General features: G+C 39.1%; 2 protein-coding genes across 2 annotated transcripts; one reads left to right on the top strand and one right to left on the bottom strand.

The window, feature by feature from the left end:
* Window positions 1-35,052: 35,052 nt before the first annotated feature.
* On the bottom strand, window positions 35,053-35,550 carry LOC138894761 (uncharacterized). The gene has a single exon (XM_070179487.1). The coding sequence runs from the start codon at window positions 35,548-35,550 to the stop codon at window positions 35,053-35,055; it is 498 nt and encodes a 165-aa protein (XP_070035588.1).
* A 23,903-nt stretch (window positions 35,551-59,453) lies between these two features.
* LOC104116135 (transcription factor bHLH87-like) lies at window positions 59,454-61,904 on the top strand. Its single transcript, XM_009626933.4, has 4 exons — window positions 59,454-59,607; window positions 59,775-59,931; window positions 60,031-60,815; window positions 61,184-61,904. Exons 3-4 carry the CDS (start codon window positions 60,065-60,067, stop codon window positions 61,732-61,734), a joined length of 1,302 nt encoding a protein of 433 aa, XP_009625228.1. The 5' UTR covers window positions 59,454-59,607; window positions 59,775-59,931; window positions 60,031-60,064; the 3' UTR covers window positions 61,735-61,904.
* The last annotated feature ends 10,185 nt before the right edge of the window (window positions 61,905-72,089 follow it).

Here is a 72,089-nt window from a genome sequence, read left to right as displayed (position 1 = left end):
TAAATGATGAATATAACCATATATTCATGAAATATAATCACTTTAGGATCTAGTACACTTACCCAAGTCAAAGTCTTGAAGAACTCCTTCAAAATCGACCAAAACCCGAGCTTCAAAATCTCAATCGAAAATGGCGAAATGACCATGTTTGGTCCTTAAATGTTTCTGCCCAGTTCAGCATATGCGGACGCGTCGCCGCATCTGCGGAGCCGCTTTTGCGAGCCAAAACTTGCTTCTGTGGAAGTCCACCAGATGCCCTCGCACTTGCGGAGTTCTCTTCGCTTCTGCGTAATCGCAGAAGCGATGACCAATTGCGCATTTGCGAAGCTTCTCGCTTTTGCACTCCATGTACTGCATCTGCGATCACGCAGGTGCGGGGAATGTTTTGCACCTGCGACCACTGTCCAGACCTGTTCATTTTGCTTCTGTGACCTCAGCCTCACTTCTGCGATGGCGCATCTGCAGTCTATTACATCTCATATGCGATGACACTAGTGGCTGCCAAAAACCAGCATTCACAAAAATTTCCAAACAATCCGCTTACCTTCCGGAATCCACCCGAGGCCCTGGGGACCTTAACCAATTATACCAACACATCCCAAAATATAATATGAACTTAGTCGAGGCTTCAAACCACATCAAACAATGCCGAAATTACGAATCGTGCATCGAATCAAATTATGAGTTTTCAAATCTTCCAACTTCTATATTTTGCGTCGAAATATATCAAATCAATCCGGAATGACTTCAAATTTTGCACACGAGTCATAAATGACGTAATGGAGCTATTCCAATTTTCGGAATCAAAATTCGACCTCGTTATCAAAAATTCAACCTTCGGTAGATCTTTTCAAAAATCTTCTATTTTCCAATTTTTGCCAAAATGCATCGAATTATTATCTTACGGACTTTCAAATCCAAATCTGAACATACTCCTAAGTCCAAAATCATCATACGAAGCTATTGACACCATCAAGATTCCATTCCGGGGTCGCTTGCTCAAAAGTCAACTCTTCGGTCAACTCTTTCCATTTAAGCTTCTAAATAAGAATTGTTCTTTTAATTAAATTCCGAATCTTCCGTAAATCAAATTCAACCACACCCGCGGGCCATAACACACATTACGAAACTACTCTAGATCTTAAATCACTGAACGCGGCATAAATTTTTAAAATGACAAGTCGGGTCGTTACATTCTCCACCTCTTAAACATACGTTCGTTCTCGAACGTGCCAAGAATCTTTCTGATGGCATTAAATTATTGAGTGCATTATTTCACACGTACTCACGGGTGATTCTACGTGACCGTAAATTTAACGGGGGTCCGACAACATCATTTTAGTGGAAATTATTTTTTTTATTTACACTTATAAGCCTTAAAATCAATTTCTTACACTCCAAACATTTTCAAAAGGCTTGATTTTCACATCAACGCACGATATTAGTCTCAACTGGCTATAGCCACTCGTTCCTACACAAACATCAACTTTCTTGATAGTGTTGAAGTACTTTAAAATATTTTCGGGGTGTTACATTCTCCCCCGCTTAGGATCATTCGCCCTCAAATACATAACATAACTTATCTCTTCTTTTGCACGTCTCAATCCCCCAAATTTTTACTAACTCCCAAATTTTTCAGAAATTTCGGCAGAGTCTCCCCTGTAATTGGGCCTATCCACCTGCCAGAGTATCACCAAAACAACTCCTAACAACACATCCACAACCCAATAAAGCACCATAATGTATATATTAATAACACTAATCTCAGTGTTACAAGCACTGCGTTATCATAATGGTATCAGGACATGAATCACATCATATGTATGCCCATCATCAGATCTCTAGTCTTAAAAGCTGTTCATAATTAATTCCAGCATCATCAATTACCCTCATATTTACCAAAACCTCGTTTCGAATTTTTACAACACTGACAACAGAATGTGAGGCGTGAATACCTCATAATTATTTACTCGAATTAACGAGTCACATATAACGTCACCTGGGAACTCACCTTATAGGCTAAAACTGAATGTTTACAGCATAATTATGGCTATATATGCACAGAAAGATATACAAGAATTATCAAATAAGCCTAACAGGCATGACTCCCTATTTTTACTATAGTACAAATTTAATTTCACAAAGGAAGAATTTAAACTCATAAATATTTCACATAAGGACCTCGTCCTTATATAACTTCCACTGCAGCTTGTAGCCCGGTTTAAATATTTTACATCATATAAAAATGCGAGGACATCGTCCTCAACTCCGAATCACAAGTATTTTGCACATTGTGCCAACTGAAATATCAATTTCCTTTCTTTCTTCTTTTCAATAAATTTCGTAAATATTTTTCATAGCATATAATGAACCCTCATACCGGTAGGGCATATAATTCATAAAATTGGAATCAATTATTCTGAAACACATCAAACCCACTGTAATGAATAAGAAAAATTACTTTTGGACTTATAGCCCTCAATGGGCCCAAAAATAAAAATGCTCGACACGGGCTCACATCTTCAAATCTCCCGACATGGATAAACATATAAGTGGGCCATAAAATTACGAAGCTCACCCATAAACGGGGCATAATAGGAGGACTCAGCTCAATATTTAGATCCGAATCGAATTAAGGAAAATTATTCATTTATAACAAATCGGGATCGTACCTGTAATGACACCATCTGGTGTATCAGCCTCAGCCAAATCATAGCGATTATATCAACTGATCGAGCCTCCACCTCTTAGGTTCCCTCTACCCATCTGTCCCCGACCCCTAACTGGCTGTGCGCGTGGGGTACTAGCTATACTTAGACCCATAGTCTGAGTGTTCTGATAAAATCCACCCCTCCCAAGTCTGGGAAAATCTCTCATAATGTGCCTAGTGTCACCACACTCATAACAGCCCCTCTGAGGTCGCGGTTGCTCATACTGAGTCTGTGCCGGATAACTGGAATAAAAATTATAGGAATCCCATGCTAGTGGTGCATTGTAAGAACTTACTGGAGCACTCCGAGTAATCTAATGTGCGGACTGAGCTGGCCGACTACTCGAGCCTCCGCTATAATGGGTCCTAGCTGAAGAGTAAAATCCACTGAACTCTCCAGAGCTTCGAAATCTTTTGGCCTCCTTAGACTCCCTTTCCTCACCTAGAACACCCTCAATCTTCCTCGTAATCTCCACTACTTTTCGAAATTGAGTGTCAGTTTGCAACTCTCAAGCCATGCATATTTTAATATCATAATCGAGCCCCTCAATGAATCTGCGGACCCGCTCTCTAACTGTAGGAACCAAGATAGGTGCATGACGGGCTAACTTACTAAACCTGATAGCATATTATGACACTGTAATAGTGCCCTGATGTAACCGTTCAAACTCTATGCGCCACGCATCTCAGAGAGTCTGGGGAACAAACTCTTTCAAGAACATTTCCGAAAATTGAGCCCAAGTTGGTGGTGTTGCATCGGCTGGTCTACCTTCTTCATAGATTAGCCACCACTGATATGATGCGCCTGACAATTGAAATGTAGTAAAGGCAAATCCGCTCACTTCCACAATACCCATGGTGCGAAGAATACGGTGATAATTTTCTAGAAATCCTTGGGCATCCTCTGTAGTCGTACCACTGAAAGTAGGTGGACTATACCTCTTAAACCTTTCATGTCTCTTTTGTTCTTCTTCTGATGCCTCTGGCCTGACCTCGGGCCAAACTGGAATAACAGGTTGTACCGATACTACACCCGGAACCTGACCGATATGAACCTGCTGCTCAAGAGTTGTGGTAGGAGTCTGAGCTACTCCCCCAATCTGCGAAATATTTGGTGCAACGATGATCAATCTCGCCTGAGTTAATGTACCAAACATACTCAGGAACTGTGCTAAAGTCTCCTGAAATCTGAGGGTTTTAACATGTGCTTCTGGTACCTGTCCCCCAACTGGAGCTACTGGCATCTCCTCAGCTACTGCTCTGACAGGTGCTCCGATCGTGGCACGTGCCCTTCCTCGACCTCTACTGTAACGACCCGACCGGTAATTTTCAGCTATAACGCATCGTTCGGCAGTTTGAGGCCATGAGTAGCTTCACTTCAGGTATTATGACTTGTACACATTGTCGGAATTGAAATTCGGAAAGTTCGGAGTTGATTTGGAAAAACTATTCTCACTTCAGAAGCTTTAAGTTGGAAGAATTGACTAAGGTTACATTTTGTGCAAACGAACTCGAAATCGGGATTTGAAGGTTCCAACAGGTTCGTATGATGATTTTAGACTTGGGCATATATTCGTATCGGGTTTTGGATGACCCGGGAGCGTTTTGGCGCCTATTATGGAAGTTCGCATTTTGGAAGAATTTCATTAATTTGAGTTGAAGTGCATTTAAATGTTATCAATGTTTGTTTGGGATTCCAATTCTGGGAATAGCTCCGTATGGTAATTCTGGTATTGGGAGCGCATCCGAAAGTGGATTTGGATGTCCGTAGGTCATTTCGGGGTCATTTGGTGAAAGTTAGAAATTTGAAGGTTATTGGAGAGTTTGACCGGGAGTGGACTTTTTGATATCGGAGCTGAGTTCCCATTTTGGAAGTTGGAATAGGTCCGTAATGCCAATTATCACTTGTGTGCAAGATTTGAGGTCAATCGGACGTGTTTTGGTAGGTTTCGGCATCAATTGTAGGAGCTTGAAGTTCTAAAGTTCATTGAGTTTGAATTGGAGGGTGATTCGTAGTTTCGATATTCTTGGATGTGATTTAAAGGCTCGACTAAGTTGGTAATGTATTTTGGGACATGTTGGTATAATTGGTTGAGGTCCCGAGGGCCTCGGGTAGATTTCGGATGGTCAACGGATCGAGTTTGGACTTGGAAGAAAAGGTGAGGCAGCTGATATCTGGTGTGATCGCACCTGCGAAAAGAGGGACGCGGGTGCGAGCCAATGGTCGTAGGTGCAGTTTGGACGAAGCTGGGCAGTGACCGCAGGTGCGAATGGTTTTCCGCACCGGCGAGGTCACAGATGCGGAGGTACGTCGCAGGTGCGAGAGTGAGAGAAGAGTCTGGGAGTGCAGGTGCGAGGGTATGTCCGCACCTGCGAAGGTGCATATGCGGAAGGAAAGGCACAGGTGCGGAGTCTTTTTAGGCAGAGGGAATGTTCAGGTGCGAGGTTTCGGCCACACCTGCGAGACCGCAGATGCGACGAAGAGGCCGCAGGTGCGAAAGTCGGGCTGGGCAGAATGCTTTTAAGCGGGGTTTGGGTTCATTTCATCCATTTTTTCATTTTGGTTGGGTGATTTTTGGAGCTTTTGAAGAGGGTATTTCATCATCTATTATGATGTAAGTAACTCCCACCTATTCTGAGTCAAATACATGGTTTTTATGCGGATTCAAGCATGGAAATTTGGTAGAAATTTGGAATTTTGAAGAAAAACCTAGAAATTGGTATTTTGGATTTTGACCACGAATTTGGGCATGAAATTGGAAATAAATTATATATTTGAGTTCGTAAAGTCATGTGTAATAGTTATGTTCGAAAAAATTTGGAATTTGGGCACGTGGGCCCGAGGGTGATTTTTATCGACTTTTCGAGCGGAGTTGGAAATTGTTGTAAATTGATTAATTATGAGTATTAGAGCATATTTTGATTGGGTTGCATCTTATTTGACTAGTTTTGGAGAGACGGGCATCAGTTTGAGTTGTTGGAGCGGCTTTGGAGTCGATTATGGAACTTCGGAGCGAGGTAAGTCTCCTTTCTAACCTTATAAGAGGGAATTCACCCATAGGTGGAATAATTCTATATGTGCTTCTATTTGTGGGGTTCTACATACGTACGAGGTGACGAGAATCCGTGCATAGCTACTATTATGCTTATCCGGGTAGTCTAGGACCCAAATCACGTTATTTTTTCGATGCTTGCATCCTACTTGTTAATTTAACCGTTTAAAACATATTGGAACTTGATAAAAGAATTTCAAAAGGGTAAGCTTCACCTACTTGGGTTTTGGACGGGTCACTTGACCGTCAATGAGAATTGATATTTCTTTGAACATTAACCCTAAATAAATCCTTGATTTGACTGTCTGAATGTGTTTTAGCTTTTGTGGAACGGGTCGAATGCCTCGGCAGATTAAATAGATGCATCTATGGTTGACGCCATTCGACCCTCTGGTAGTGCACAGTTTAAATATTATGTTGGACCGGGCCGTATAACCTCGGCATGATTTGCGCATGCTTGTATTGCTTGCCTTAAAATTTTTAAATAATGATATTGCCTCCCTGGTCTGAGATAAATTGATAAATGATGAAATAGGAATTTGGAAATCTCTTATCAACAAAATAATTGTTTACTCATTTCATGATATTGAGCTTACAGCCGTTCTTCGTGATCCATGCTTAAATTATATCATTGGTATATTAATTATAGCCTATAGTAAGTGTCCGAGTCGACCCCCCGTCACTACTTCTTTGAGGTTAGGCGGGATACTTACTGGGTACATGTTGATTTATGTACCCATGCTACACTTGCTGCACATTTTTGTGCATGTACACAATGTTTAACGGCCTTGTGGGCGCAAAGGCGAGATTTTGGCGGGGACTTAGGCGAGCTGCATTCTATACTACGATCCGCAACCAGCAGAGTTTCTTTCAGAGTAATTATATCTCTCATATCCAAATTGTATTTCGGACAGATGTTGTATTTTATTTTACTTCCTAGTTGATGCTCATGCACTTGTGACACCGGGTTTTGGGATGATTATGGGTTGTGTTGTATTGGAATTTTTAAAGATATTATTATTTATTTTCTAAACTTCATCCTTTACGATTTAAATTGAAGGAAAATATGATTTCAAAAGTAACAAAATGAGAACCCAATTAAGTATTTATTATTGTCTTGCCTGACAGTGGAGTCCGGCGCTATCACGACCTTCATGGATTTGGGGTCGTGACATCTACCTCGGCCTCTACCTCGGTCCTGGCCTCTTTCAGCCCTATCAGTATGTGTGTATGCCTACTCAGCTAACCCGGTAGTGCGTGTCCTCACCATCTATGAGAGAATAGAGATACAAAGGCTAAAATTTCACAATCAACAAATCCGCACGACAGGAATGAAAGAAGTGGAAATTTCTTAACAGTTCTGTAGCCTCTCGAAGATAAATACAGACATCTCTGTACCGATCTGCAAGACTCTACTAGACTCGTTTGTGACTCGTAGAACCTATGAACCTAGAGCTTTGATACCAACTTGTCATGACCCAAAAATTCCACCACAGGCGTTGTGATGGCACTTAGTCTCTAAGACTAGGTAAGCCGATTACAATTACATTTCAAGCCATTTTATTTAAAAAATTAAATAGGTAATCAAAAACAACGGCGGAAACAAATATGAATACAACCTCCCAAGACTGGTAATACTGAGTCACGAGCTCTAACTGAATACATGATTCTTTTCTTCTTAAAAGGTCTGTGGTGAAGGATGCATGTTTATTACTACACGGTCAACACTTCAACTTTGTCAATGTTAACTCGAGAACTTCCATTTGGTTGACGTATTTCATTAAGTTTTTATATGACGATTACATTTGAAATATCCATTCTATAAATGAAGATTAATTTTAGACAGAATTACTGGAAAGTGATTTACAACTTTTTCACATCTCAATTTGCTTTGTTGCGCCCTACATCCAAAAATATAAATCAATTGGGTAAGTCAATAATCTAAATGTACGAGTGCATCTCCAATTCAAACTTCAAATATTTTGACAACTCTTCATTAATTATGTGTTCCAAAAATTATCTTTCACTATGCTACTTTGGCTTGTACTTATATATATACCTTTCTCTTGTTTGAGTTGAAAAGACAAAAGAAGATGTTAGATCCCACCCGGGTTGGAGACATTAAAAAATGGGTCTAGTTATATAGTGTTGAACAATCCTAAACTTATGCACGCTTTTGGGTTAAGCTAGACTTAAAGTTCATTTTTATTCAACTTCTTTTTAAAATTGAATGTCGAAAACTAAGAAAAACAATACGCCGTTTCTTTATATCTTATAACCTCTTCATAGACATCACAACCCAAAAAAAAAAAATTGCTTCCCAAAGTTTTCCTTCAAAGAGAAAAGTTATAAACTTTCAACTATTTATTTCTCTTAATTTCCTTATTTAGTTTCCAAACATTGGCAAATTCAAAGGAAACAATTATAATGGCCTACCCTCTGTCGGCATTAATAAAAAAGGAGACCAATGAATATAACACTTATAGCATGGAGTTTTTTATACGCTTAGATCCTTTTCTTAAAATTATTTAGAAAAATAGAATCACTTCTAGTTTATTTCATAAATAGCACTTTTTTTACATTCTTAGCTTAATATAAAAATTATGTTTCAAAGTATAAATTAACTGCACAAATCACGCATTTTTATTCTTTTCACCATATTTATCAACCCTCAACCTAATTTCTTATTTCTCTTCTTGCAACCCTAAGCCACATCTCCATTAATCTTTCCACCCCTTGACTGCTATGTCGTTACCAATCAAAATTCAGTATGATTTTTATGGTAGCATATGAAAACACTATTTTGACCAAATGGAAAGCTATTTTAGATATTAGTGGCTACTGAAGTTGATTTTTTATTTCTCTCGTTTTTCCTTTTATTCTTCATTTGCTTCCGTCTTGTTTCTTCTCTTAAAAAAAAAGATGTGCTGAATGGTGTTTTTGAAGATTGACTGGTACGGTGGTGAAGGCTGTGTATGATTGAGTTGTGGTGGCATTGGTTTATCCTTGAGGTAGTATATATTATTTTATATATACACTGTATATATAAAATAATTCAATAAATATACAGTAAATTGACTTGTTAAATTTAATATATTCTGAATATACATCGTATATATTCCTGCATTAAACAATTATATGTTAAAACAATTATATACTACGTATATCAATAATATTATATTATATTCTTCATAATGTATTTTCTCAAAGAATTGTATATTATGGGTACACCACTAAAATACGTTGTATATGATAGTAATCCACAAGTATAATAGAATCTATATATACCATTAAGGTATACTATGAATATATACTAGTAATATATTCATATATGCCATCATTATTCATCATGTTTTTAATAATTATACAACACAATCAATTATTAAATTTAATATACTACGTATAAGTATAAAAATAGAGGTAAAATCAGTTACTTTAAGGAGGAATGAAATAAGGAATAAGTTGAAGACAAAAGCTGGATTGAATAGATGCAAAAGGAAAGGATTTAGGGTGAGGAAATTTATAGAGATTTTTTACAAACTTGATCGTTTTTTAACTATTATTTAAAAAAATAACATCATTTATTGTTTATTCCATAAAGAGCACTTTTTTTTATTATTAGCATATTATAAAAATTAAGCCCAACATTTATCTTCTTCACTCCATTTTTTAAAATCTGATGCATATGTAAATGCCACCTAAATTCAAGATGTATTGATTTATACGTCTTTTATACTTTGTATATCAAGTATCACTTTAATTCAAAATATATTTTTATGTATATAATTTTTGTATATTTATTTGTGAAGTGCCATCTTATTTTAAATATATTTTATATGTCAAGTGTCATTTTAATTCAGGATGTATTTTTTATATATATGTTTTTTGTATATTTATATGCCATCTTAATTAAATTTAAGCTATATTTTTTATTATGTATATTTCACATGTCTAAGTGTCATCTTAATTGAAGATGTATTTTTTATGTATATTTTATATATGTTATTTCAATATATATTTTTTATATATATTTTGTATATATTAAAGTATATTATTATCGAAGTAAGATCTTTATGTTAAGAAAGGAAGAAAGAAAGAAGAGAAAAATTTAAGAAAGATAATTAAAAAGAAAGCGAATGGAACAAATTTAGAAAATATATTGGCTTCGGCAAAAAATAAAATTAAGAAGACGAAGAAAAAGAAGGAAATCAAATAGATAAAGAGAAAAAATGCATGATTTTTGTACAAAGAATTATTGACTTTCCATTCAAATTGCTTATGTTTAGAGATTAATAATTAATATTCCTATTTTAATGGAACTGTGTGCTACAAATATAAATATTTTCCTGCCACAACTGTAATATTGGATTTCATGCTACGAGTTTGTTATATTCTTTTTAAAGTGTGACAGTTATGTAAAGTTCCCATCCAAGCATGTGCATGATAGCCACTTTAATAGGCTTTAAACTTATTAGTTTTGGACTCATAATACCACACTTGAAAAGTGAAAATGAACGAGCCCATTAAGCGAACAATCTCGAGGAATTTTCAGAAACCATTACTGTTTAGTGGCTATTAACTTCTTATAACTATAATATACATAATTACTTCCTATAGCTACTATTTAGTTGTTACGCGACTGTATTCGCACTACTGTATTCGTGAATACAATAGCAGAATTCGCCTAAAAAATATGGGAGTCCAGCTGTACGACTGTATTTGTTGTATTCGCGCTACTGCATTCATGAATACATTAGCAAAATTCACCTAAAAATAGGGGAGTCCAACTGTTTAATAACGGAAAGAGGATCAATTAGCGCGTATCACTTCTAATTTAACTCAACAAAATTAATTCTACATAAATTTCGTTGTTATTGTGTTGTATTCCATGTATTCGCGCAACTGTATTTATAAATACAGTGAGGTAATCACTGTATTTATGGGTGTTTAATAACGGAACAACATTGAATTGTATTCAATTTCATTATATTAAATTCAGTTGTATTCAAACAACAAAAAAACAAGAAATATGGTGTATATCGTTCTATTCAATTCGACTTTATACATTATATTCAATCCACGTATATTCATTATTCACTATTATACATTATATTCAATTCACCGTATTCAATTCGACTGTATTCAAACAATAAAAAATCACAAAACACAGTGATATTCAGCTGTATTAAAAAAATACAGACCTTCGGAATACATAAATACATGCGAAAAAATATTGTATTTATACAAAACAAATATAATATATTTGAGTGTATTTGTATAAAATATAATGTATTTATATCATTGTATGTGACTAAATAACAAAGAAGAGAAGAAAGTTCGCAGGAGATGGCATTTTCCGGCCAAGCAAAATACTGTATACGTTGTATTAAAAGTAAAAATGGAGACAAACAAAAATCCGGCCCTCAAATCTTCTCCGGCGTAGACATGGCCAGATCTGGAATTTTTGGCGGCGATACACAACAACAATATTTGGTTCCAGAGGTTGATTTAGAGGGACAATCAAATTGGTGTTCTTCAGCAGCTATGAGTTCTGTCCACAAATCAGTTGCGTTTCAAATTCCACCATATTAGTACTACCCTAAGCATATGAATCGAGTTGGAGAATTAATCGGAGGATGGAAGAGTTTTTACCCACTCGAGAAGTCATGGTTTTGCTCGAAGAGAGAGAGAGAAAAATTAATTGGCATATTTCATGCCTCAATGGTAGGTATAAATAAATACATATTTTGCTATAAAATATAAAAGGTAGCTATAAGTAATAATATTTTTAAAATTATTTTGATTTATAATAAATAGGGTGTAATAGTTTGCTATAGGAGGTAAAATTTGCAACAATCTTCGAATGATTTCGGAAGCCTAACGATAAACTGGATCAAGTCCTTTTAAGGTGTTAGCCCAAATTTTAATAAGGATAGAGCCCTTAAAAAGCCCAAACTGCTTTGCAAACAAGAGCCCATTTAAATGGGTAAAATTAGTAGAAATGGCGTGGGGTAGCCACTTTTAATGTGGTATTTAGTTTTTATTCACCTTTTTTAATGCTGAGCAAAAATAGCTATTACTCTATTAAAATTAATACGAAAAGATAGTTTTACCCTTTCTTCTATCTCTTTTCTTTCCCAAATCCTTTATCAAAATTTCAAAACCCTTGTCTCTCTCCAGATCAAAATTTTTCAAACTCCTCTCGTTACTTCCGTCTTACATGCAGTAAGTTCTTCATCCAACTTCATCCCAATTAACAATCAATTCCTATATCCAAAGGCAAACCACTTCCTCAACGGTCCTTCTTTGTTCTTTTGGAATTGGGATCGATAAGATTCTCTAGTGATATTAAATTTTTGTTGCAAGATTTGCTTGCTTATTTCAGTAATTCAGCCAGCCTTTTCTTCTCATCATCGAAATCAGGATTTGCAGTTCCAAGTTTTTCGACGTTTTTCGTGAATCGAATTGTATATTTTCTATTTTGCTTTTATGCTCCTTGTGATTTTCTTTACTCGAATATGTGTTTAAGTGAAAAAACTGTGACAAAATATGTAACACCTGGTTCAATGTCGAAAGTGATTTTGTAGAGGTGTTTGTGACAGGTATCGTTGGAGAGCTAGACTATATAATTAGTTATTTTAGCAAATGATCTATATTATTGACATTTGTTTACACTTTTCATTTTTTATATTGTGTCTTAATTTATTCCGCTTCTATTATTTGTTAAGCTTCCGTAGATGGTAATGAGATCACTTTGCTTCTGTATTTGTGATATGGATTATTGAGTATTGACTACATACCCGTATCATAGGTATTAAATCGAGAAGCTAGGTGTAGCTTAACATACGATGTTTGCCAAGGATCATGATGGGTATGATGCCTCTGTCATGAAGTAAAGTTTACACGTGAAGCCTTCCAGATAATTACTAGATTGGAATGTTCTTCTTCAGGGGATTTTAACTTTTTGAGTGAAAGAGCGAATAGGATTTCTAAAATCTACTTCCCTGGTAAGGATAAAATTGAGTTAGGGGATTTGTGGCATTTTATTACTAGTCGCCCATCAGGTACAACTACATCATTTGTAGGCAGCGACGACGATACGGTGAATTTGGCAACAATTTATTTTGTCGAATCTATGTTGATGGGTAAACACAAGACTAGGAATGTGTCTGAGCGGGTAATAAAAATCATTGATACTATACTATACTTTTGCCTTTTGTGTCTGAGCGGGTAATGAAAATCATTAAAGGACACTTATAATATACTTGGCTTCCCTTTCGCCTTTTGTATTTGGATTATGGAAATATTCCCAGTTTTCCAGAAAAAAGAATTTGTGAACTTCAGAGAATGCGGGTTTCCTAGGATGCTGTGTTATTCACATATGAAATCTCCGCATTATGAGAGCCTATGTAAAAACTACTTCCATAATAAAAAAATAAGTTAATAGTATTAATGGATATCTTTTTGTCTGTGTGTTTTGGTTCTAAATACTTACTTTTTTTCCTTATAAAATAGGTGTTTGAGTTGATCGAGATGATACCATTTATTTTTTTTGAAGAAGTTGCGGATCAGCTAGTGTGCATGTGCAAATATCTCAAGATCAAAGTTCAATACCTTCAACATAATTTGATGAAGGCTTGCGTAAAGAAATTGTTGATATAAGATTTCAGTCTTTGAATACCATTAGTTTTTTATTTGCTTATTTTTTCTTAAGAGACTTTTCTGTTTTTATGATTTTTGGTTCAGAGATTACCGGAGAAGTTGAAAAAGGATTTGCAAGCAGAAAGTGTTAGAATCCATTAAAAAATAACTTTATCAGAAAAATGGATTCAAAAGGACATCAAGGTAACATGTGCTTAATTTTTGAGCTTCTAAATTTAAATTCAGAACTACATGTCCTTAATTTCTGAGCTTGTAATTCTAAGTTCAAGACTATGTGTCATGAAATTTTAAACTTGTAACTCTAAGTTCAGGACTACCTATCCTTAATTTTTGAGCTTGTAACTCTAAGTTGAGGACTAAGTGTCCTTAATTTTTGAGCTTGTAACTCTAATGTCACAACCCAAAATTCAACTAGTCATGATGGCACCTAACCCAACTCGCTAGGTAAGCCAATTAGCAACAATCCAATTTAAAAGAGATTTACTGAGAGAAATAAAGAAAATATAACAGAACTCTTATAAAAAAAATTTCCCAAGATTGGTAGTACAAATCATAAGCTTCTAAGATTTAGAGTTTACAAAGCTGATATGAAATAAAGTACATCATCTGTTTGAAATATATATGAACAGATTAAAATTCTAAAGCTATCAAGATTAAGAGGCAGCTATGACCGGAACGCCAGTATGTCTTCAAATCCAGCTCCCGTCGTACACAGCAACATCAACATCCACCATCTGCACACAAGGTGCAGAAGTGTAGTATGAGTATAACTGACCCCATATACTTAATAAGTAATAAACCTAACCTTAGGTTAAAAGTAGTGACGAGCTGGAACGAAGGTCGGAGTCCAACACCAATAGCCAACAACAGTTCATAAACATAACGAAAGTGATAAAAGAAGTAACTCAGAGATAAAATGCTCAGCTCGTTCACAGTTCTATAAAATAGGCATACTTTTCAAGTATATCAGTGAAAATCCAAATCTTTTACCGAAATTACCAAAATATGAGTACGTTTGTAAAAATGTGATTTTTCCCAAAACTTTCAAGAGGTAAATGTTTCATTTTCAAATGGCATGAGGAAAATACATCTCTATGCCTACATGTTAATGTGTATGTGAAGTCATGAATGACGCAATACCGTACAACATGAGGAAAATACATCTATGTGCCTGTATGTCAAGTGTAAATGTCGAATGCAATGCAACTCAGTGATAAAACCATATGCATACTTTCAGAGTATCAATTCACTCAGTCCTCTCAATCACTCAGTCCTCCCAATCACTCAGTCCTCACAGTCACTCAGTCCTCCCAATCACTCGGCACTCGCACTTAGTAGGTACCTGCGCTCACTGTGGGTGTGCAGACTACGGAGGGGCAGATCCATCCCAAGTGCTATTATAAGCTAATCATGGAATGAAATCAATAATACCTGCTATGGCGTGTAGCCCGATCCCATCAATATCCTCACAATCAGGCCCTCGGCCTCACTCAGTCGTCAATCTCTCCAGTCTCTCGGGCTCACAATGTCATAAAAATCAGCCCAAAATAATGATGTGATGTATCAATAAATGGTAACAGAGACTGAGATTTGATATGCAAATGAATGCGTATGATTGAGTATGAAATTGCAATGTACACAAAGAACTCAACAACAGAAGTGTCTAACAGGATAAGCATATAGCCTAGACATGGTTTCTAACATGGATCGCAGCTCAATTACTCTAGCATGTAGAGATTTTATGGATACAAATAAGATTAGGTAACTACACAGTATCACAGAAATAACCGAGTCACAATTTACACGGTGCACGCCCATATGCCCGTCACCTCAACACCAAACACATATCACGTATATTCAGGGGTGCATACCCTCAGCACCAAGTTTAGAAGTGTTACTTACCTCGAACAAGCCAAATCCAATACCGAGCAAGCCGAACGATACTCGAAAAATGCCATCTCGCGTGTACCGACCTCTGAACGGCTCGAAACTAGTCAAAAGCAACTCAAATACATCAAATAATGCCAAAGGAAACAAACCCAATCGTTAAAGGTCGAATCTTTAGTCAAAAATCCAAAATCATCCAAAACGTCAAACCTGAGCCCACACCTCGGAACCCGACTAAACTCACAAAATCCGACAACCCATTCCATCATGAGTCCAACCATACTAGTTTCACTTAAATTCGACTCCGAATCGATGTTCAAACCTCAAAAATTCACTCTATGAAACTTTAGACAAAACCCCCAATTTCTCTTTTGAAATCATCAACCAAATTCCAAAAACTAGTATAGATTCGTGAAATATAATCAAAACCGAGTTAAGAATTCTTACCCCAATTCGTGTGGTGAAATTCTTCTCCAAAGTCGCCAAAAACCGAGCTCCAAGCCTAAAAAATGAGAAATAAACGACCAACCCTCGAAAATATAGTTCTGCCCAGGCTTCATCGCATATCCAATCATATCGTTGCATCTGCGAGCCCCGCTTCTGCGTTACAAATTTCTCTTCTGAGAAGAATCTCTGAACCCACTAGCCATCGCTTCTGCGATCTACTTCCCGCTTCTGCGATCGCATTTCTGTGCATCTGCGGTCGCGCAGATGCGCCCATGCACCCGCACATGCGACCTTCACGCCCAGCTGCCCCTTTTCTCTCCTGCGAAAATTACCCTGCATCTGCAAAGTCGCTTCTGCGACCAATATTCCGCAGATGCGGCTATACCAGAACCAACAGTCTCAGCCAATTGCAACATACGGCAAAATAATCTGAACCTCGTCCAAAACTCATCTGAGCCCCTCGGGACCCCGTCCAAATTTACCAACAAGTTCCATAACATAACATGGACCTACTCGAGGCCTAAAATCATGCATAACAACATCAAAACGACGAATCACACCTCAAATCGAACTCAATGAACTTTTGAACTTTTAACTTCCAAAACTCGCACCGAAACATATTAAATCACTCTGGAATGAATTCAAATTTTGTGTACAAGTTACAAATGACATAACGAAGCTATTTCAATTCTCGAAACCAAAATCTGAATCTGATATCCTCAAAGTCAACTCTCGGTCAAACCTATGAACTTTCCAAACCTTCAAATTTTCAACTTTCGCCAATTAGTGCTGAAACCTTCTAGAAATATCCAAATGCAAATACGGGCATAGGACCTAATCCAAAATCACTATCCAGACCTAACGAAACTATCAAAACTCCGAACCGAGGCCAAATACTAAAAAGTCAAACTTGATCAACTCTTTCAACTTAAAGCTTCAAACATAAAATTCATTCTTCCAAATTAATTTTGAATAACCAGAAAACAAAAACCGACGCTTCACACAAGTCATAATACATAATACAGAGCTACTCATGCCCTCAAACTATCGAGCGAAGTGCAAATGCTCAAAACGACCGGTTGGGTCATTACATTCTCCCCCACTTAAACATACGTTCGTCCTCAAACGTGCCAAGAGTCGTTCCAAAGCCATCAAACCACCGTGTAACCTTACCCTAAACATACCCGGGGGTGATCCCACGTCACCCTATTTCACATATAGGCCCAAAAATACAACATAATTGAAGATCATTACTCCAACCTTAGTCCGCAAACCTCAAAATCCAATTTCCAATATCCGGAATTCCTTACTAGACCCTAATCTTGCATCTACACGGCATATAGGTCAGAACAAGTTGTATTTAGCCATAACCAAAGCCCAAGATGCCATCATATGATGTACCATATAACTCATATGCTCACAACAATAACTTCTGACCACAACAGCTGCTCAAAACAAACCCGACTCCAGTAATAAACCTCCTATCAAACAAGACATCGTTCAAAACAATCAAGCTAGCAGATTAGGTTCAAATAACTCAAATATTACATGTTAGAGTCCTAAGTCTACCAGGACATAAACATACTTTAGCTACATACAGACTCTCGTCACCTCGTGCGTACACAACACCCACAACTAGTAGCACATAATAATTTTTAATACCTACAGGGTAGTTTCCCCCCTCATAAAGTTAGACAAGAGACTTACTTCGCTCCGAAGTTCCAATAACCGGCTACAATGCCTCTCTAACACCTTAACCAATTCCCATCGATCCGAAACTAATCAAACAACGTGCAAATCAATCAAAATATACCCCAACACTCATATTTAATTAATTTATAATAATTCCCAACTCCGCTCGAAAAGTCAATAAAATCAACCCTCGGGCCCACGTGCCCGGATTCCAAATATTTTTGAAGATAGACATTACCTATAATACCACGAACTCAAATATATAATTTATCGCTAATTCCATATCCAATTTCGTGGTAAAAATCCAAAAATATAAATTCTAGGTTTTCTTCAAAATCTCACAATTTCCATCAAATTCCATGTTCAAATCCATGTATAGTTCATATATATAACTCACAATATGTATAAGTCACTTACTTAGTGATGGATGACAAAAAAGCTCCTTCAAAATCGCCCCAAGCTCGACTCCCATGGAAGATTTGAGATAAAATGAGCCAAAACCCGTTTTTGCAATCTTATACACTAACCAGACGACCTTCACCGCGATCGAGGAAATCCCCTCGCGTTCGCGAAGCACATCCAGCATCAGCTCCCAAACTTCTCTATGCGAACGCGATAAAGGGCACACGAATGCAAAGCTTTACTAGTCTGCCCAACGCGAATAAGTCTGCTCTTCCGCGAACGCGAAGACCAAGTCAGTGTAACGACTCGGCTAGTCAATTTTGAGTGTATTAGCCCCGATCCCCTATTTACTGCTTCCCTCGTATCTTTTTCTGCTTATGAGACTTGCCGGACGTTTTGTTGTGGTTTCGAAGTGATTTGGGACACTTAGTCCCTAAAACAGAAGCTTAAGTCTTAGGATTTTGACCGTAGTCGAAACTGTGTGAAAATGACTCCGAAATGGAGTTTCATCGATTTCGTTAGCTCCGTTGGGTGATTTTGGACTTAGGAGCTAGTCTGAAATGTAATTTGGAGGTCCGTAGTAGAATTAGGCTTGAAATGGCGAAAGTCAAATTTTTGAAGATTTTGACCGGAAGTGGACTTTTTGATATCGGGGTCGGATTACGATTCTGGAAGTCGGACTAGGTTCGTAATGTTGAATATGACATGTGTGCAAAACTTGAGGTCAATCGGACGTGGTTTGATATATTTCGGCATCGGTTGTAGAAATTTGAAGTTTCAAGTTCATTAAGTTTGGATTGGAGGGTGATTCATATTTTGTTGTTGGTTGATGTGATTTGAGGCTCGACTAAGTTCGTATGGTTTTTTAGGACTGGTTGGTATGTTTGGTTGAGGTCCAGGGAGCCTCAGGTGAGTTTCGGATGCTTAACGGATCATTTTGGACTTGTGAAAGATAGTAGATTTTCTGGTTTTTTTAGTTGTTGGTTTCCTTCTTCGCGTTCGCGAGGGGTATTCCACGTTCGCGGAGAGGAGCTGGAGGTGGGAGGAAGATTGTTCTTCGCGTTCGCAAAGTGGGGTTCGCGTTCGCGAAGGGATTATTAGGCAGTGCATCGCGAACGCGAGAAGGGCATCGCGTTCGCGTAGAGAAAGTTGAGCGGCTGGGACCCCAGGACTTTTTGCCTACACGTTCGCGATGTTGGTCCCGCGTTCATGTAGGGTTGAGCTGAGTGGTCTTTGCATTCGCGACAAGGGTATCATGTTCGCGAAGAAGGATTTGCCTGGGCAGAATATAAGATTTCAAAAACGAGGATTTTGGCCATTTTTTATCAAAATTTGAGTTTGAGAGCTCGGATTTGGGCGAGATTTTGAGGGATTTTCAGAGACATCAATTGGGTAACATCTCTTCACTTGATTTTGGTTATATCCCACTAATCTATCACTAACTTCATCTTTTAATTTCGCATTTGGGTGGAAAATTTGGGGAAAATGGGAAGAAGTTCTTCAACTAAGATTTTGGATTTTGATTGAGATTTTGATATCGGATTTGGATAATTTTGGTATGATTGAACTCGTGAGTGAATGAACTTTCGGGTTTTGTGACTTTTGTCGGATTTCGAGACGTGGGCCCGGGGGGCCGGGTTGAGCCTATTTTGAATTTCGGCTTATAATTTTGTGTTTTTCTTCTGGAATTGATTCTTTTAGACTATATTAATTATATCGTACTACTTGTGGCTAGATTCGGGCATTTGGAGACTTATTCGAGGGGCAAAGGCATTTCGAAGTAGAAGTTTGCGCAGTTTGAGGTAAGTAACAGTCTTAAATCTGATCCTGAGGGTATGAAACCCCAGATTTTGGTATGATGTGATTATTTTGGAGGTGACGCACATGTTAGATGACAGGCGTATGGACATGCACCGTGGGAGATTGTGACTTGGTCCATCCCGTGAGACTGTAAAGTTGAATAGCTTATTGTTAATTACATGTTTCCTCTATTTTCTAGAAATTTGACTGCCATTCATGTTAGAAACCATGCTTAGGCCATATGATATCACTGTTGGGACCCGCAGCAGTCGGGTACTTGTTGAATCAGTTATTATTTGATGTCTTGTTCTCAGTCACAGTTTTACTTGCGTGTCATATCTCTGTTTCCTCTTGTTTTCTTGTTGATACTTGTTATTATCTCTTTTGGAATGATTTGTATGATTTCTGAGAGCCCGAGAGGCAGGAGAGGTTAGTGACTGAGATAGGTCCTGAGTGCCGAGCTGTAAGCTATGTGAGTGTATATGGATCGGGTTGCACGCCGCAACGAGCCTTATGGCTACTTATATGATTGGATCGGGTTTCATGCCATGACGATATAGCGCTTGGGCTGAAGGAGCCCCTTCAGAGTCTGTACACCCCCAGTGAGTGTAGATACCTATTGAGTGTGATTATTGAGGGCTGAGAGCCAAGTGTTTGAGCTATTGAGAGCTTGAGTGATTGTTACCCTGAAAGGTTGCATTTGTTTCCTTTGTTGCTGCACTTAGTTGAATTATGTCATTGTTCTGAACTTCTGGAAAAATATTGTATCCGATTTATCTGAACTGAGTAAATGTACAACTGACTTAATTTATATTGCTGGAATTGAATCATGTCTACTTTCATTGCTGAAACTACTGAAGTGAACAGTAATTGTATAGCTCGTCACTACTTCTCGGTTCTTTATTTATTTTTGTTACTTACTGAGTTGGTTGTACTCACACTACACCCTACACTTTATATGCAGATCCAGGTGTAACCGGTCATGGAGGACGTTGATCTCGTGCGTGGTTGAGTATCGGAGATTAACGAGGTAGCTGTCGGTGTTTGCAGTCCTTGTCTCTCCTTTCTTGTTATCTTTCTTTTTTGTATTGGCATTTAGACACAGACTCTTGTGGACACTGTTTCTTAGACTGGTTATTTAGATGCTCATGACTTGGTGACACCCCAATGTTTGGGGCTATTTTTCCGCATTGTAGTTTGTGTTTAACTCCTGTCTTTATGAAAACTCTGTCATATCAAGATTTTGGTTTATTTTTGTGAAACATTCGAAGTATTTTGAAAATTCGGCTTGCCTAGTACCATCGATAGGCGCCATCACGACAGGTTAGGGTTTTGGGTCGTGAAAAGTTGGTATCAGAGCCTAGGTTACATAGGTTTGATGAGTCATGAGCAGGTTAGTAGAGTCTTGCAGATCGGTACGGAGACGTCTGTACTTATCTTCGAGAGGCTGCCTAACCCATAGGAAATTTCACATTCTTGAATTCTTATTGTGCGAATCGTTTGATTCTGGTAACTGAATTTCTGTTATTCTATTCTCTCAGAGATGGTGAGGACGCGTGCTACGGGGCAGGATGGACAGCCACCAGTACCACCAGTCAGGGCCGCGAGAGGCCGAGGTCGCGGTAGAGGCCGTGGTAGGGGCAGAGGTGCAACTCGCACCGCAGCTAGGGCAGCACCTGCAGATCCACCAGTTGCCCTGGTTCAGGAGCAGGCTCCAGTTGTGGATGAGCCTGTGGGGCCAGCTCAGGCACCACCTGTGCTCATTGTGATTCCAGGCCTTCAGGAGGCCTTAGCTCAGATTCTGATCATGTGCACCAGTCTTGCTCAGGGGGTCTCTGTTTCGACCGCAACAACCACTTCTCAGGCCAGAGGAGGTGCTTAGACTCCTGCCGCCCGCACACCAGAGCAGGTGGTACATGGACTCCAGACACCGGGGGCACCACCAGCCCAGTCGGTTGCAGCTGCTCAGGACTATGTGGTTCCTGTCATGCCCGATGATGAGAAACGTTGATTGGAGAGGTTTGGGAAACTCCAGCCTCCTTCTTTCAGTGGTACCGAGGGAGATGATGCACAAGACTTCTTGGATAGGTGTCAGAGGATACTCCGTACAGCAGGTATTCTAGAGACCAGTGGGGTCTCGATCACTATTTTTTAGTTCTCTGGGGCTGCTTTCAGTTGGTGGGAGGCTTATGATAGGCGTAGGCCGGTGGGTGCAGCACCCCTTACCTAGCAGTATTTCTCCGGTCTATTCCTGGAGAAGTTCGTGCCTCAGTCCCGCAGAGAGGAGCTGTGCAGGCAGTTCGAGTAGCTTCGTCAGGGTGATATGTCCGTGACGCAGTATGAGATGAGATTTTCTGAGTTGGCCCATTATGCTATCTGATTGGTTCTCACAGACAGGGAGAGGATCAAGAGGTTCATAGATGGCCTTACTTTTCAGTTGTGATTGCTTATGACTAGAGAGAGAGTGTCTGGTGCTACTTTTGATAAGGTTGTCGACATTGCTCGTCAAATTGAGATGGTTCGTAGCCAAGAGCGGGTTGAGAGGGATGCAAGAGGCCTCGCAGACAGGGTGGATTTAGCGGTGTTCGTTCTGGGGGTCAGTTCCACCATGGTAGGGGTCGTCCTTTCAGACATGCTTAGACAGCTCGCCCAGTTCACCGTGGTGCATCGTCTGGCCATGGTTCACATAGTTATCAGCAGGTCCATTCATCTCTCAGTGCTCTCCCCGCTCAGAGTTCGTCCTATGCTCCATCGGGTCAGGGCTCATCTATGCGAGGTCCTTCTACCTGTTATCCTGGTGCTCGGGGCTCCCTTCAGTCCCCAGCACGAGCACCAAGGAGTTGCTATGAGTGTGGAGAGTTTGGTCATATGAGGAGGCAGTGTCCCCGCCTAGTGGGAGGTCCAGCTCAGCAAATGAGCCAATCTATGACATCAACACCAGTTTCTTCACCACCAGCTCAGCCATCTTGGGGTGGAGCTCAGTCAGCTAGGGGCCGTTCATAGGGGGAGGCCGATCAGGGGGCGGCCAGGCCAGTTTCTATGTTCTCCCTGCCAGACCAGATGCCATTGCTTCAGATGCTGTGATTACAGGTATTGTCTCAGTTTTCCATAGAGATGCCTCTGTATTATTTTACCCTGGTTCCAGTTATTCATATGTGTCCTCGTATTTCGCTCATTATCTGGATATGCCCCGTGAGTCTCTAGTTTTATCTGTTCATGTATCCATTCCAGTGGACGATACTATTATTGTGAACCATGTATATCGGTCATGTGTGGAGACTATTGGGAGTTTGGATACTAGAGTAGATCTCTTATTGCTTAGTATGGTCGATTATGATGTGATTTTGGGTATGGATTGGTTGTCTCCATGTTATGCTGTTCTAGATTGTCACGCTAAGACCATGACGTTGGCGATGCCGGGGTTGCCTAGGGTTGAGTGGAGCGGCTCTATAGACTATGTTCCCAGTAGATTGATTTCATACTTGAAGGCTCAACGGATGGTTGATAAAGGTTGTCTATCTTATCTGGCCTTTGTGAGGGATATTATTGTAGAGACCCCTGCTATTGATTCTGTTCTAGTGGTGCGAGATTTCCCGGATGTGTTTCCTGCAGACCTGCCGGGCATTCTGCCTGAGAGGGATATTGATTTCGATATTGATTTGGTGCCGGGCACTCAGCCCATTTCTATTCCACCATATCGTATGGCACTAGCGGAGTTGAAGGAATTGAAGGAACAACTTCAGGAACTCCTTGATAAGGGGTTTATCCAGCCTAGCGTGTCACCTTGGGGTGCACCAGTTTTATTTGTAAAGAAGAAGGATGGTACTATGAGAATGTGCATTGATTACAGGCAGTTGAACAAGGTCACAATCAAGAACAAGTATCATTTGCCACGTATTGATGATCTGTTTGACCAGCTTAAGGGAGCGATGGTGTTATCCAAGATTGATTTGAGGTTAGGGTATCACCAGCTGAAGATTCGGGACTCAGATATTCTTAAGACAGCTTTCAGGACCTGATTTGGCCATTATGAGTTCCTTGTGATGTCTTTTGGGCTGACCAATGCCCCAGCATCGTTCATGCATCTGATGAACAGTGTGTTTCAGCCTTATCTTGACTCGTTTGTTATTGTATTCATCGATGATATCCTGGTGTACTCTCATAGCCAGGAAGAGCATGCCCAACATTTGAGGATTGTGTTACAGCGGTTGAGGGAGGAAAAGCTTTATGCAAAGTTATCCAAGTGTGAGTTCTGGCTCAGTTCAGTGGTGTTCTAGGGGCACGTGGTGTCCAGTGAGGGTATTCAGGTAGATCCAAAGAAGATAGAGGCGGTTCAGAGTTGGCCCAGACCGTCCTCAGCCACGAAGATTCGAAGTTTTCTCAGTTTGGGTGGTTATTACCGTCATTTTGTGGAGGGTTTCTCATCTATTGCATTGCCCTTGATTAAATTGACCCAAAAGGGTGCTCCTTTCAGGTGGTCGGATGAGTGCGAGGAGAGCTTTCAGAAGCTCAAGACTGCTTTGACCACGGCTCCAGTTCTAGTTCTACCATCAGCTTCTGGTTCTTACACAGTGTATTGTGATGCCTCGCGGTTCGATATTGGGTGAGTCCTGATGCAGGAGGATAGATTGATTGCTTATGCTTCGCGCCAGTTGAAGCCCCGTGAGAAGAACTATCCTGTCCATGACCTTGAGTTAGCAGCTATTGTTCACGCCTTGAAGATTTGGTGGCACTATTTTGTACGGGGTCCATTGTGAGATTTACACTGATCATCGGAGTTTGAAGCATCTGTTCAAACAGAAGGATCTTAACTTACGTCAGCGAAGGTGGTTGGAGCTTCTTAAGTACTATGATATCACCATTTTATACCATCCCGGGAAGGACAATGTGGTAGCCGATGCCTTGAGTCACCGGGCGGAGAGTTTGGGGAGCTTAGCATATCTTCCAGCAGCAGAGAGGCCATTGGCGTTGGATGTTCAGGCCTTAGCTAGCCAGTTTGTTAGATTGGATATTTCTGAGCCTAGTCGAGAATTGTCTTGTGTGGTCTCCCGGTCTTCTCTTTATAATCGTATCAGGGAGCGTCAGTATGATGACCCTCATCTGCTCGTCCTTAAGGACACGGTCCAACACGGTGACGCTAAGGAGGTCACTATTGGGGATGATGGTGCATTGCGGATGCAGGGCAGGCTATGTGTACCCAATGTAGATGGTTTGCGTGAGTTGATTCTCTAGGAGGCTCACAGTTTGCGGTATTCTATTAATCCGAGTGCCGCGAATATGTATCAAGACTTGAGACAACATTACTAGTGGAGGAGAATGAAGAAGGACATAGTGGAGTATGTAGCTCGGTGCCTAAATTTCCAATATGTGAAGTATGAGCATCAACGACAAGGTGGGTTGCTTCAGAAGTAAGAGATTCTGGAGTGGAAGGGGGAGCGGATTACTATGGATTTCGTTGTTGGACTCCCACGGACTCAGCGGAGGTTTGATGCAGTTTGGGAGATTATGGATAGGCTGACCAAGTCAGCTCATTTCATTCGTGTGATGACTACCTATTCTTCCGAGCAGCTGGCTCGAGTGTATATTGATATCGCCCAAACTCACACCACTAATTTAGGTTGCGAGGCGGTTGATGCAATAATAAAAACCCAATGCGAGTCGGGGTCGATTCCACAGGGAGCTTGATGTGGGATTAGGTTTATACCTAGTGTGAATGCATGACGTGCCTAAATTACACTTCCACATTTTCAATTGTTGTTTCTACTTCTACTTTTATACTAATGCTTGTAATTGTAAAGTTAAGAGACAATGTTTTTGGTTTTGGTTGTTTTTCAAGTTATAAAAGATCTAGGGCTGCGACTTCCGCCTAGTTGGTTACCTAACGAATTTAGAGCTTTAGGGCATGTTTGGTTGATCGGGATACAATATAGCAATCACATGCAATTACTCACTCTATACCTCTCGGTAGTTTGAGTGATTTTGCCCAATTTGGCTTTCTCAAGTCCAAATGGGTATCTCACGAAATAAGTGATAAATGCTCAAGTCGGGTCTTACTATCTCTAGATTTGACCCTTTAATTAGGGCTATCAATTTCTTGAGTTCACCCCAATTTCTTGTTAGCCAAGTTTTCCTAGACTTAGTCTCACTTTCTCAAGTATAGACTAAGTCAATTAGGCATGAATCAATGTTTGCAACCATCAATTCTCAAATTCAAGCAAGAACTAGGCTAAATATCATATACCCACTCATAAATAAGCCCTAAATCAATCACCAATTAAGTACCCATACTAGGGTTGGGTCACAACTCTAGCTAAGGGTTTAGCTACTCATGGAAAATGAAGAAATTAAAGAAACAACTAAGATAAAATGCATAATAATTGATTAAGGAAAGAAAATCTAATGTTTAAATGCTGAACTAGTACAAATTTACCCAATTCAGTAAATAAAAATGGCTTTAAGTGTTGAGGTGCACCCAACTTAACCTAAAAATGACAAAAAGATCTATTTATACCCAGTTAAAAATATCTAACAAAATTGCCTTTGCGAAAGTTGTGTGGCCGCACAATTCTATGTGCGGTCTGCACTTTGAGACTGGCTGGTCAGGTTGGCTTTCTACGGTTGCATAAAAGTGAGATGCGGCCTCACTTCCTCTAATTGTGCGGACCGCACATTTCTGAATGCGACCACACTCTTGCTCTTGGACTGGATCTGGGTTTCATTTTGCGGATCGCACATTTATGAGTGCAACCGCATTTTGGCATCCTGCGACCGCACAATAATAGTGCGGTCCGCACATCATCAAGCTCCAAAACTACAAGTCTCTGAATCTAGTCTTCTGCGGCCGCACAATAATTGTGCGGTCCGCACTCTGTGAAGAAATTCTATCAATGCATCTTCAGAGTTTGCGGCCGCATACTTGTATTGTGCGGTCCGCACTGTAGCCCTTTTTGCCTTATTTTGGTTCTTGTCCAATTTTACTCCTTTTTGAGTTGATTTTCACTTCTTTGGCTCATTTTCCAATATTCCTGCAAGAAAGCACATTTCATTAGTTCTCGGGAATACCTTTAAGCATTTTTGAGCTAAAACGTAAGTAAAAGAGAGCAAATAAGCTGTCAAAATTCCTACTTATCAACTTCCCCAGACTTAAGCTTTTGCTTGTCCTCAAGCAATTAAAGCAATTTCCCACCTCCACTAGAAAATGGCTATTTTAGCTGGCCTAACTTGAATCAAACACAAATCAATTGGGACCAACAATTACCCATACGCTCATGCATCATTAGCAAGCCTATGATTTGAATGTTAAAGCACAAATGGCTCTAATGTGATGCTTGAGCATCAAGGATTGACTTTGTTCATCAAGGAAGCTCGCACTTTCATGCATGTCACTGTGGATCCCAAACCCCTCCTCCTATACTCTCCGGAAGCTCATCTCACTCACGAATGAAGAATTCAATTCAATGACTCGAAAAAGATTCGCTCAACACTCTCAAAAGAATGTCACAAGCCCGGGTTTAAGTACTATATGCTTGCCCCTCATGTAGATCACCATTAATGTAAGCTTGCTCGGCTTGAAATCACGTAGGGATTTTTCGGCATGTAATGAAGGCTTTTGGACTAAGGAAGGAAATATCAGAGTGGAACTGGTTCATCTTTCCTTTAGCACTTCATATGCTCTTTTTGGCTCTTACTTTGCCGACTCTTTGAGTCATTTTCTTTTCCCTTAGGGTGATTAGAGAGACTTGACATCACTCTTTCTTTGTCATGCTATTCATACTTTCCTTCTTTGTTTTCTCCATGCTTTGAACTTTTGCTTTCTTTTGCATCTTTTAAACTCTTTCACATTATTCACTTTCTTTTTGTGTTTTTCTTTTGTTCTTCCTTTCTTTTTCTTTGCCTTTCCTTTTCTTTATTTCTTTTCTCTTTTTGTGCCTTGAAACCATCTTTAAACTCCTCGTCTCTCCCCCAAACTTATATTTTTTCCATTTGAATCACATGAGTGCTAAAGAAAGTTCGGGTGCCAAGAGAGAGTCACTATAAAACGGATAAAGGCTTGTAATGTGGTTATCGAATAAAAAGGCTTTAGGATCAAAAGGGTTTACTAAGGATGATATCATTGGTGGGACATGGAAGGTTTCAAAACGGGTCAAGGAAAGCCTACAATCACTTCTCAAGCCAGGCTAACTTAGAATTTCGCCTAGAAACACATTCGGGGCAAGTTCTAGACCACTCACACGGGTACTTGGACTTGTAACAAAATACCTCACCTCTCACACAACCGGATTGTCAAAGAGAATAGAGTCGAGGGCCCACAACAACCGCATTCAATATTGAAAATTGCTAATGGTTCAACTAAACCACCCGATGATTGCCTAAGTCAACACAAGAGTCACAAGGTCACTAACTAGGGCTATTTCTTTATAAAAACTTATTTTTATCCATAAGCATGTAGTTAAGTGTGTTGGTACCAAGTGAAGCATGCTTGACCCTTATTTATTCATTAATACTACTTGTTTCTACCTAATCATCAAAAACTAACTCGATCCCTTAAGAAGGTTGTCACGCCATCCATCGTTGGGAAGAGCCACCCGGTTCACACAAGACCCACCTTTGGAAAGAATCATAGCATTAAGAAAACCAAAGGCTTATTGTTCACTAAAACATAAAAAGAAGCTAATAAAGTAACTAAAAAGCTATACTATTAAGAAAACAAAATGAAGAAGCTATGAAATAAACTACTGAAAGTAAGGCAAATGAATATACAAACCGAGGGGAATATAATATATATACAAGAGGGATGAATATATACATAATGAGGGAGAAAATAAAAATGAAAGAAAAAGAGTATTAAAGTTATTACAGGCCCAAAAGTAATCAAATGTCATCAAAATGTCATCACAGTCATCCAAAATGAACCAAAATAGACCACCCTCCAGAATAAGAACAAGCATTGTCCTCAATGCTTAGCAAAATCAAAACAAAAGAGGGTAGAGAGTAAAGAAAACTCCCTATGTGGTCTCAGGGTGACTGTCAGCATCACCACCCTCATCCTCCTCTAACTGTATCTCATCATCGTCGGGGCTGAGGGACAAAATGGTTGGTGAGAACCTGAAGCATCTCCTCAGCAGTGGGGGCAGTGAATTCTGGCTCGTCAGACTGGCCAGCTAGTGCCTCTGCTGATGGTGCTGCTGGGTCAGCTAGTACTTATGGATCTGTCTCCATCAGTAGGTCAAAAGGCAAATCACTTGCTGCTGCTATCTTCGTCACCTCCTTTCTCAAACTCTCCACTGCTTTCTTTGAAGCCTGGGATTTCCTCATCTTTTTCACCTGCTTGGTCAACTCCTCAATAGTACCCCCGTGAGCCACCAGTGTATCCATAATAGTCTTCTAGTTGTCTAGAATCTTCTTCAATGTTTCCTCCCCTGATGGAGGGACCTGTGGTGCTGTTGGGGTAGAGGACTGTGCTGCAACAGTACTGGATATTTCATACAGCTTAGAAGTGGTTGTCTGCATCCAGTTGTTGAGGCTCGCCAAAGTCTGGGAGACTCGCAGCGCAGTGAGAGGATAAGTGGATGAGGCTGGCACTGGTACTGCAACTGATGGCCTAGAAGATAAAGGTGGTGGCATGGCGGCTGTCCCGATGGAAGGCCCGACTTTTGTGGAAGGCATGAGAGCTGTAGATGGCTCAACAACAGCCTCAGAACCCACCATCGATGGCTCGTCAAACTGACCAACGGTGGTAGTGACCTTACCCTTAAACTTTGGGTTGTCAGCACCCTGCAGGTGGTACCATGAGAAAGGCTTCTTGGCCTTTACTTTTGTGTCATATGGCCTCGACTCCACCTTGGCATTATTGAAATACTTTGTAAGGGTGTTTGGATAAGGGTAGGACTTTTCACTTTTTCGGACCGCCAATGTGATGTTGGTTGACATGATGGCACCCACATTGATCGGGTACCCCGCCATAATAGAAGCCACCAGAATTGCCCGAGGAAGTGGGAGGCTATTCTCATTCAAACTCGGATCAATCTGGCTACACACAAAGGTTTTCCACCCTTTAACTTCAATATTGAGGGTGGCCCGGAGGATAGGAACTCCTGCTGTAATCCATGGTGGTGGTGGTCCTCGGGCTGCCAAAATCTCAGCTAGCCAAGGGCGAGCTGCATCACCCAGAGCCAACTTCTCTAGGTATCGGACTGCCTCCACTTCTTCGAATCCCACATAAGTATTCAAAGAGCACACGTCGAAGTGGACTTTCAAATTTCTCACCTTTGTCACTTTTGTCCCCTTCTTGATGTGAGCCACATTGGCGTAGAACTCCCTGACCAAGTGCTCATTTGCATCGATGACACTATGGGTGAACCACTTCCACCCCTTGCGCTCCCGAAACTGTCTAAGGACATTTGGATTATGAATATCCAAATCCTTCATTAAGAACTGCCGCTCAAGTGTGAGCGACCTCTGGGGCCATAATTCCTGGAACCTGTTGAAGGTTGTAAAGCTCACGAACTGATCCTCCCATATTTCCTTTTTATTCGACCTCTCAAGGACTCCCACTTGAGTGTCCCCCCTCTACCATCATCCGGGACATCATTATCATCGACATCAATAGCTACTGGTGCTGGAGGAGTAGGTGTAGAGGAGGGCTCGGAACCCTGGCTTCCCATATCAGAACCCCCAGAAGAACTAGATGTAGGTTCGTTGCGCAATTGATAACGCCCAGTGGGTTCGAATGGTTGGGACTGGGCCTCAGGTTGGACCTCCATTGAATGACCCTCGGAGGCTTCCCTAGATGGGGCATAGGACTGGATTCTGAGGGCTCTATAGCCCTTCCTCTCCCGGTGGTCAGCGTTTTAGCAATAGGCTTCGATTGTACTCCCAGAGGGTGAGTGCCTTTTCCTCTGCCTCGGGAGGATTCACCTCTCCCTTTTGATGTGTCGCCTCTACCACGTGATCTAACCATTGTCTACAATACAAGGTACATAGGTCAGTTGACTTCAAAATAATTCAAACATTTACAACACAACAGTCATCAAAGGAGACAGTACGGCCGCAGACTGTCTAGTGCGGACCGCACAATTTTGAAGTACGGCCGCACACCCTGAAGTACGGACCGCATAATTGTGAGTGCGGCCGCACATCCTGAAGTGTGGACCGCATAATTGTGAGTGCGGACGCACTTCCTGAAGTGCGGACCGCATAATTTTGAGTACGGCCGCACAAGTCCAATTCTGAGATACTGATTCTATGAAGTTCAAAAGTGTGGTCGCGCAGATTTTTATGCGACCGCAAAATTTTTCTGCGGACTGCACAATTTTGAGTGCGGTCCGCACTTTTCAAGCACAATATTTTCCCTAATCAAGTGGTCTGCGTACCGCATAAATTAGTGTGCGGCCGCACAATTTGAACATTTACGACAGTAAGGTTAGGATTCATGCAATTTTTCACAATTTAGACATGGCATGCACAAATTAACATGATTAATGGTCTACCCATTCCCTAATGAACATATATGAAATTACCCACATGAGGTTTAAGCACATATTAAGCACATTTGACATTTTTAGGCCTAAAAATAACTAAACTAAACAAATAAAACAAAAATAAAAATTAAGAAAAATGGACAAAAATCTAACATGGATTGAACATACAAGTAATGAATGATGCAGGTGAGAAACTAACTTGATGAATTAAGTGTGATTTGTGAACTATTTTGTGATGTAGAGTGTTTTCTTAGGGCTTGGAAATTCAGAGAGCGTAAAGTGTGAATAGTGTTGAAAAGCCCTATTTATAGTTTGACCAAGTCGGTCAAAAAGTTAGCTGAGTGTTGCCGCACAATTTTGAGTGCGGTCCGCACTCTTTACCTGCTCTTTGAACTGAACTTCTGTGGTCCGCACAAAAGTGAGTGCGGCCGCATAAATTTGTGCGGTCTGCACAATTTTGTGTGCGGCCGCATTTTGGCTAATTTTCTGCAAATCCAACTTCAGAGAGTTCATGTTTTTGGGTCTCCAGTTGTGCGGCCGCACAAAGAATTATGCGGCCACAGAGCCTTCTCTGCGGTTGTAATCATTTTTGTGCGGTCCGCACAATTTTGGTGCGGTCTGCATAATTTCAACACTTGGCCAATCTTTTCAATTATAGTCCCTGCAATACACACTCATTCTTGCAATTCACTTCAAAACCAGTTAGCTCAATACAAAACCTATCTAAAAAGGAAGAAAATGAAAAAATGAAAAGAAACATGGGTTGCCTCCCAAGAAGCGCCTGATTTAACGTCGCGGCACAATGCAAGTTACCATCAATCACTTGAAATGAATCAATGCCACAATGTGGCCATCATCAACCTTGCCAAGATAATATTTTACCCGGTGACCATAGACTCTAAACACTTCATCATTCTTGCTCTTCAAGTCTAATGCACCAAAGTGTGTCACATGCACAACCTCAAATGCACCACTCCACTTGGACTTCAACTTTCCCGGAAACATATGCAACCGGGAATTGAACAATAGCACAAGATCGCCTTCCTTGAACTCCTTGTTCCGGATGTACTTGTCATGGAGGTACTTCATCTTGTCCTTGTACAAGGATGAACTTGAATATGCATGGAATCGGAATTCATCAAGCTCATTCAATTGTGCCACCCTTAAGTTGGCAGTGACATCCCATTCAAGATTAAGCTTCTTCAATGCCCACATAGCCTTGTGCTCAAGTTCCACCGGTAGGTGACAAGCTTTCCCGAACACTAACCGATACGGAGACATACCAATAGATATTTTGTAAGCCATCCTATAAGCCCAAAGAGCATCATCAAGTCTCTTTGACCAATCCGTCTAGTTGGCATTCACGGTCTTTGACAAAATACTCTTGATCTCCTAGTTGGAAACTTCAACTTGCCCGCTTGCTTGAGGATGATAGGGGGTCGACACTTTGTGAGTAACACCATACTTTGTAAGTAAGGTATCAAAAGTTTTGTTGCAAAAGTGTGATCCCCCATCACTAATATTGGCCCTTGGAGTACCAAACCTTGTGAAGATGTTCTTTTTCAAAAATGCCACCACACTCCGAGCTTCATTATTGGGAAAAGCCACGAATTCAATCCACTTTGACATATAATCCATAGCTACGAATATGTAAGTGTTCCCACAAGAGCTCACGAACGGACCCATGAAATCAATGCCCCACACATCAAAAATTTCAATCTCCAAGATGGTGGTGAGGGGCATCTCATTTTTCTTAGAAATCCCACCGGCCCTTTGACATTCATCACAATGCTTGACTAGCGTCCTTGTAAAGAGTTAGCCAATAGAATCCACAACTCAACACTTTTGTTTCCATTCTAGCTCCACCATGGTGACCACCATATGGAGAAGAGTGGCAAGCCTCAAGAATTTCCATTTGTTCCTCCTCCGGTACACATCGTCGAATCACACCATCGGTACAAATCCGGAAGAGATAAGGCTCATCCCAATAATATTCAAGGCAATCCCGTTTGAGCTTCTTCCTTTGGTTTGAAGAGAACTCATTCGGTACAATGCCACTCACAAGATAATTGGCTAAGTCGACGAACCATGGCATCCCAATCATAGAAATGGCTAGGAGTTGCTTGTCGGGAAATGAATCATTTATCTCAAGGCCATCATGTGGCCTCCCCTCCTCCTCCAAATGAGACAAGTGGTCCGCCACTTGGTTTTCACTACCTTTGCGGTCTTGAATCTCTAGATCATACTCTTGCAAAAGAATCACCCACCGCATTAATTTTTTCTTTAGAATCTTTCTTGCTCATCAAATATCGAAGCGCCGCATGGTCGGTGTGAACAATCACCTTTGTACCCATCAAGTACGGGCGGAACTTTTCCATAGCAAAAACAATAGCAAGGAGCTCTTTTTCGGTCACTGTGTAGTTGACTTAGGCATCATTCATGGTCTTACTAGCATAGTAGACCTGATGGAAGATTTTGTTGATACGTTGCCCTAACACCGCTCCAACCACCACATCACTTGCATCACATATGAGCTCAAAAGGTAAGCTCCAATCTGGTGCGGTGATAATAGGAGTAGTAGTCAACTTAAACTTGAGTAATTCGAATGCCTTCATACAATCTTCGTTGAAATGGAACTTGGAATCCTTCTCCAAAGGTTTGCACAAGGGGTTTACCACCTTAGAAAAGTCCTTGATGAATCGGCGATAGAACTCCGTATGACCCAAGAAGCTCCTCACTCCCTTCACGGATGTAGGGGGAGGGAGTTTGGAGATCACCTCTATTTTGGCCTTGTCGACCTCAATACCACACTTTGAAATTTTGTGGCCGAGGAATATGCCTTCTTTGACCATGAAGTGATATTTCTCCCAATTCAAAACTAAGTTTGTCTCCTCACATCTTGCCAAGACCTTATCCAAGTTGTTCAGGCAATCATTGAAGGAATTCCCAACCACAGAGAAATCATCCATAAAGACCTCAAGAAAATCCTCCACCATGTCGGTGAAGATGGCCATCATACACCGTTGAAAAGTCGCCGGTGTATTGCATAACCCAAATGGAATCCGCGAGAATGCGAAAGTACCATAGGGACAAGTGAAAGTAGTCTTCTTTTGGTCCTCATGAGCAATGCGAATTTGATTGTATCCGGAATATCCATCAAGGAAATAATAAAAAGCTCGTCCGGCCAACCTATTAAGCATTTGATCAAGAAATGGAAGCGGAAAATGATCTTTTCGAGTGACTTTGTTGAGCTTCCAATAGTCCATGCACACTCTCTACCCGGTCACCATTCTTGTAGGAATCAATTCATTCTTGTCATTGGTGACCACAGTCGTGCCCCCTTTCTTTGGGACACATTGCACCGGAGAGGTCCACGAGCTATCAGAAATGGGGTAAACTACCCCGGCATCCAACCACTTTATGATCTCCTTATTCACCACCTCTTGCATTGCTTCATTTAATCTTCTTTGATGTTCAATGGAGGGTTTGGAATCCTCCTCCAAAATAATCTTGTGCATGCAAAAGGCGGGGCTTATGCCCCGAATATCCGCCAGTGTCCATCCTATAGCTTTCTTCCTCTTTTAAAGCACCGCCAAAGTACAATTTACCTGCACGTTAGTCAAGCAAGAGGAAAGAATAATAGGTAAAGTAGAACATGAGGCAAAAAACTCATACCTGAGATGTGAAGGCAATGGCTTTAACTTCAAAGTGGGAGGCTCCTCGATTGAGGTCTTTGTTGGAAGAGTCTACCGGTTCTCAAGATCTAAGGATAATATTTGGGGTTCATAAGTATACGACCCCATTCCTTGTAATGCATTTACACATTCTACATATCCACCCTTCTCATCATCATCATGGTTAAGCAATACGGCCTCTAAAGTATCATCAACATTCATCATGGCACTAGCATCATCAACAATCACTTGGTCACTAAGTCCACAAACGAACAAACTTCGTTGCTATTTGATTGCCTCATAGATTTGCACACATGGAAAACCACATTTTCATCGCCCACCCAAAAAGTGAGCTCATCGGCTTCCACATCAACAAGAGTCTTCCGTGTAGTAAGGAAAGGTCTACCCAAGATAATAGGCACCTCATAGTCTACTTCGCAATCAAGAATTACAAAGTCTTCCAGGAGGATGAACTTATCAACACAAACCAACACATCATCAATAATACCTAATGGTCTCTTCATAGTACAATCCGCCATTTGTAACCTCATAGATGTGGGTCTTGGTTGCCCAATTCCCAAAGTTTTAAACACTGAGTAGGGAATCAAGTTGATACTCGCCCCTAGATCACATAGAGCTTTGGCAAAGTCGGCGCTTCCAATAGTGTAAGGGATTGTGAAACCGCCGTGATCTTCTAATTTCGGAGCCATTGAGTGCACAATAGCACTCACTTGATGTGTCATCTTGATAATCTCACAATTCATTGATCTTTTCTTTGTCACCAAATCTTTCATGAACTTTGCATAACTGGGCATTTGTTCCAACGCCTCAACCAATGGCACATTAATGGATAAGCTCTTCATCATGTCAATAAACTTCTTGAATTGGTTCTCACTATTTTTCTTGGCGAGCCTTTGAGCGTATGAAGGAGGAGGCCTTGTCATTGGTGCCTTGGCCTTTGGCACTATCGGTTTCGATATGTCAATCTTGTGCTCCCTAGATGGGTTCACTTCTTCTTGGGTCTCCTTCACATTCTCAACAATATCAATTCTCACTTCTTCATTAACTTGAACCACATTGCTTGGAATCTCATCTTCTTGAATCACTACATCATCATCCACAATTCTTCTTTGATTTGAGATGGTTGCATCTCCACCTCATCCACTCCTTGTTGTTACAGCCATGGCATGTCCCGTGTTGTTCCTACCCTTCGGGTTCACCACCGTATCACTAGGTAGTGCCCCCTTAGGACGAGTGTTTAAAGCTTGCGAGATTTGCCATAATTGAACTTCTAAATTGCAGATTGAAGTGTTGTGAGAGGCTAATTGAGCATTAGAGTTGGCATTTTTCTCTATCATTTGTTTGAACATATTTTCAATCTGTCCCATCTCATTGTTGGAAGAACTAGAACCTTGAGACGGATAAGACGGTGGGTTGTTTGGTTGTTGATTCATTGGGGGCCTTTGAGAGCCCGGCTCTCGATTCCCTTGGTTACCGTTCCAACCCCCTTGGTTGTTGCCTCCCCAATATCCTTGATTATTGCCACCCCAATTGCCTTGGTTGCCTTGATTATTCCAATTGCCTTGATTATTTTTATTGTTCCAATTACCTTGATTGTTGGTACCACCACTCTAATTGCTTTGGTGGTTTTGATTGTTCTAATTTCCTTGATTTCCTTGAGATCGCCATTGTTGTTGATTCGGCCCTTGAGAGTTGTTCCTTTGCCCTTGGTAGTTATTCACATATTCCACTTCTTCCTCTTGCTCATTATATGATTTGTCTTGGTCGAATCCACTATCATCTTGCACAAATTGTTCCACACGGTTTTACACTTGTTGACCCTTTTGCCTTCGCTTGTTCACCATCATATTGACACCTTTCATTGCATTTACTTGCTTAGGACCTTGAACCTGTTAAAGTTGAGCTTTGGCCAATTGATTCATTGTAGTGGTCAACTCGGTAATTGCTTTCCTATGATCATGCAATTCTTTGTGTAGGTGAATCACATTTGGATCACCTTGAGGAACATTTGCTCTACTTTGCCATGCCGATGAAGTATCCGCCATTGCATCTAACATTTCACAAGCTTCGGCATATGGTGTTGTCCTAAAATTTCCACCGGCAAGTTGGTTGACCACGCATTGATTGGTAGTATTGATTCCCCTATAGAAGGTTTGTTGAATCATAGCCTCGGTCATGTCATTATTCGGGCACCCTTTCACCATAGTGCTGTACCTCTCCCATATCTCGTGTAAAGGCTCATTGGATTCTTGTTTGAATGCTAGAATCTCGTCTTTAATAGTAGCCATATTCCCGGGAGAAAAGAACTTGGTAATGAGTTTTTCCGCCAATTCATCCCATGTATGGATAGAATGGTTTGGCTAACTTTCTAACAAGTCCAAGGCTTTCCCCCGTAGAGAAAAGGGAAATAGTTTCAACCTTAAAGCATCCTCGAAAACGTTGGTCTGTTTACTCCCCCAGCAGGTGTCCACAAATCCTTTCAAGTGTCTGTACGCATTTTGATTCGGAGCCCTGATGAAGAATCCTCGTTGCTCAAGCAATGTAAGCATAACATTTGTGATTTCAAAGTTGCCCGCCCTAATGCAGGGCGGGACTATGGAACTTGCGTACCCTTTATTTGGCAACACCCGGTGTGGAGCCGCTCTTGGTGGATTTGGGGGAAGAACGGGAATGTTGTCTTGAGGCGGTCAGCCTCGTCTATTTGCTTGAGGTTCAAGACGAATCTCTTCAACTGGGTCATCTTCCACGTCCATATCCCCCAAAGGCATGTTTCCGAGAGGATCATTGTTGAGAGCCATTTTTGTACCTACAATTGATTCACAAAAAGGTTAGTAATTCCGAAGGAAAAGAAGATAAGTCACACACAAAATTAAATATATAGCTAAATCCGTTTTTAGCTCCCCGGCAACGGTGCCAAAAATTGATATCGCCCAAACTCACACCACTAATTTAGGTTGCGAGGCGGTCGATGCAATAATAAAAACCCAACGCGAGTCGGGGTCGATTCCACAGGGAGCTTGATGTGGGATTAGGTATATACCTAGTGTGAATGTATGACGTGCCTAAGATTACACTTCCACATTTTCAATTGTTGTCTCTACTTCTACTTTTACGCTAATGCTTGTAATTGTAAAGCTAAGAGACAATGTTTGTGGTTTTGGTTGTTTTTCAAGTTATAAAAGATCTAGGGTTGCGACTTTCGCCTAGTTGGTTACCTAACAGATTTAGAGATTTAGGGCATGTTTGGTTGATCGGGATACAATATAGCAATCACACGCAATTACTCACTCTATACCTCTCAGTAGTTTGAGTGATTTTGCCCAATTTGGCTTTCTCAAGTCCAAATGGGTATCTCACGAAACAAGTGATAAATGCTCAAGTTGGGTCTTACTATCTCTAGATTCGACCATTTAATTAGGGCGATCAATTTCTTGAGTTCACCCCAATTTCTTGTTAGCCAAGTTTTCCCAGACTTAGTCTCACTTTCTCAAGTATAGACTAAGTCAATTAGGCATGAATCAATATTTGCAACCATCAATTCTCAAATTCAAGCAAGAACTAGGCTAAATATCATACACCCAATCATAAATAAACCCTAAATCAATCACTCATTAAGTACCCATACTAGGGTTGGATCACAACCCTAGCTAAAGGTTTTGCTACTCATGGAAAATGAAGAAATTAAAGAAGAAACTAAGATAAAATGCATAATAATTGATTAAAGAAAGAAAATCTAATGTTTAAATGCTAAACAAGTACAAAGTTACTAAATACAGTAAATAAAAACGGCTCTAAGTGTTCAGGTGCACCCAACTTAACCTAAAAATGACAAAAAGATCTATTTATACCCAGTTGAAAATATGTGAAAAAATTGCGCCTGCGAAGGTTGTACGGCCGCATAATTTTGTGTGCGGTCCGCTCTTTGAGACTGACTGGTCAGGTTGGCTTTCTGCGGTCACATAAAAGTGAGATGCAGCCGCACTTCCTCTAATTGTGCGGACTGCACATTTCTGAGTGCGGCCGCACACTTGCTCTTGGACTGGATATAGGCTTCATTTTGAGGACTGCACATTTATGAGTGCGGCCGCATTTTGGCATCCTGCGGCCTCATAATAATAGTGCGGTCCACACATCTTCAAGCTCCCAAACTACAAGTCTCTGAATCTAGTCTTCTGCGGCCGCACACCGCACTCTGTGAAGAAATTCTATCAGTGCATCTTCAGAGTTTGCAGCCGCACACAGTATTGTGCTATTCACACTATAGCCCTTTTTGCCTTGTTTTGGTTCTTGTCCAATTTTACTCCTTTTTGAGTTGATTTTCACTTTTTTGGCTCGTTTCCCAATATTTCTGCAAGAAAGCACATTTCATTAGTTCTCGGGAATACTTTTAAAGCATTTTTGAGCAAAAACGTAAGTAAAAGAGAGCAAATACGCGGTCAAAATCCCTACTTATCATATATCCGCGAGATCGTCAGGCTTCATGGCATACAAGTATCTATCATCTCTGGCCGAGGTATGCATTTTACATCACAGTTCTGGAGGGCCGTACAGCATGAGTTGGGTACTCGAGTTGAGTTGAGCACATCATTTCACCCTCAGATGGACAGACAGTCTGAGCGGACTATACATATATTAGAGGATATGCTCCGTGCGTGTGTGATGGAGTTTGGGGTTTCGTGGGATCAGTTCTTGCCTCTAGCGGAGTTTGCTTACAACAACAGTTATCAGTCGAGCATCTAGATGGCACCATATGAGGCTCTGTATGGTAGGCGGTGTAGGTCTCCAGTGGGTTGGTTCGAGCTGGGCGAGGCTAGATTATTGGGTACAGACTTGGTTCAGGATGCTCTGGAGAAGGTTAAGGTGATTCAGGATAGACTATGTACAACCCAGTCCAGACAGGATATTTATGCGGATCGGAAGGCTCGCGAAGTTTCATTCATGGTTGGAGAGCGGGTCTTGCTCCGGGTTTCGCCTATGAAGGGCGTTATGAGGTTCGGGAAGAAGGGCAAGCTGAGCCTAAGGTTCATTGGTCCCTTTGAAGTGTTGCAGCGAGTTGGGGAGGTTGCTTATGAGCTTGCTTTACCTCCCAGTCTAGCAGAAGTTCACCCAGTACTCCATGTTTCTATGCTCCGAAAGTATCACGGCGATCCATCTCACGTGTTGGATCTCAGCTCAATCCAGTTGTACAAGGATCTATCTTATGTTGAAGAGCCAGTAGCTATTTTGGATAGGCAGGTTTGAAAGCTGAGGTCAAAGAACATTGCTCCCGTAAAGGTTCGGTAGAGGGGTCAGCCAGTCGAGGAGGCGACTTGTGAGACCGAGCATGATATGCGCAGCCGCTATCCTCATCTTTTCACCACTTCAGGTATGTCTCTATGCTCGTTCGAGGACGAACGATTGTTTTAAGAGGGGGAGTATGTAACGACCCGGCCGGTCGTTTTGAGTCTATTATCCCCGATCCCCTATTTACTGTTTTCCCCGTATCTTTTTCTGCTTATGAGACTTTTCGGGAGGTTTTGTTATGGTTTCGGAGTGATTTGGGACACTTAGTCTCTAAAACGGAAGGTTAAGTTTTAGGATTTTGACCGTAGTCGGAACTGTGAGAAGACAACTCTGGAATGGAGTTTCGTTGATTTCGTTAGCTCCGTTGGGTGATTTTGGACTTTGAATCACATCTGGAATGTGATTTGGAGGTTTGTAGTAGAATTAGGCTTGAAATAGCGAAAGTCAAATTTTTGGAGATTTTGACTGGAAGTGAAATTTTTGATATCAGGGTCGGATTCTAATTTCGGAAGTTGGAGTAGATCTGTAATGTTGATTATGACTTGTGTGCAAAATTTGAGGTTAATCGGACGTGGTTTGATAGGTTTCAGCATCGGTTGTAGAAATTTGAAGTTTCAAGTTCATTAAGTTTGGATTGGAGGGTGATTCATGTTTTGTTGTTGTTTGATGTGATTTGAGGGCTCAACTAAGTTCGTATGGTGTTTTAGGACTATTTGGTATGTTTGGTTGAGGTCCCGGGGGCCTCGGGTGAGTTTCAGATGCTTAACAGATCATTTTGGATTTGTGAAAGATACCAGATTTTCTGGTTTTCCCAGTTGTTGTTCCTTCTTCGCATTCGCGAGGGGTGTTCCGCGTTAGCGAAGAGGAGCTGGAGGCAGGAGGAAGATTGTTCTGCACGTTCGCAAAGTGGGGGTCGCGTTCGCGAAGGGGTTAGGCAGTGCATCGTGAACGAGAAAAGGGCATCGCGTTCGCGTAGAGAAAGTTGAGCGGCTGGAACCCCAAGCCTTTTTGCCTATACATTAGCGATGTTGGTCCCGCGTTCATGTAGGGTTGAGCTAAGTGGTCTTCACGTTCGCGACAAGGGTATCACGTTCGCGAAGAAGGATTTGCCTGGGCAGAATATAAGATTTCAAAAATGAGGGTTTGGCCATTATTATCAAAACTTGAGTTTGAGAGCTCGGATTTGGGCGAGAGTTTGAGGGATTTTCATAGACATCAATTGGGTAACGATTCTTCACTTGATTTTGGTTATATCCCACTAATCTACCGCTAATTTCATCTTTTAATTTTGCATTTGGGTGGAAAATTTGGGGAAAATGGGAAGAAGTTCTTCAACTAAGATTTTGGGTTTTGATTGAGATTTTGATATCGGATTTGGATAATTTTGATACGAGTGAACTCGTGAGTGAATGGGCTTTTGATTTTTGTGACTTTCGTCGAATTTTGAGACGTGGGATCGGGGGGCGAGTTGAGCCTATTTCGGATTTCAGCTTATAATTTCGTGTTTTCTTGTGGAATTGATTCCTTTAGCCTCTATTAATTATATCATACTGCTTGTGGCTAGATTCAGGGAATTTGGAGACTGATTCGAGGGGCAATGATGTGATTATTTTGGAGGTGACGCACATGCTAGGTGACAGGCGTGTGGACGTGCACTGTGGGGGATTGTGACTTGGTCCGTCCTGTGAGATTGTAAAGTTGAATAACTTATTGTTAATTACATGTTTCCTCTGTCTTCTAGAAATTTGACTGCCATTCATGTTAGAAACCATGCTTAGGCCATATGATATTATTGTTGGGACCCACAGTGGTCGGGTACTTGTTGAATTAGCTGCTATTTGCTGTCTTGTACTCAGACATAGTTTTACTCGCGTGTCATATCACTTTTTCCTCTTGTTTTCTTGTTGATACTTGTTATTATCTCTTTTGGACTGATTTGTATGATTTCTGAGAGCCCGAGAGGCTGGAGAGGTTAGTGACTAAGATAGGGCATGAGTGTCGAGCTGTGAGCTATGTGAGTGTATATATGGATCGGGTTACACACCGCAACGAGCCTTATGGCTATTTATGGACTGTGGATCGGGTTGCACGCCGCAACGAGCCTTATGGCTACTTATATGATTGGATAGGGCTGCACGCCATGACGATATAGTGCTTGGGTTGAAGGAGCACCTCCAGAGTCTGTACACCCCCAGTGAACGCAAGTACCTATTGAGTATGATTATTGAGGGCTGAGAGCCGAGTGTTTGAGCTATTGAGAGCTTAAGTGATTGTTACCCTGGAAGGTTGCATTTGTTTCCTTTGTTGTTGCACTTAGTTGAATTATGTCATTGTTCTGAACTTCTGGAAAAATATTGTATCCGGTTTATCTGAACTGAGTAAATGTACAACTGACTTAATTTATATTGCTGGAATTGAATCATGTCTACTTTCATTGCTGAAACTACTGAAGTGAACAATAATTGTACAGCTCGTCACTACTTCTCAGTTCCTTATTTATTTTTTTTACTTAATGAGTTAGTTGTACTCACTCTACACCATGCACTTCATATGTAGATCCAGGTGTATCCGGTCACGGAGGACGTTGATCTCTTACGTGGTTGAGTATCGGAGATTCACGAGGTAGCTGCCGGCGTTCGCAGTCCTTGTCTCTCCTTTCTTGTTATCTTTCTTTTCTGTATTGGCATTTAGACACAGACTCTTGTGGACACTGTTTCATAGACTAGTTGTTTAGATGCTCATGACTTGGTGACACCCCGATGTTTGGGGCTATTTTTTCGCATTGTATTTTGAGTTTAACTCCTATCTTTATGAAAACTCTGTCATATCAAGCTTTTGGTTTATTTTTGTAAAACATTTAAAGTATTTTGAAAAATCGGCTTGCCTAGTACCATCGATAGACACCATCACGATAGGTTAGGGTTTTGGGTCGTGATAGTCAGCCACCATGCCATCTTCTTCATCGCGAACACGAACAACGAATCGCGAACGCGGAGCCTTGCTCCCCAAAACTTTGCGAACGCGAAGCACAAAAATCTAGCATCTATGTTACTTATTTACGAATGCAATAATCACTACGCGTTCGCGATGAACAACACCAGAACAAGCAACAACAGCAGCAAAACATGGAGAAATGACTTGAAACCATCCCAAAACCCATATGAGGCCCCCGAGACCCCATCCAATCACACCAACAAGTCCCAAAACATGACACAAACCTTCTTGATGCCTCAAATCATACCAAACAACATCAAAACTACGAATCGACAATCGAAACCTTTCTTTAAACTTTCAAACATTCCAAACTTCGACGAACGCGTCCGAATCATACTTAAACATTCTAGAATGACGCCAAACTTTTTGCACAAGTCATAAATCATGATACACCTCTTCCAAGGCTCAGAACCCCAAAAGGACATCAATAACACCAAAGTTCACTTCAAACCAAACTTAGGAAATTCTAAAACCTTCAAAATGCCAACTTTCCATAATATGCGCCGACATGACCCCGCGCCACCCGATACTCAACCTGGACATATGCCCAAGTCCGAAATTATTATACGAACCTATTGGAACCTTCAAATCCCTATTTCGAGATCATTTACTCAAAATTCAAACCTTAGTCAACTCTTTCAACTGAATGCTTTCGAATGGAAAATGTTCATTCCGAAACAACTCTAAACTTCTCGAAATTCAATTTCGACCACACGTACAAGTCATAAAATATAAAGTGAAGATACTCACGGCCTCAAGCCATTGAACGACGTGCTAGAGCTCAAAATGACCAGTCGGGTCGTTACAAGATCAAATTCTTCGTGCATGTAGACTCTTGCAGCGCTTTGAAAAAGTTTTACGACCTTACTTTTCACTTTCCTTCACTTTAGGTTGTACTCCAAATGATAGATACAAATCCTATGGTGGCTTTCAGGATATACCTTTGTGATGCCATGTGAAATAGATTGGTGCCTATCTGATAAAAAAATTAAATTGTCACGGCTCCCAATTACATTGTGAAGCTCACTAAAGTACAACTCATATGAGTTGTTATTTTCAGATTCTACAATTCCAAAGGCAAGTGGGAATATTTATTTACATCCTTTGAAACTGAAATCATTAAAACACCATGATATTTTGAATTCAAAAAAGTTGCATCAACAGCAATCACTGGTTTACAATGATTCCAACCAGCTATTGATGATCCATATGCATAAAACAAATAAAGAAACCTGAAAAAATAAATCAAAATTCAAAACTGCTACAAAAATTCAGGACTGCATGTAAATTTTAGGATAATGAGTCCTTAACATTTAGACTGCACACATGAAGTTAAGGACAAGATGTCCTAAAGTTTAACAACAGAAGGTGCAAATACAGGACACTTTGTTCTTAACTTTTACACTGCACACATGAAGTTAAGGACATGATGTCCTAAAGTTTAAAATCAGAATGTGCTAATTCAAGACACTTTGTCCTTAATATTTACACAACACTCATGAAGTTAAGGACACCGTGTCCTTAATATTTATGCAGCATTCATGAAGTTAAGGACACCATGTCCTTAATATTTTACATTACATTACACATATGAAGTTAAGGAGGGGATGTCCTAAAGCTTAAAACAAAAGGTTCTAATTAATGACATTTTGTCCTTAATATTTAGTTGCAGCACTGTATATATGCATAGCAGATGAAATGACTAATAAACTCTTTTTGATTGTTTACCTATTGTTGTCGTATGTTTTTATGTTAGTGTATGTTCCCGGGTTTTTACTTTTCATCATATACAAATATGAAGATAACAATGCATAATTCTCTTCAAGAGTTCCTCTTATCAAAGCTGAAGCATATTGAATAGCACGACACGCCTTGTGATACTCAATGTCTAGTCCATGCAACTTTTGCATTTCTGCCATGACAAAGGCTAGTCTACCTTCAAACCTTGGGTCTTGAAGATTGTCAATAATGTAATCACTAATCAATTTTGAAGTTGCGTGCCTTTGATCAGCTTTTATAGTGCTAATTAATGACACTTTGTCCTTAATATTTGAGTCTTTAATTCTAAAAGCACGCACACACCACACACACTTTTCATCATTGCATTTCAAAGAATATCTTGTTGAACTTGATCTAACAACCTTGAATTCAAAATGTCCTTTAATTGCTATACTCGAAAAATAACTAATTAACTCTTCTTTTTGTTAAATATTGATTCCACTTTTATTTCATCCAACGAAGCATTTTCACTCAATATTGTAGTTGGGGATTCTTTTTGTTTTGACTTTGACCTTCGTTTAGTTAGTTGAGTAGAGGATTTTTCAGTAACTTTTTCAATTACCGGTGCACGCTCTAAGACTAGAATACCCAAAGCTTGTTGGTTGTCAATCTCTATAATGCTTTGTCCTTCCATTTGAATAGAATCGAATGTTTGAAGCACCTCTTCAATTATTGGTTCAGGTTTTACCACATCTATTTTCATTATCTGTTGGCATTTGTCTTGATTGTCTTGTTGAGTTTCTATGTTGACATGTTCAAAGGTGCTTGTAGAGCCAAAAACTCTTTCTGAAACATCAACAATGAAGCGACATCCCTTGAAAAGTGAATGACTTTTTAGCAACTCTATACATGTTTGAAGATCTCAATCTTTGGATATAAGCATTCCCTTTCTTATTCCGAGGTTGATATCAAACCATATCATTGCTTTAAACTTGTCTCTATCCAATTCATTAACTTCGAAGGCCTGGATGACGAAATCTTCAAATCGAATTGCCTCGGGTACTAGAATAAGCTTTGTTTGATAATCCAGATATTTATAGTACGCGGTCTATTTTTTATTGAAATCAACAATAATACATATTGTATACATCATGCAAGTCAAGAAAAAGAGAAATTCAGGATACTTTGTCCTTAACATTTTACACTACACACATGAAGTTAAGGACATGATGTCCTAAAGTTAATCAATAGAAGATACAAATACAAAACACTTTGTCCTAAATATTTAGACAACAGTTATGACGTTAAGGAGAGGATGTCCTAAAGTTAATAAATAGAAGGTGCAAATATAGGACAATTTGTCCTTAATATTTACACAGTAGTCATGAAGTTAAGGACACGATGTCCTAAACTTTATCAATACAAGGTGCTAATTCATGACACTTTATCCTTAATATTTACACAATAGTCATGAAGTTAAGGACACGATGTACTAAAGTTAATCAATAGAAGGTGCAAATACGGGATACTTTGCCCTAAATATTTAGACAGCATTCATGAAGTTAAGGACATAATGTCCTAAAGTTAACAATACAAGATGCTAATTCAGGATACTTTATCCTTAATATTTACACAGCAGTCATGGAGTTAAGAACACGATGTCCTAAACTTTATCAATACAAGGTGTTAATTTAGGACACTTTGTCCTTAATATTTACACAACAATTATGAAGTTAGGACACAATTTCCTAATGTTTTAATACGATGCCCCTACTTTTTATCCTCTATACTTTGTATACTCCATGAAAATACAATCCAGAAAAGGAAAATAAAAAATCAAATCTCTTGCATCTTATTCTCCAACAACCAAAAAAAATTCACACAAACACACAAAAGCATATAGTGATAGCTGAAATTTTAGAACTTACTGTTTTTTGTTGATAATCTTCTGTAATTTTATGGTGAAATTGGAGGAGAAAGTTGAACTCTCTAGTTTGAAATAGGAGAAGAAAGGAGGAGAAAACCTTCTGTAATTTGGATGAAGTAGCTGATAACGAGGGAAGGTTTATGGAGCAAAGCAGTTATAAGTCTAGCACAAGAATATTTTCGTCCGGGCGGTTAAAAGTTTATTAAAGCAGTAGCAAAAGAGTAAATACATTTTAAACAGTGAATTAAGAGTAATTACAGCTCTTATTAGTGGCTATCTGTGCACTTCCCCGTTTAATTAGCATAATAGTATCACTGACCAAAATTTAGGTCACGAGTCACGTGTGACATTTAGCTATTGTTAGTGGTGTTAATTGTGTAGGTATTTCTTTTATTCACTCCGTTTCGTATAAATTTTCTAATATATCATATATGGATTGGGTGAATATAAAAGTAGGTATTTCTATTAGCTATTGTTTTGCTAATATATCATATATGGATGGGGTGAATATAAATTTTCGTAGTTGAGAAAACATGCTCTAATGATTTTTTACACTTATATTTTGCTCCTTTGTTTTTATGCAAATTGGTGGTTTTGAGTTTACTTTGGCACCCTCATAATTCTATAGTTCTATTTCTCTAGCTAGTCCAATATTGTCAGAATGTTTCATGTGGCCGGTGCGCAGCGGCGAATGTAGAATTATAGCTACGGATTCAATTGAACTCATAAATTAATTTCGAGGCTCACCATAAATTCATACGTAAGAATTCATTAAAATTATAAGAAAAAGTATATATGAATTCATAACTTTAAAAATATAATAGATTTAATGCTAAAAAGTTTTAATGTTGAACCCACAGAATTTAAGTCATGGATCCGCCTCTGCCAGTACATTCGAATTTTTTATTCAAGAACTAATCGATGAGGTTGGACTGGGAGGAGTCCGGAACTAAAATAATACATTTTTGGACTCAAGACACAAAAATAGGTGAAAAAATAATTAGTGACCAAAATACATATAGCGCCCTTTTAAAGGACGCTATATTTGAATATGAAAAGACGGCCAGGTATAGCGTCATTTATTAAGGCGCTATAGTATAGCGTCTTAATAAACGGCGCTATACCTACATATTAAACCCGTCCCCTTCCCTTCCCCCTCCAAACAGAACTCCCCTCCCCCCAAAAAAAAAACTAAGGACACGAACATCGGTCCCCTCCCCCATTAACGACCAAAAAACCTCGAGTGGACCCCACCCATCCCAAAAAGGTAAAGATTTTCGGTCCCACATCCTAGCTAAGGCGTTCTCTCGTTATCGTTTCAGCTCCAAATCACCAAATCTTCAACTTTTCAAAAACCTTAAATCGAGATATTCCGACTTAGTTTTTGTTAAAATTCGTATAAAAAATGCATATTACTTGTTTTTAATGTGTTCTATGTTATTTTGTGATTGTTTTGCGATTTAACTAATTTATTATTTTTATCCGGACTATGATATTAGTGTGCTAAAACAATTAGTAAAAATAGAGAAATTATTATTAGTTGTTAAAAAAAATGTTAATTATTTACTTTTTACTATGGTATATGTATTTTCGTGAATGTTTTGTGATTAAATTTATTTGTTATTTTTATCCGGTTTGGATTATTTATTTGCTTAAAGACTAGTAAAATATATAAATTGTTACTTTAGTTCCCTCTAGTGGTATCTTGTGGCCTAATGTAGTGATTGTATTTGTAATGTAGTGCCCTTTTAGCGTAGTAATATATAGTGCCCTTTAGCATAGTATCCTTGTAGTTATTGAAATTAATCATTTAAGTATCTATTATACCCAAAAATACGTCAAAATAGCTGATAGTTCAAACACAAACTCTGTCCAATTCTAGTCAACGATCGTAAGAAAATAACATGAGAAAACAACAATATTTTTAGGATACCTTGGTGCTACTAGGACTCAAATATCGAGCCCGGAACCCATATGTAAATATTTAATAATTAAATCTTGTATAATTATGAAAATTAATTATTTAATTTTATTATAGTCAAAAATAAGTGAGTCATAAAGAAAAATATATAATAATAAAACTAACATATAAATTAATAAAACTAACAGATACAATATTAAACTAACATATAAATAATAAACTAATATTTAAAATAACAGACATGTTGAGTGATAAATCGAGAAAATTTTCTCATCATGAACACAAGAATTCAGGATATCTTGGTACTACTGGACCTCAAATATCGAGCCCGGAACCCATATGTGAATATTTAACAATTAAATCTTGTATAATTATGAAAATTAATTATTTATTTTTATTATAGTAAAAAATAAGTGAGTCATAAATAAAAATATATAATAATAAAACGAACATATAAATTAATAAAACTAACATATACAATATTAAACTAACATATAAATAATAAACTAACATTTAAAATAACAAAAATATTGAGTGATAAATCGAAAAAAATTTCTCATCATGAACACAAGAATTCAGGATATCTTGGTGCTACTGGACCTCAAATATCAAGCCCGGAACCCATATGTGAATATTTAATAATTAAATCTTGTATAATTATAAAAATTAATTATTTAATTTACAAAAAATATATAAAATAATAAAACTAACATGTAAAATAATAAACTAACATATTAAAGTAAAATAATATAATTAATCTTGTTTAATTTACAGTAGACGACATGGAGGTTCCGCCTTTGCATCCCGGACCTGCCATCCTGGAGCTATTGTTGTTACATGGTGATCATAGGTTGTCCCACATATGGGAGGGACAGTTACTGGCCCAGACGTTCTGCGCCAGGAGAGTAGACGACATATGGGGCTTTCTTAGGGACCACCCTCTCCATCCCCGTATAGTCAGACGCCTCCAGGATACGGGTTTTTATAGGATTGTGGATATCGGCTGGCTGTAGCTCGATTGGTCGTTGATCACGGCCCTGATAGAGCGGTAGCGACCGGAGACGCACACATTCCATTTGCCCATTGGCGAGGCCACCATCACGCTGCAGGGCGTGGAGATCATTTATGGGCTGCCCGTTGATGGACACCATGTTGCTCTGCCGCATGCCATGAGAGAGCAGACATGTTTGCAGTACCTGGACATGGTGCAGCGGCTCACCGGTTTACAGCCACCGGAGGAGACTGCACTGGTTAGGGCCAGTCGTCTGCCGTTGACGACTGTCCATCAGCATTTGGAGGCATTGCACCCTGACATCACAGACGATACACCGAAGCTTCATATTCACCGGTACACGAGGTTGCTGCTACTCCTTATGTTTGGAGGGGTTTTGTTCCCAAACACTTCGGGAAACCTAGTCAGCTTGAGATTTCTTTATCATCTTGAGCGGCCATATTCCTGGTGGACGGATGTAATACACTCTTTGATCCTGTACCTTATGGATACTTCAATGTGTAGAATCAAGACAAGAGAAATCAAGTCAACATCCAAGTTGAAGTGATTCCCACTAAATGTGTCTATTTCACAATTGTAGGTGCCAATGTATTTACCCACAACCCACATATTTGTTTTCTTCTTCTTCGCACGCAGCATCCAATTACAACCCGTAAATCATCTACGGCAAACAACCTTGTATACATCTGGACTTGACTCCATACCGTCATCTCACGACACTCTTTTACGTTGTACATTTTCACCGCCCTACTTAGGCGCGATTTATCAGGAAAAAGCATGCCCTTTGACAGCACTGTTGGTCTAGACTCATTCCACATTACTGTCCGAATTTTGTCAGTATCCCTTGTGAGGGCATCCACATCCGACATACTTGGCAAATGATCAAGGTAGGGAATCTCCCTTGAATGAAACGACACGTGGGACTCGTACACTCTTGGTCTAACGGGGGGTGGAGCATGCTCCCTCCTCAAATCAGGTCAAACATTCTCTTCCTCCTCATCATCACCCTCATCAAGGAAGGGTGTGTCATCTCCGGACTCATCGGCATTATTGTCATAATCACTTTTCTCTTTCTGACTCTGTGCATATTCCAAATCCCGATTAAATATGTCGTCTTCGGGCAATTGAGTCAGGACAGGACGTTCAAGTTGCCCGTTTTCACTACACAACCAACAAAATAATGAGTTACTCAAATTGTTAAATACTTTACATATAGCTATATCACTTCACTTACAAATCGTAATGTGTTGACATCCCATGATGGACATAATCCTGTTGGTGATGACTTCCGGATGGACCACCATGATCCAACACACCAGAACTACGCATATTCCAACTGGGCATTGGTTCATAACCTGTAAAATTCATATCTGGCCGGTACCCCATGTGGAATATAAGAGTGTTAATACAAATTCAATACAATAAAAATAAACATCGTAACACAAAGGAAAATTGAAGTTTACCACTCGTTTTGTGGATCATGTAAAGTAGGAGAGAAATTATTTTCTCGCTCCTCATTCGCCCGTGGAGATAAGTTTAGATCAGGCCAAACTCTTTCAGCCGGAACCTGTTTGGCTAAAACTGCTCCAAAATAACCACCCGATGACTGAGGGATATCCTTGCTTTGCGCAACCTCATTATTGCGAACATCTTCAGCCCTGACGTACATTTTCAATATTTTTATCAAAAGAAATTCCCGGTATTAGTCCTCAAAAAATTACTCAGAGTTTCATCATCCTCGATGTTAAACTTAACATAACAAGCATCCCCTTGCGGAGTGACAGAATACGGATATCTTCCGGTTACTATAAGGTTCACCGAAAATTTGCTCACACTCATTTTTTTTTACATAACAACGATACCAATCCATCATACTCCATTGTAAGTGGCAACTTAACATGACATTGTTGAGATAAACTATAGCTTACTGAGTTATTCGCCACCACAACCTCACCCCACAATATAATGAAACCCTAATTCTTTGCTCTTCAGACATTATGACAAAATGCAAAACAACTTAACGAAGAAATATTTAACAAGACTTGAGAATTTTTCTGAATGAATTTTTACAAAATCCTTAACGTCTTTAAATAAAGTAATGCCCAATCCGGGGGGTCGAATTTTTGGAGGTATAGAACCTTAAATAAGGGCTATACCCATTTGAATTATTGTTATGTCAGTTAAGCGCAAAATAATTATTGGTGGGCCCACAAAATATGTATAGCGCCTTAATAAACGGCACTATACCTGGTCGTCTTTTCATATTCAAATATAGTGCCCTTTTAAAGGGAGCTATATGTATTTTGGTCACTAATTTTTTTTTCCACCTATTTTTGTGTCTTGAGTCCAAAAATGCATTATTTTGGTTCCGAACATGACTGGGAGTGACTCATGCAGCTGGTGGGGGCCACTCACACTGCCAAGGAGGGGCCAAGCTTGGGGAATTTTAGGAATACTGGTACTACTAGAAGTGAACTAATGGACTAGAGAACAAGCTGTTCTAATTAGGTTAGATCCATCTAGAAAATGTTGGGAAAGTGACTGAACAATATCAACCCACTACCCAAAGCGACCATATGGTAAGACCACTGAAAATGACAGAGTTGCCTTAATACAATGCATGTACAGGAAATGCTTCTACAATCAACGAACCCCCTTGAATTCAATTGCCTTATAATTCTTGTGGTGACTTTATATTAATGGGAGGAAGAGATAGAGAGAGCTCCAAAGAGTTGGCGATATCTTATGGGCCATTCCCAATTTTGGCATGCATCTGATTAGTAAAGTCCAGCTTGATATTTTCTTAACTATAGAATATATTAAGAGAAATATATATCTTTAATTGCTCCAAAAAATAATAGCAGACAAAATATATATTTTATATTAATTATATATAAAATAGTTAATCCACCTTGCTGTGATAGATTTCCAAACTGCAGAAAGAATTAGTTCCTGCTTTCATAGAGTAAAGAAAGTAATTCTATTTTTCAAGACATAAGAAATACTAACAAGTTTCAAACAAGAATTGTGAGGGAAGAATCTTTTTCCGAGGGTTGTTCTAGTGGTAAAAAGACAAATAGACCAGCTGCATAATAGTTACTAAAACTCCATTGTCTACTTGGAAAACGAAATGTAAGATATGGCACAAAACATTAGCACATGCCATATTTGTACACAAATTTGTCGATTTCAAAAGATTGTGACATTCTCTTTACCAGTTTTATTATATGTATACTATTAATATATTTTATTCAAGAATATAATAATTTTGGATCTGCCGGGAATTAAGTATAACGAGTTAAAGAGACTTAGATTACAATATAATTTAATATTAAGATAATGATAATTTAAATCATAGTGTCACGAATCAAAAATTTATATTAACCTATCCACTAAAAATATATATTTTGTATCTTAATAAGATCCTTAATTAATAATTACTCCGTGCCTTAAAAACCAATTACTCTGTCTCTATATTAGAATTTAAGTTTTCTTAAGGTAGAGATAAAGTCTACATACACACTACTCTTCTCAGATCCCGTTTATAAAAATACAATATATATTTGTTTATTTAAGAGAATTCTGAGTATATTGAACAAGTAACACTACTCTGCTTTAGAAAAACAAAAACAAAACAAATAAGTAATACTCACGTTCGTTAGTATTTGACTGCGTGGCAGCAGAGATGGTCCAAATCACCAGCTCTGATTGATTTCCCATGTGGTACAAGGCTATCTAATTGTGTGATCTACCATTTAGAATCGTCCACGTGTATACTAGGCGCTTAGTTCACGTGTGGGTGGCAATAATAGCAAAGGGCTTGGCAGTTTTGGGACCCACTAATGAGAAAGTGAATACTATCATTAAAGCAGACAAATCTAAGAATTAACGGAGCATTTACTGTTGATTTTGACATTAGAAAGAATAAAGGGAGCATGCGATGGACTACTTCTTTCAGTGGGCCGACATGTACTTCATTGCTCAGGCATAAGTAGGGCCACTCTGTAATCGGCCTAGAAGAAATTACCAAAGTTGAGAATTCCCTTACAAAATTACCTAGCACTTAAAAACTTGAATAATTAACTCAAATAGCCGCCTCTAACCTATTAAATAAAAAATAATCGATAAATATATAATATATATATATAATTATATATAATTTATGTATAATGACTAGAAAAAGTATACAGTAAATCTGATCGGCTATTTGTATAACAATAATATTTACGTAATGGAACACAACATAATATAAGTAATTAGATATCAGCAACATTGACATACTGGCCGGCTATTTGTATAACATAGTATTTATGTGATGGAGCATAACATAATATAAATTATTAGAAATCAGCAACACTGACATACTTGCTGACAAATAACCTTACTATATTTTGCAAGATTTGTAGCAGAGATCTTTAGGTTTAAGCTGTTAAATATAAGTTTCAATGATAAAAAATAATATATTACTATGTGCAGAATCACGAGAGATAAAACAAATGACTCAAAAAGCTCTATCATTCAAGTAAGGAAGGATAATGATTGAAGAAACACTCCAGAAGCAAAGGAAAGGAAAACTATCAAAGATTAGAGACGAAAAAGGAAGAAGTAGCGGAAATCTGAAAGACCAATGATCACCCATGACTTCTGTGGCACATCTTTCTCCACCCGTTCGAGGAAGCAAAAACAAAAGCTCACTTTTATGTGAATTCCCCTCTTGAAGGACCAATGTGATCCCCATTACTGATGGACAAATCTGTTTGGAAACAGAGCTCTTTTATCGCGGAATTCGTAGTTCAGATTCAAGTTGGTTTAGTGAGGGCGACCGGAAAGTCACCGAATGGGTCAGTCTTTTAGTTCTCCCAGATTAGAATATCAAAGGAGGACGTTGCAGATGCTAGAATCAATCAAGGATTTGATAGCAGATTGACGGAAGATATTATAGAAAGGTTCCAAACTAAAAGAAAACAAGACCGCAAATCTATGCACTAGAGATTCCTCCATCAAAGGAAGACTATTAAAGCCCGGAATCAAGGGATCTAATTTTAATTGCTCAAATAACAGAAAGATTTGCTTGGCGGAGGAAAAGTTGATCAAGATCACAAGTCAAGGCAAATCAACGGAAGCTCCACCTTATTCTTGGAAAGAATAATCACTCTACGATTCCTTTCAAGGATCAACTCCCTTGGAACTATAATCTCTCAAGATTCACATAAATCAAGAGTCAAGAAGACCTCACGAAGTATATATATATCTGTACCAGTCTTGAAGCGGACATACTTTGAACGAACCACTATTACTCTTTTTGTTCTATTACAAACAAGCATTGTAGTTCTCTTTAGATCTGTTGTGTAATTAGTGAGAGAAGAAAAAGAAATAAACACTGGTGAGACATTGTATCAAAAAGAGAAGTGACATATTGACTAAGTTGTTGGTGTAAAGCTAGATCAACTCTCATGTAATCGAGAAACTTCAAATACTGAAAGAGAGCACCCTTGTAACCCAAGGGGACTGGACGTATGATTCACATTGAATCCGAATCAGTATAAAAATTCTGGTGCCTTTAATTCCTGCATTTTATTTCTGCTTTACTTATATTCCGTTCTTACCTTCAGTCGACTAATTGGTAAATTAGTCAACTATTTAGAATACAAAAGGAAAAATCAACAATTCACCCTTTCTCTTGTACTTTCATAAACAACATAGTCAACAATAAATTCAGTATAATTTCATTAAAATCTAGGATAGTACGTAAGCGTACCTTACCGTTGCCTTTATCTCCTTTGGTTTAATCTATCAAAATTGAGTGCAAAGGTAGCATCTCATTGACTAATAAGCTGTCACTTCAAATTCACTTTTCATGATTATTATATTTTCTAAAACAGAATGATTTGCTTCTCCTCCAAAAGCAAAAGTGATTCTTAATATAGATCAAAGTGTAATTACAACAGGCCCACCGAAATTCCACAAGTGAATCATAGGGAGTGTTAATGTACACAAATTTTACCTCTACATAATGAAGATAGAGAGATTATTTTCGAAAGACAGATCAAAATGTAATTATTACAAAAAATATTTGGCATATTGCCCTGACTGTGTCATAGTTTCCATGCAAATATTTACATTTCACTTTTCTTGCTAAAGAAAGAAAAGACAAAAGAAATAATAGTGCGTCGTGGTCCTTAATTTGCAACATATTCCTTTTCTCAAATTTTTAAGATTGTCGGAAGTCATGAACTGGTCACATGTAAGAGCGGACTGAGCTAGTAACTAAAACTAAAGAATAAGAAATACAAATACATTTTAATGATAAATAAAAAATCCTATTTAACCTTTGATTTTGAAATGCATTTCTTTCAAATAAGAACTATGAACATCTAATTGGGCAGAGGGAGTAAAACATGCTAAATCCCTACGTACTTTGTAACGTTAATAGTTTTCTCTGATCTATATAACGTGTTAATATTTATTAGTAACCAAATAGTAAAAGTTGAAAATTCTCTTGTCAGCTTAGAGGTTATCTTTCTTTTTTTCATTTATTATTAGAAATTTCTTATTATGATTATTATTATTATTTTTTTATTTTATATTTTTTGTGGTTTATTGGAGTTGTCTTCTACTCGTAGGAAAATCCAGCTACTGTTTGGATGGCATCGGCGCATCGCAAAATAAACTTTATCGGGGCATGGATGGCCCCCGCGGAGAAATGACAGAAGCCTTGGACATACATTTAATTTAAGTAGAAGATGTTAAAATATATAATTAAAAAAGAAGAGAAAAACTCCTTCAACTAACTTTTATTCCACATTCATCGTTTTTTTCTTTTCTTTTAATTCTTTTCTTTTCTCCTTTTTTGAATTCTTGTAATTACGTGCGTATCCCATTTCTGTTTTATTGTTTTATTCATCTTCTCTCTCTCACACGCACCAAACATTATCCCACTATAGGATGCTCAAGTGGCCATTATCTTAGCTAGACTTCCCTTTAGTTTGCGAGATCTCCTGCGATATATGGAGGAAAGAAAGAACCATATTATTGTTACCTGATTGCCGTCAAATGATTATGTTCTCACAACCTTTAAAAAAATGAAATTATATTATACAACAACAACAATAATAACAATCCAGTATAATTTTACTAATGGGGTCTGAAAAGGATAGTTTGTACGCAGATCTTACTCCTACCCTAAAGTAGAGAAGCTGTTTCCGATAGACCCTCGGCTACCTCCCTCCAAGAACTCCCCACCTTGCTCTTGGGGTGACTCGAACTCACGACCTCTTAGTTGGAAGTGGAGGGTGCTCGCCACTAGAACAAGTCTTGATTGAAATTGTATTATAAGATGAAGAAAACAATGGACGCTGACACATACAAGTAGGAAAAATCAGTATGTTTTTAGTTGTATGACTTTGTAAGGTGAGAGATAAAAAATAATTACTAGCAAATTGCTATGGAAAATCCATTCTCTGAGCTGTAATGATGGGGTGCATGCAGAGTGGATACAGAAACTAGGAGCCTGTTTGGATGGGCTTAAAAGGTGATCAAACCGGCTTTTAAGTAATTTTTAATTTGTGAAAGTATATCACAACAAAAAAAAAGCTTAAAAAAGTTAAAATCTGTTTAAAAAAAAGCCAAAACCAATAAGTTGGAAAATTTAACTTTTTTTAAATTGGCTTAAAAGCCATATTGCTTTGACCAAGTATATTACATTCTTATCCCTTATATTTTTTTTAATCCCGAAATTACCCCTCAGTAGAAAACCCTACAAGATACTATCTTTTTCTTTTCTCCATTCTTGTTGCAGCAGCCTCTGCTTTCTTCTTTGTCTTCTTCCATAACTTTCCTCTCTTTTCCTTTCATTTCTTTCATTACACTTTCGTTCATTATTTTTTTCTTCTTTTCTTTTCCTTTCATTTCTTTCTTTATGCACCCCTCATATTTTTCAGTAAAACACTTTTACATATTCGAACAACTTTTATCAATCTAAATGGGAAAAAAAATTAAAGGGCAGATGAATTAGTTGCGATCTAATTTTAAATTTTTTATTTTTGGGTAGTCAGTTTATTAGTTTAAAGAAAAGGTCGATTTATTGGAATGAGAAAGAGGAAACTTTTTACAAATAATTGGCTCAATAGCTCATTTGTCTTCCCATTTACCAACCCAGAAAAAAAAAATAGCAAACACACAAGACAAAAATGTTAACAACTTTAAGGATATTTCAGTCATTTTAACAAGAAAAAGTGCTTACGAGCACTTCTTTACCAAATACTTCATCATCTTTTTTTCAGTTTCAGCACTTTTATCCAAACACGTAACTGCTTATTTATAAAACAAGTTCCACCACTTATAAAGTATTTTTAAGCACTTAACTTAAAAACTACTTATTTTAAGCCAATCCAAAATAATCTGTTAACCTTTGCACTCTCTTCTCTCTTTCTAATATAAAAGAATAACAAAGAAACCCCCAAAAAAATAAAAAAATAAAAGAGAGAGGGAAGAATAGTGGAATAATCGATAAGATGTGCAAAAGTTAAAATCCGCAACTTGGTCCTACTTCATGACACACAAATATTTTTTTAAGAAAATAATAAATTTGGGCAAATCCTACAAGATATTCTCGTTTAAGCCCATAATTCGTTGTTACAACTTTATCGTCTTTAATTTGTGGGTTCCTACAATGTCCTATTGTCCTAAATTTCTTTTACTTGTTGCAAACTGCAACAAAGAGAAGGGAGTAGAAAAATTAGTTTTCCTCAGTCAAAGCAATAAAAGAGTAATGATTGACCCTGCTGACCTTTGTCACTTTCACCATGTAATTAAGGAAAAGGGTTAAAATTCACAGTACCGAAAAAATGTCACTCCATGATTAAAAGGAAGTCTTTCAGGAAAAAGGGAAAATGACTAATCCTAAAGTTGCTTAAAAATCAGTGTGGACTGTGGTTTCTGAACTTTACAGCACGCATGGAGCAGCATAAGCCATAAGGTATAAAAACTGAGCAGCACTAAAAGGAGGTAGTCAGACTTTCCCGAGTTCCTAAAATATACGCACTATATATATACACTTAATAGTAAGAAAATAAGAAACATTAATCAAATATGTAAAATAAACAAAGTGTAACACTCAAAATGCATGGTTGTCTGGTGGCGAAAGCAAACTAAAGGGTTGGGTAAGGGGTTACCCCTTCCTCCGCCCACTTAAGCTTTGACCCCGCTGGAATCTCATGCTCCCTATTAGGGATGGCAAACGGTCGGGTCTAATCGGATCGGATATAAGATGGGTCGAAAAGTGATAATAAAAAACGGATAATTATCCGACTCGATCCGTATTTAATACGGATAAAAAATGAGTTAACCGGTAGATAATATGGGTAACCATATTATCAATGACTTCTTGAATATGATCACTTTTGAAAGAATTTCTAGTCTCCCAAACTTGAGTAACCCCCAATTTACGGTTTTACAAATATAAAAGTTAAATTTATTAATTATCCATTGATTGCCCATTTTTTTAATGGATAATATAGTTTTTATCCATATTTGACCTGTTTTTAAAAAGTTCATTATCCAACCCATTTTTTTTTTTAGTGAATAATATAGTTGGTTAACTGATTTCGTTTAAACATATTGTCACGACTGCTCACCAGCTGCAAAATGACCTTATTACAGCCCCACCAAACTGACAAAACCATTATCTTTTCCGAAAAAGAACAAACTTCTCCCGTCAAATGCTTGAAAGTTCATATATTTAATTAATTTGTCCAAGTACTACTATTAAGTGTTTTCTGTATTTATTTAATCTGTATACCTAATTTACTTCCTAATGCAGTTTCTATATAAGCACGTCTTCCAACCAACATATTGCAAATTAAATTGCAGCTTAAGAGTTAGAACAAACTCATTTCACAACAAACTTGCAATTCTGTTACATGGTAAATGCGAATTTCTGCTTCATTTTTGCTCTGCTTGTCTTCATTTGTACAAGCTTCTGAGCAGTTTTGAGATTCTGATGGCGTTATCTACTGAGTTTTAATACAAGTAGACAATTTTAGTTGCTAAAACTGACGTGAGCAATGTCTATTTTTGTATACTGTCGCAGATGATATGAATCTAAATAGTTGTTAAAGCCAATTCAAGGTCGGGGCAGAAACCTCTGAATTTAACTACAGAGCTACAGCCGCTGAGCTCCTTTCAAAAGTTCTTCCATTTTGTAGGTCTACCGTCTACCGTACACATTCTGTCGGCTAACTTAATTGGTAAGTGTCTTTGATGACTTTTGCCAATTTAGCAAATAAATAGAAATCTTATTAACGTAATGCCAGCAAAAGCTTATTAGGTCTGAAATTTTCCCTCAGGTATTAGTCTATATATACTGCTATAAAAGTATCAATGGATACTCTTGATTGGGATGCGACGCCAATCATCAGAAGCGCGTCTTATTCACGGAAAAATCAGCAACAACAGATGGTCAAGAACAGCTTAATGATGTCTAATTCATACCTTTTTGCCCCGGTTAGTAGCAAAGCTAATGCTTTGATCAATCCAATTCAGCAGCAATGTCATGATATTGGCAATTCAAGCACGTCGTCGGCCATGGTTCTTCAGGAATTTGGAGCTGCATTTGATCCAATACACGTCCTTTCTAGTTGGAAGATCCACCAGCGCCAAGAAGCTGCCGCAAGATTGGCTGCGGATTCTGTCGCTGCTAAATCAGGAACAGGTCCGAGCAGGGATTGTACTAAAATGGGCCCTTCTTCTTTTCTTCCACAGAACAATATTATGCCTTACTTCGATAATAATCAATTGGCAGTTTGTGGCATAATGGCTAATAATGGCCTACTGTCAAAGAGCAGGTCCCCTGGTTGCTTGCTTTCTGCAACCAATACAAGCAATTACACGGACACATCGGTCGAAGATGATGGAATTTCCATGATTTTCTCTGATGATTCCAAAAGCTTGTGGAATACCAACAATGACAATTTTGCAGTTTCATCCGGAGAATCTGCAATTGACGCCTTTAACTCGAAACCCATAGATGTCAATGACAGCAACAATATTGAGTGCCCTGTTAATGAGACCGATCAACACAACAATCCAGTAAGATCCAAGAGAAGATACAATCGCGCTCTGCTCCAACCAGGTGAGAATACTTAATGTGGGCTTAAATCTACTTACACCACACTTTTAATAATAACTTAATTTATTCATTCCTCTGTCCCACTATATATTACTAGTACTATTTTGGGGGAGACCACTAATTTTCATAAATATGTGAATCTTATATTGTTGTCTGAATACACACATAAGTAGTTTGCTTTGTACTCTGAATCCTGCCACTTAATATGGAACGGAGGAATTACCATGGGCTTAATTATTTTTCATGTGTCAAACCTACATGTACACCTTTGATGTCATGTTGAAGTCTCTTAACTATCTCATTTAGAAACTTTTGTTAGATAGAACACACTATTAATTAATTACTTAATTGATTATATTATGTCAAAGCAGATTCCTCAACCAGAGACTCTGGTTTCCAGCTCATTTCGGAAAACCAACCCAAGTCCAAGAAACCCAGATCAGAAAATAAGCTTCCAAGTTCAGCAAACATCAATTTCCAGCAATCTAGTTCGTCGGCATCTTCGTCAGATCATGAACCCGATTCAGAAGTAATGGCGCAAATGAAGGAAATGTTTTATTGTACAGCGGCATTCAGGCCAGTGAGCTTTGGCGAGGAAGTAGAAGCGGAAAAGCCCAAGAGGAAGAACGTAAGAATATCAACAGATCCACAGACAGTTGCGGCGAGGCAAAGGAGGGAAAAGATAAGCGAAAAAATAAAAATATTGCAGAAGATGGTACCAGGAGGAAGCAAAATGGACACTGCATCTATGCTTGACGAGGCTGCTAATTATCTCAAGTTCTTGAGGTCACAAATTAAAGCGATGGAAGTTTTTGGCCATAAAATAAATCCATTAATTATGACTAACATTAGTTCTTTATCTTCAATACCATTCAACTATCCATTTCCCATGCAACCCCATTTTCCTCCTACAATTAGCTAATCCAGTTCAGCGTCCCTATAGTTGATGGGAAGAGGATAGGAATGAGAGGGTAATAAGTGCTTGTGTAATTAGTACCTTCAATGTGGACACTCCAAATTTTTGGCACCATTAAGTTTATTTTTATACTAACATTCAAGAATTTAAATTTATTAATTCCATTTCCACTTTAACTTTTATGTGTTGTTTACTCTCTTTTCGACTAGTATTTGATATTCTCATCCATTGTACTAATTTATTATGTAAGTCAAATTTATATCTTAAACTTTACTCAGTCAAACTGTTACATGAAATGAAAGAGAGAGAGTAGCATTATATAAATTTATAAATTTAAAAAAAAAAAAAAGAAGGGAAAAACAATTTAGCCTTTTATAGTGCATTTTTTTTTCGGTTAAATTGAAAATTTTATTCAACCAAGTATAATTATTTACAAGCATACTTGCTTGTTGAACTGTAGAGACAGGATCATACAAAAATAACTCTGGAACTCTCACTATACTAGCGAATACCACTTTCAAGCTCTGTAGCTGCTCACCATCTAGGAAGGGTATCAGTTGTAGAGGCAAGGATATCTGGTTGTTCCTAGTCTTGATAGCCTCTTAATCTATCTAGTTCATTCTGCCATTTGGAGTACCTTTGCCCAACAATATGCAATTGTAGGGCTATTTTTTTCGGACTGTCTATACTTGTTCTCTTCAGTTGTTGAAATCTTCTACTATTTCTTTCCATCCAAACATGGTAGACTGTGGCTGCAAATATGAAGGCAAGGATGACTGCTATTGGATGCTTGCTTCTTGTTATGTTTGCCAGCCAAACTAGTTCCTCATTCCATGATCTCACTTGCCTTTGCATTCCCGTCCATTGAAGTAGTTTCTGCCATATAGTCTTGGAGTAGCTGTATTCAAAGAACAGGTGAGCCATCCACAAAATGAACTGATGTTGGTATCTTGCCATTACTAAGAATCAAGCTTTTATAGTGCAATTAAAAAGGAAAAGCCATGCATATCTAGATTCTTAATACCGTTACTCATCAGTCATCATATCATTATACCATTATGATATAACTATCCTTTTATCAAAGCCTATCTTTATCGCCAAAAAATCTTTGAGCCTTGTCATGAACTTATGATTGCAGCCTCTAGTTATAGCTTTACAAATTGGTAAGGAAGAGTTAACCATATTACAAGCATTATGATGAAACCTACAGTTGGCAGAGTCCCCTCGAAGCTTAGTTTGATGACAGTGAATATTCAAGAAGAAAGTGATTACATAATAATGAGGGATATGATTAAGATCTAGACTTTAAAACTGATTAACACTTTATCCCGTACGTGCAGATTTAATTGTAGTAATATAATTAATTTCGTATTTTTTTCTGGGGGGGGGGGAGTTGTGATTTGATAAAAGAGGTTGCTGATTTTCTGGCAATTCTGTTGAGAAAGAAGCCCAGATTTGTGTTCTTGGCTTACAGCTCTGCGTACTTGGTCTCTTGATCTCTTCTTTCCAAGTGGAAGGAGTTTGAAAGTGAATTGAGTGATGTGCATAAATTCGATATATATATAATATACTGTATACAGTCAAAACCGAGTCTACCCTTCATATGACAAATCGAGATTGGAACATCATGGTCCGAGGTTCATCATTGTGATATTGAAGCCATGATACGAAGCTAGGTTGTCGAGCTCGGGCCCCAGAGACCGATCAATATCGAGCTCGACCAAGATCGAGCTCGAGACTTAGAGACCGATCAATATCGAGATCGGCCAAAGATCGAGCTCGAAACCCAAAGACCGATCAATACCGAGACCGACAAAGATCGAGATCGAGCCAAGAGACCGATCAATATCGAGATCGGCCAAGATTGAGCTCGAGACCCAGAGGCCGATCAAGATTGAGATCGGCTAAGATAGAGACCGAGCCAAGAAACAAAAAAACCGTTATAGCCGCAAGTGGGGAGAGAATCTCGGCAGAAATCACGACTTGAATCAAGGAAAAACTAATTAATTAATCTATCATGGAATCCCCACTATATATTTTTAATTATATCCAAAATATGATTCCTCCACTATATTGAGAGTGGTTATCATTTGTAAAAGGGGAGATTCATAGATGGAGACACACATTCATTCTGAAATAAAAAGGAAAGAGAGCAAATATTACCTTCTTTGGCTTTGATATTTAGTCATATTATATTTTATATCAATCGTTCTTCATTCAATTTGGAGGTGATAAAACTTGAAGGCTTAAGCTAACTAGTCCATTCGGTTTGCAACCATTTCTTTTATAACTAATTTCGATATTCGTTTGCGTATTTTTCACGATTTGTATCAATTTATATCACGTATCCTTAGAACTACGTATAGATTCAACTCTATCCGTTTTTCGGGTAAACAGTTTGGCGCCCACCGTGAGGCTAAGGATAATAGTGGTTATTTGGTACGAATCTCTGTAAAACACACTATTTTACACATGCTCTTGGAAGTGTCTTTGATATCAGGTTAAAAACAACGAACTCTCAATTAATGGCCCTACCTATCGACAACGAAGCTGGCCTTCTAGATAAGAATAACAACCCGACGCCCGGGGATGAAAGGCCACTCGTTGACCCCGTTGGAACTCAGGTCATAGACCCAATTGATGTTAATTCGCATGTGGCCATTGAGGCGTACCAACGTTCCGAACCCGAAAACAACATTCATGGTGAAACTTGTTCTGCAACTCGAAACACCTAAAATGTTGGAGAAGACGGGATTAGCCTGCGTATGATTTTCGAAATGTTGCAAGCTCAACAGGTAGCGATAGCTCAGTTTCAGAGCCAAACCCAGGCACCGAGCAGTCCCGAGCCCGGTCCACCCCGAGAAGTCACCAACAAAACGAGGCCAGCTATAGTAAGATCAAATCAACAAGAATCGGGGACTAATCCCGAAATTATTAGGATGCTCGAGGAACTGACAAAATGAATTGAGTCAGCAGAAAAGAGGATTGAAGCAAACGATAAAAAAGTAGAAACTTATAACTCCAGAGTTGATTAGATCCCGGGGACACCACCAATATTAAAGGGCTTGGATGGGGGAGAAAAAATTCTGGCATCCTCCAGGACGGAGAGTACTATTTTCCGACTGCGGTCGGGATCAACACTCGGGGCCGGGAATCCGTCCACCAATTTTAGGATCGATGAAGATTCGGCAACTCCCGACCATGATGTTTTCTTCGATACGGATAATCCATCGAACCCGGTAATATCCTCCGAAGAAGCGGACTCGAGCCCATCCAAAAAGCCATGGATATCGGTTGACTCCTGAATACCCTCGTAAGATCGACCTTCCAGCATATTGGCCTCGCAGATCATAGAATCCGAAAACTGAGGGGATCCCGTAATATCGACTATCCCGAGCTCGTCCCTCAAAATATCCTTTGCTGCCCGAGAAATCCTGCCCTCAATCTCTCCTTCAACCATCTCATCTCGAGACGGAATAGTCTCGTCTTTTCCTTGTTCAGGAATTATGGCCAAAGCTCCCTTATCTACCTCCGCCGATTCGGAGGATTGTTGTATCACAACATTAGCCCGTACACAGGCTAATTCCTCTTCTCCTTCTTCGGGCTCATCCCTTATTCAGCGGATCGAGTCTGGAGGCATGATACCGGAGCCCCCTTGGGCTTGCGGGTTCTCTTCACCGGTTTTTTCTTCTTCGAGACCGGGGAACTCGGTGCATCTTTTCTCTTCTTCTCTTTAATCTGCTTCGGGACAAGGACCTCTTCATCACCAGATGGGTCCCTCATGGCAACATCCTTCCCAAGTCCTACAAAGGAAAAATGGGGGGTAAGCAAGTGAAGAAGATCGAACGACAAACAAACTAAGAAAAAAACTTACCATGACTACGGGCCTCCCATCGACCCTTTGATAATTCCACCCAAGCACGCTCGGAGTACGGTCTCTGCAGCACCAGACCTTCAACCCATTGTTTAAGGTTGGGAATCGGTTCCGGCATCCGAGCCACAGTAGTAACAGGAAAGAAAAAGTGGATCAAGAAAATGAAAGGCAGTCACAAATTAAAACGCTCGAAGGAAAATAAGTACTAACAGTTCATTTTTCATTTTTCAGGAAATGACATGTCATCGGCAAGGATCAGGTCTCAGGTTTTGACTCGAACAAATCGGCCTATCCAACCTCGATCACGAGTCTCGTCTATACTCGAGAATGGTGCTTTGGTCACTCGGCGAGCAAGCTTGATTAACCCTCCTCGATAGAGTCGGGGGACTATAAAGGTGCATAAGGTGATCGAAGGTGAATAAACACCCCTCGATTTTGCTTGAGAAGAATCAGAGGAGAATAACTATTCTCCAAAGAGAAGGGTGGATCTGGCCTAAAGTCATGCCATAGCATTTACAAAAGGCGACGATAACAGGATCTAACGGGTCCAACGTGAATGGATAAGTATAAACACTTAAGAACCCTTCCACGTGGGTGGTAATTGATTCCTCAGGCGATGGGACTACCATGTGCTTGTCGCCCCAGTTGCATTCTTATTTTACTTTGTCGAGAATTTTCTCGGTGATTGAACACTAGTACCTCGAGATCGGCTCCCATCGGCCCGGTATCGAAGAAGGTTTTTCAACCTTAAAATCGATGACAGTTGAGCAGCCTACTGGAACGAACTCCTCGGGGCGAGGCTCCGCTGCATCCTCACCGCCGACAGGTCATGATAAAGAAACGACCTCTTTTTGCGGCCCCGTTTTGGAGGTTTTCGCCTTTGATAAATAAAGGAAAAGAAAATTAGGTTTGTATGCGATGTAAAGTATATGAAGCAGAGGGATTTTCTGAAGAAAATGAAGTGTGTGAAGCAGAGGGATTTTCTGAAGAAGATACAAGAATAGAGAAGAAGCTTTTGAGTGAAAAGTTTGGATGGGGATGAGAGTTTGAATATTTATAGCCTGGTGATAACGGTTCAGAACCGGTAGTGGCCGACCAACGATTGACAAATATTTAATGCTTTGGTAACTGGACCGATGGGAAGTTTGTAACATACGTCATAATCGGGCTCATCGCTGAAACCATCCACTAAGTCGAAGATCCGAAATTCATATCGTTTCTCGTCATCTTCTTTCCGAGAAACGAGGGGACTATATGTATACGGTCAAAATCGAGTCTTCCCTTCTTATGACAAATCGAGATTGAAACATAGTGGTCCGAGGTTCATCATTATGATATCGAAGCCATGATACGAAGTTAGGTTGTCGAGCTCGGGCCCCAGAGACCGATCAATATCGAGTTCGACCAAGATTGAGCTCGAGACCCAGAGACCGATCAATATCGAGATCGGCCAAAGATCGATCTCGAAACCCAGAGACCGATCAATACTGAGACCGGCCAAGATCGAGATCGAGCCAAGAGATCGATCAATATCGAGATCGGCCAAGACCGAGCTCGAGACCCAGAGGCCGATCAAGATTGAGATCGACCAAGATCGAGACCGAGCCAAGAAACAAAAAAACCATTATAGCCGCAAGTGGGGAGAGAATCTCGGCAGAAATCACGGCTTGAATCAAGGAAAAACTAATTAATTAATCTATCATGGAATTCCCACTATATATTTTTAATTATATCCAAAATAGGATTCCTCCACTATATTGAGAGTGGTTATCATTTATAAAAGGGGAGATTCATGGATGGAGACACACATTCATTCTGAAATAAAAAGGAAAGAGAGCAAATATAATCTTCTTTGGCTTTGATATTTAGTCATATTATATTTTTATATCAATCGTTCTTCATTCAATTTGGAGATGATAAAACTTGAAGGCTTAAGCTAACTAGTCCATTCGGTTTGCATCCATTTCTTTTATAACTAATTTTGATATTCATTTGCATATTCTTCACGATTTGTATCAATTTATATCACGTATCCTTAGAACTACGTATAAATTCAACTCTATCTATTTTTTTGTGTAAACATACACCCATGCTGATTTCTCGTATATAAGGCGCTCTGATCTCATGGGATGGAAATAAATGTGCTGACTTTGATTAGTAAGAAAAGAGTTTTGGATATGGTCATGTAGATGTCTTACCTGACTTTTTCCCTATTAAAGATTGTCAAGTGTCAAATATGCTTTGCAAGTTGTAACTGCTTCCTGATTATCTTATTTAACGGCTTTCATTTGGCTGGCAATAGTTTCGATGTAACCATGTTCAGGGGCGGAGGGAGATTAGGAGCTACGCGTTCGAATAATTCAATAGCTTTGGTCCAAATTATATATTTATTTTAATAAATTTATTGAATATGTATAAATTATAATTTGAAATCTAGTAGCTTAACAAATTTAAAATCTCGAACTATTAACTTCAAATTTTAACTTCGCCTCTTGCCATGTTGGTCCACTTCTTTTCTTTTTTCCCTTTAACCCTCGTCGTCTATATAGGAGGATCAACAAAGGCGGGTTCAGAATTTGATGATTACGGGTGCCATTATGTTAAAGCAAACCGACCACTGACGAAGAAGATTTAATTAGGGTATACATTTATAGCCTGTTTGGCCAAGCTTCTTCAAGTTGAAAAGTATTTTTTTTTCAAAAAAGTTTTTTTTTCCAAAGTTGAAGTGTTTGGCCAAACTTTTAGAAAAGAAAAGCGCTTTTGAGTAGCAGAACCAGTTTTAGAGAAACAGAAACAAGTAGTTTTGAGAAGTACTTTTGAGAAAAATACACTTAGAAGCACTTTTTAAAAGCTTTGCCAAACACTAATTGCTGCTTAAAAGTACTTTTCAAATTAATTAACCAAACACAAATTGCTTCTCACAAAAAGTACCTTTGAAAATAGCACTTTTAAAAAAAGTACTTTTAAAAAATAAGCTGATTTTTTCAGCTTTGCCAAACATGCTATTAGTCGATTCGGTCCGTTTTGGATTAATTTGGTTCGATACAGTCAATTTTAAACTAATTCAATTCAATTTGAAATATTTTATATGCATACATGAGTATGTGATACGCCCCTTCAATCTATAAGTAGCTGATTAATTCTATATATTTGATGCATCACTCTATATTTTTTCTGAAATTAATGAAATAACACTACATGGGAGAAAATAGAAAATGGTTAAATTATATCCAAATAAAATTTGAAGATAAAAAAAACCAAGGAAGAAATATACAATGTAAATAAATAATAAAAATAGAATTGCACAAAAAAGTGAATAACAAAGATGAACAAAATAAAAGTAATTAAGAAAATGAGCATAAGAAAAGAAAAGAAAGGTAACAAGGGAACCACAAATCCAAAGAGACTCGATCACAGGTCTTGCGCGTATGATTTCAACTCTTTAACCATGACACTTACAATCATTTTCTAGATGGGGTGCCACTCATTATTTATGTAGGATATTTTGAGAAAAATATTAGTATATATATAAAATTTTATCCGAGCGACCGGGTGCGTGCCACTCCCAATTCAATACATAAATCCGCCCCTGAGGATCAATTGATTTACTTTCTTTTAGGTCCACATCGGATATTAGGGGTTGAGCTAAGATGAGAGGAGGGGGTTTCAAATCTCAGGTGTTATATTTTAATATATTTTTTAAATTCCTTGTATAAATTACTCGCTCCGTCAATATTTTAAAGAAGCTTTGGGCCTAGTATTTTTATCTCATATAGTAACGGTATACACCATATTTATTATAAATCAAAACTTGTATAAGTCAAAATCTGCCCTAAAATATTTAGGGTAAAATAGCATTAAGGAAATAGTTAGTCGAGATCGGCGAGAGAGCAGTGAGTTTCGTTGTCGAGATGTCAACAATGACCGAGGTCGAGCACCGTTGACAAATCAGTACTAACTAGTTTTTGAAATAGGATACTAAAATATTCTCTTCACTTGTAATATTAGGATTTATCGGAGACATGTCTCAAATAAATAAGGAAAAAAGATAGGGAAGAAAGGAATGTAATATTCACTTGACAAGAAGACTTTTCAGAAGAAGATTCTCTTTCTCTCTCTAGAAAAGATACAAACATTACCTTTTTATTAACATTCTTGCTCATATTATTCCATGCTTTTCTATCAGATCCGAGAATAGTTCGAACATTATTGAATTTATCTGTCATGCATCATCGTCAGGTGGAACAATCATTTAAATCATTCATTATTGGGTGAATCATTCCTTCTATTTACTTAAATGTCATTTATTGTCATTTATTGCTAGTTACTCCTCCATTATTGTTCTTACTTTTGGAGTACTTAATGCACGGTATTATTAATCCCCCACTGAATCAGCCCCATATTATTCGTATTTTCAAGATCCATGTTTAGGAATATTATTATTAAGTAAGTTTAACCCACCATTACATAAATGTAAAGGTTTAACCGAAAGTTATACTTTTTGGTCAAGTAATTTGGCGCCGTCTGTGGGGATTTTCTAGTTAAAGTTTTAGTTTTCTCTAAATCTACAACTAACACGGATTGCTAACGTAAAATAAAAACCAAGAACAAGATTCCCTTTCTTTGCATACACAAATCTAATATGGCAGATAGCAGAGAAGAAAGAGTGAGAATAATGAGTGACGTCCCAACCAACCTCATGAACGTCATCAATAAGAGTTCTGAAGCAGTGGACGAGGACGCAACCCCCAATGCCTCCCCCAGGCGAGGCGGGTCACCCCATCCTCACTGTAGCATCACGAAATCTCTTGGTAAGGGAGCCTCCACATCCGTGATGGAAGAGACGCCATCAGAAGTAAAAATGCTCTTTGAGGCTTGGCTAACTGACATATTAATCAGCGTTCTCCATAATCCCGTTCGGGACACGGCCACAGAAAATGGAAGGACTTGCGTTATACCACCAACAGACGGGCAACATGATCAACTTCCTCCTCCTCCTCCCGTAACGACATGTATTACTCACAATGTTGTTAATAATGCAGGTGACAACACTCTCGCGGCCATTCTGAAAAGGATAGAGGAAATGGAAAATGAGAACAAGGTACTTCGAGACCAAATCAGAGAACACCAAGAAAGGGTCGATAAAATATCGGGCGCTCCTAAGCTTTTGTTGAAGAGAGATGCCGGTCGGTTCGTAGAGCAGCCGTACAACGACGATGCCTCCCCATATGCCATACCAAATACCTTCAAAATATCGCCCTACCTAAAAATATACGACGATACGACCGACCTCGAAGACCATGTGACCCACTACGTCACCGCTGTGAAAGGCAATGACCTCGCCAAAGAACAAGTATCCTCTATTTTGTTGAAACAATTTGGCGAGACTCTCACTGGAGGAGCATTAACATGGTATTCACAGCTGCCCGCACGTTCTATTGAAATATTTGAAGAAATGGCCGACAAGTTCGTAACGGCCCATGCTGGGGACAAGAAGGCAGAGGCGAGAGTAAACGACATATTCGCTATCAAATAGTCACTGGGAGAGAGATTAAGGGACTTACTCTCCCGATTCAACCGAGTAAGAATGACCTTACCGAATATATCGGAAGGGATGACTGTCGCACCTTTCCAAAATGGGCTGAGAAGAAATGGTTCAAGGGCAAAAAGAAAGTTATTAAGTTATCTTATGAAGTACCCCCCAACAACTTGGGAAAAAATACATAACACATATTGTACCGAAGTCCGAGTAGACGAGGACGACCTCAATAGGCCGACCCATCGACTGACCTCGGTGCAAGCAGAATCCATGAAAGATCAAAGAAATGATATAAGAAGAGATCTCGCGACCTCATCCCGCCATGAAAAGGGCCCACCCCGATCAAGAACAGGGACTCACCGGAATGAGAAAGGTATGCCCCCTTTATTATTCGCTCATAATTTTTGTGTGTCACCTACAGAGATAGTCTACGCATTGGAGAAGTTCAGACCGAAGGTGAAATGTTTACAAAATATGAGGTCAGACCCGAATACCAGAAAATCAGGCACCCTCTTCCAGTTCCATTAAGAGCGAGGTTACAAAACTGAAGATTGCATCTCCTTAAGATAGGAGGTCGTAAATATGCTACGACAGGGACACCTCAAAGAATTGCTGACCGATTGGGGAAGGGCCAACTTTGCCAGAGGACTTGAACAATATCAAGGGCCGCTGAAACCGCCCTCGGTGGCCCGCACCATCCACATGATCATCGGTGACGGGGACGATACCTCCATCAATAGTGTGAGTTTCACCACAATCCACAAGCTCAAACAGTCGATCACCCGAACGATATGATGAATTCGAAGAAAGTATCAACTTTGATAAGTCAGATACCAATGGTTTGTCTTTCCCTCACTATGATGCTCTTATTATCACTTTACGAATTTTAGATACCGATGTGAGACGGATTATGGTAGACGATGGGAGCGGTGTATGTATTATCCATCC

This window comes from Nicotiana tomentosiformis, chromosome 6 (genome assembly GCF_000390325.3).
Source record: "Nicotiana tomentosiformis chromosome 6, ASM39032v3, whole genome shotgun sequence".
Taxonomy (NCBI): Eukaryota; Viridiplantae; Streptophyta; class Magnoliopsida; order Solanales; family Solanaceae; genus Nicotiana; species Nicotiana tomentosiformis.
Note: the sequence above shows the minus strand (reverse complement) of the source record. Positions and strands in the feature narration are given on the sequence as shown.

Coding starts and splice junctions, on each gene's coding strand:
- LOC104116135 (XM_009626933.4), top strand. CDS start 60,065: ATGGATACTCTTGATTGGGATGCGACGCCAATCATCAGAAGCGCGTCT. Junction 60,816..61,183: donor TCGCGCTCTGCTCCAACCAG/GTGAGAATACTT, acceptor ATGTCAAAGCAG/ATTCCTCAACCAGAGACTCT.
- LOC138894761 (XM_070179487.1), bottom strand. CDS start 35,550: ATGACACATCAAGTGAGTGCTATTGTGCACTCAATGGCTCCGAAATTA.